Here is a 72089-nt window from a genome sequence, read left to right on the forward strand (position 1 = left end):
GGCAGGGTTTCGACTTTGATGAGTAGGTGAGTGTTTGTAGGATGGACATACCACGTCCAAGTGTTTCTTAAGCTTGAATTTGCTGTTTGACTTTGAGAGCGAGAGTTACCTTTTCTACTGAGGCCAGAATACTGGTAAGGTTGTTCTCCAGTACCCATTATGGGCCAAAGGTTGACAAGTATGAGTCATTCTCTGTAGCTGACCACTAGTCACTCAAAAATTTCAATGCATTAGTGAATTCTACACTGATATTTTTTTATAATAAGAAGTCAATTATCCTCTACATGGTTATATCTTACGGTGTTATCTGCATCCACATCCGAGCTCTGGATAAATCTTGGCAATATAAACTAAATAAATCAACTACATGCATGCTATACAGTCACCCAACTATTCTTGTAGATATTAGTTTTTTAGATTTAGAAGTTGGTGAGCATTGCAATGGCCAGAAGTAGTCTAGACACATTGGGGATTATTTATGGGAGCCCTGTGTCACTTTAGCACCTTGTAAAGTGGTACATGCATGAAACAGGGCTCTCAATCCAATTTATTATGCCAAGAAAAGCCACCATGCGTGGCTTTGAGTGGCCTCATGAATATTGAGTAAGGCGACACAGTGCAAATCACTGTGTTGTTTTACTCTGTGTATTCCACTGCTGTTGCTGTGGGTTTTCCCATGCTGCTACCCAGATTTACAAAATCATGTTAAGCCGGGGAAGCCCCAAATCCATACACCTCCCGAGGTGTGGCGTAACAAGGAGAAATATGTTTATTTCACCTCATTTTCATCTTTCTATGTCTGCTGCACTCTGCACACACATAGAAAGAGGAAAACGCCTCCAAGATTTTTTTTATGCAGGAAGGTGTCCCTGTATGCACAAAAAAAATCCTGCAAGCAAAGGAGGCACCCATGCACCATGGTGCAAGGGAGCCTACGTTGGCGCTAGGCTGCCAAAACGGTGTCAGAACAGGGTAAAAGCACAGGGATTCACCATATTGCATAAATACGATGCATTCCTGCCCTTTCACATTGGCGTAGGGCAGCACAGCTAGTTGCCTTGCTGCGCTGCCCTATACTAAAATCCCATAAATGAGGGCCATGGTGTATAGGCCCCGAAAAACAGTAAATCTATTAGAGATGACTGTCAAGCACGCCTCTGGGGCTGTATAGGGAGCACTTCTCTGCTCTATGCTCCAGCGCACCTTTGACTGGAAGTGCCAAATGCCAACTGTAAAGTGCACCCAATTACAACAATTGTGATATTTCTAGAACAGGCATGTACCCCTGGCTGCATTGGGAACAGCTCGTTAACACCTTCGCCGTGGGGCTAATTCCCCCGTGGGGCGGGGAGGGGGGCCGCGTGCGGCGCAGTGGTACTCATGACGAGCCCAGCTCGTCATGCTGCACAGCAGAGCTGTGCTCATGACGGGCTGAGCTCGTCATAACTCCGCCCACTCAATGAAATGCCCCGCACAGGAGGGGAATTAGCCTCGGGTGGGTGTTCCACGGCCGTTATGACGAGCTCAGCTCGTCATGAGCACAGCTCCACTGTGCCTCATGACGAGCTCAGCTCGTCATGAGCCTTGAAGAGGTTAAAAGAGGAGCAGCTGTTTAAACCCACGGGCCCACTTTTCAATGGAGGTGGCAACCATGCCTCTGCTGCAAGGGGAGGCAGAAAGATCTCTTCAGATGGGTGCAGAGTACCTGCCCCCCCCACCACTCGAGGGTCCTTTTGAACCCCATTCACCCCTCCTTAGGTGTGCACACTGACTGTGTGCTATCTTTATGATTTGCACAGTCAGTGTCTCTGTGCCCATTTCACTAATATAGTGTGGGCGTGAAGACTATGTATTCGCTCATTTTTACAGGGCCACACCACCATGCAAATGAGGGCACCCTTCTCTTGAAATTGCACAGGTTCACATTTCATGACAGGTGTTCCATATAACAGGAGGGAGGCACACAAGCATCTGCAGCCCTTTCTGTAATACCACAGCACGAGGAGATGTGAGGGGGAAAAAGGTGGGTGAAAACACCTGCTGCACCCCAGAGGCCCTACATATAAAACTGCCCCTATTGTGCTCCTGAGCACCCTCCCAAATGCCCTCTTACTGTGACCTTCAGCTGCTGCTACTTCATTCTGCACAGCGACCTAGAAGTGCAAGCTGCAGTTGTCTGCATCTGGGTAGCAGCTCAACCACTATCATGACAAACACTTAGCCCACTCAAAAACAACAACACACACATACCTACCATCTGTAATAATCTGGCACCTGCAAGGACATCCCACTTGCAAACATTGGAATTCTACCAACACATACCACCTCTACAGATCTTAAGTTTGCAAACACCTGGAGCCTGCAAATATTTAAAACTTGCCAAAAGCACATTGCCAAAATGTGTATTTTGCCTGTAGCAAGTCTTGAATATATTTTATGTTCAGAGCCAACCAGGGTGTTATTCACTATGGGTTGGCGTGACTAGAAAGCCTAAAAGTATTGATTCACTCTCTGTTGAAAATGGCCTACAGGAGACACAAAATTACACTGCCTGTGCGAGTGTCTGCACAATTCTTTGTAAATTTAGGCCAAATTCTGAAAACTGTCACGGAATGCAGCACAGCTCCTAAAGAGGCGGTATGACACTCTTTTCCCCTCTCCCTAGCCCCGGCGCTGATTTGTGCTGCTGTGTGCCGGGCACACACCTTAGCGCCATAGTGCTAGGGTCCGTGCCTGAGTCTAGCACAGGTTTTGCACAGGAAGGGCACCCTTCCTGTGCAAAATACCATGCCTAGACCCACGGCAAAGCTTTTCCTACTTTGTATGTATACTGTACAGTGCAGCACGCATGCAAAGTCGCAAAATAAATGAGAAATGAAAACATTTCTCCTTTTAACGATTGCTTTACAGCGGCGTTAATTTTTGGTACTAACCCTGTCTACTAATGTTAGTAGATAGGGTTTACCGTAAAAAATAATGAGTGATTGCATGGAAATGCCTATGTACCACCTGTATAATGCTGCCTTGATGCAAAGCAAAGTTTTGTGCTGGTTTGCGTTACTTTTCCATACAAACCAACGCTAATACCAGTTAGCGTTTGTTTGTTAATCCGCAAAAATGTTTATCATCGGGTTAGCTTTAAAAAAGTAATGCTAACCCAATGCCAAATCTTTGTGAATCTCGGCCTGAGTTTCTCTTTGGCTCTATTGTTCCCTGTCAGCTAAAGCTGCAAACAATGAAATTTGGTGCGCTACTCAAAAAGTGATTTGACGGCCGCACCAGGAGAAACTGCCTTTAAAAGAGAATTTTCAAAGCACAACCTAGAAATCCAAGTGCATTAGGTTAATAGGAAAAGAAAATCGTGGGTGAGTCATCATTCAAATGCACAAATGTATTTTTGTGGAGAACACTGGGATTATCAGTGCACGCTTGGTTCCAACGCTATTTAAAGTGTTGCCTTACGTGTTGATCTGCTTTGGTGTTCAAGAAAGGAAAGGGCCCTGTTTGCCCCCAGTAGAACATGCTCCACCTCACAGAACCAGTGCTGTTGCAGGGATGAGGCAATGCTTGTAGATTCCGGACTCCCATTCTCATGGAGAGGCTACCGCATATCCTGTTGTGGTAGTCCAGATGTGTGATTACTACAGCGATGAGCGCTACAATATGAAAGATCAATAGAGGTAGTAGAAAGCTTGGGCATCACCATAGTTGGAAGGACCTTGGAGCATCAAGTTCGAGGTTTTTACTCTATTTTTGTCATTAAGTGAGACTCCTCAGGCAGACGGCCTGAAAAAGAGAGTGTTTGGGTTGGTGAACTCTACCGGTAACTCTCATTCGGCTCTGTTCAAGTGAACCCAGGAGCATATTTACTAGAATTTGGCGGAGCGCTGTGTTACGCCAAATTTGGTAACGCCCCCTCTGTCAGTTTCAAAATGCAGGGATGCACCGTATTTACACGAATGCAGTGGACCCCTGTGTTTCCCCTAGCTCTGGCACTAAAGGAGCTGCCTAATGCCAGCGCATGTACCCTAACGCCATGTTGTAAAGGTGTCTGCTCTGCAGGGGTGATTGTTTATGTGCAGGAAGGGACACCTTACTGCACATAAACAATCTTTACAGGCAATTGACTATTTCTATACGTGCTGTCGAATGCAGCACAAATGGAATGAGCAAAATACAAGGAGAAATAAACATTTCTCCTCGTATTGCCCGCTTAAGACCAGCTATTCTCTGGCGATATGTTTGACACTGCCACATACCTTGTAAATATGGGCAGCATCAAAAAGCAGTGGGTGTTGCGGCTGAACGCCCACTGCAACACATATTGCATGCCCCTCTCATGCTAAGTTCTGCGTGAACAGGGGCATTATTTATAAGGCAGTGTTAAGCCACGTTAAGTGGGTTACGCTGTCTTGTAAATAAGGCAAAGGACTTAATGCCACCAGAATGTCGGACAAAGTGAAGTTCTGGTGGCATTAACTCCTTGTAAATATGCCCCCAACCCGTTTTTTGCCTTAGCGACTTGTCCTTGAACTAGGGATATGTGAGAAGGTTTTGCCGGTAATCTATCCTAGGCTGTAATCACTGTGCATTTGGCTGATTTAGTGATCCTTTAGCACTAACCATGGAAAGCCCCTTCCTATGGCTCAGATATTGTCTTGTTTGTATTAAGGGTTCTATTGCTTGCGCTTAGAAAGCAAGCAAGCGCAGAACAAGGAGGGAAGCGCACAATTCAAAATCCTGCACATGACACAGGATGGTTTTGGATCTCATCCAGGCTGGTGCCAAGAAAATCCAGCTTCTGGCAAGTCTGAACTTTCCTGGGATTCCTAATCGAAGCTGAATCTTACATGGAATCCAACATCTAGCCCTTCGAGGGTATCACTGTATATCCCAATTGTAAAGCGACTGCAAAGCGATGTGTTTCAGTACTTTCCAAAACTCCTTATACAGGTAGACTTGAGAGGTTTACACCAAAAACCGCTACCAGGTATTTGATCTTGGTGACTTTCCCCAATATGGTCATTCTCCTGCAATATAGTAGAACTTCTCTGTCTCAATTACAGCTTTAATAGCAGTCACAATGGCCTCTGTTAATCTTGGAGGCCAAGGCCATTCTCTTGTATAATGGGAGTACCTGGATTCGGTGCAGGGTGAAGTCATAGACCTGGTTCTGAACAGATGACGGAGTATTCTGTTCAAGGTCACAACTTCGAGTGTAAAACTGAACCACACACACACACACACACACACACACATCCATTTTAACCCCTTAGCTGAGCTCGTCATGAGGCACGGCACTCCTGTGCTCATGACGAGCTCAGCTCGTCACGGCCACACCCGTTCCCGTGGAACGCTCAGCACAGCAGGGAAATTATCCCCGCATGCGAGCGTTCCACGGCTCATGACGAGCTAAGCTCGTCATGAGCACGGGAGCGCCGTGGCTCATGACGAGCTCAGCTCGTCATGAGCATTCAAGGGGTTTTAATATACTGCAACTCTCCGCCAGAAACACTTAATTAAGAATGAGAAAATAATGATCCATGCTGCGTGGTTGAGAAAGCTGCTCCAAGCTTGGTCGTCCTCCAGAATCCCAGAGCGATTACCAGTTGGAGACTTCACAGTGTTGCACAGTGAACTCTGGAAGAGCTAGGAGGAACGATTTCAAGGTAATATGTTCATTGCGGACACTCACGGTTTCAACCCATCAAACCAAAGTCCTAATCAAATGACCACAGTTGAGATGTGATAGACAGTAAATAATGGAAGCAGCCTATTTTGACTTTGAAATTGCTTTGTTACAAAACTTTTATTAGTTTGAATCAGAAATATATTGCATCATCAGCACTCGTCCCAAAAGCACTGAATTCATCGCTTTAGGTGAGTGAGAGACAAGGTCTGGGCCTGAGGATCAGGAAGACACTGGAGTATGCTTGAAGGTTGATGGAGAATGGAGTATGAGTTAGAGGAACTTGGGGTCATTTAAGTAAGAACGAGAGGAAATGAAGACACTGGTTTAAAAGTGAAGAGAGATTAAGGAGAACAAAATCTGGGAGACGCATTTACTAAACATTCACACAATGCATGGCAGCAAGCAAAGCTTCTGTGCTGGGTTGTGTGAAAGAGAGCAGAAAATCTCCATATTTACAAAGTTATGCAACATTTCTGCTCTCTCCTTGCGCTGGTGCATTGTGTGAAGCCTATGGCTAATGGAGTCACCCTTGTACCACAAGGCAAGTGTTGTAAGAGACAGAGGGGGGCGGCAGGGGACAGAAAGGATAGGAGCCATTGCTGGTCTTGTGGATGGAAATAAATAAGGTGCCCCAGGTGAACAGGTGGATGTAGAGGTAAGGGAGGAGTTGGAGTAAAGAAAAAGGCAGAACTAGAAGGCAGAAACCAGGAGAAGTGGTGATGCTGTAGAGAATAGACATTTGTAAAATACTGGAATTCAAACATAAGGCGGATTTGAGACTAAGGGGCAAGAGGAATACTTGTGGGTAATAACTTAGACAGACTAAGGGAAGCGTAACTCTCAGACAGCAGAAACAAAAGAATAGCAGGGATCACTCACAGTAAGCCGCCCTTCAGCCATTTCTGCCATCTGGCTCACAAGGCTTTGAAAATGCGTTAATTGTGGCTAATGTACCCGGGGGTGAGTCAGACCTCTGGCACAGGTAGAGTGAGTAATAGAGATAAACAATGGTCAACCGGCCTATACTGCGTCTATGTGGTGATGCCTGGAGCCACACTCTCACCATAATATAGACTAGGGCCACAAATCTGTTTATCTGGGGGATCCAGAGCAAAACATCTGTCCATCTGGGGGTTTCAGGGCACCCATCTGTCCATCAGTAGCAGTTAATCACCATCCATCCATTTGTTGTGGACTGGGTCCATAGATCTGTCCATCGGCGTGGTCCATTGTCACAAATCTCTTTCCCATCATGGTTGACCCAAGGTTACACATCTCTCCACCATCAGGGATGGCCCAGAAGAAGTTACTCATCATCCAGCTACATGGTGTGGTCTAGAAATTGGGGTCCTAGATCTGTTCGTGAGTGTGACCAATATCTGCAAATCTCTCCACGGTCCGGGTTGGTTCAGGTGCACCCATCCACCCAGGAGCAGAAGATATTTAGCATTCATGTGGTACAGACTGGGCCATACATCTATTCATTTGAGGCGGACCTAGACTATGGAGAAGTGTGGCTCAGGGGTTAGAGGCGGCAGACCCGGAAGCTGAGATCGGCCCTGGACCAGGGTTCAATTCCCCGCCTCGACAGGGGTTGGGCTCAATAATTCCACGGACTCGATAATTCTCGCTCCGGTGCCTACTCGACTCACGGGTTCACACTCTGCGACTCTGGGCAATAGCTTGCTTAATCTCCACAACGGCCCCTCGTGGCGGGATGCCTGGCTTTCACCTTGTGGATACCCTGCCGGGGTATCTCACAGGGGAATACCAGGACGGGTTCCCTAAGCAAGCGCATAGATGCCTGCGATGTGGGCGATTTGCGCTATATAAATACATGTACATTTACATTTACATTTACTATGCATCCTTCCATATACTGGAGACCTGGGCCATACATTTGCTTAACTATGGTGAACCGTCAACATGCATTTTGAGAACTGTATCTTGCACAGAAGGAAGTTACCAACTTAATAATAACCAGAAAAAAAAGAAAACACACCAAGTTATTAGATCCAAAAAACATACATCTTAAATATACTCAAATACAGGTATGTACACGTCACAATTTAACCTAACGACTAAACAGGAGTGCATTGTAACACACACACATATTGCTAAATGTAAACATTCTTTCATGTCACGCTGTCTAAAACAATACACAAATTATTAAATGTAAACATTTTCCAGTTTTTACTCATGACGTCTAAGATAACACACGCACACACAAAAACACACACCTTGTTAAACGTTAACATTTTCTAGTACGTTGTCTAAAACAGGCAAGTGAGGGGACTGGAGGGGGTGTGGGAGTTTAGGGGGCTCAAGTAACACAGTCATTTCGGAAAAGCATGACAGATCAAAGAAGGAACCACAATATCTACAGGTTTTTCAAAAGTGAATAACAAATATTGAAAGATGAAAGAAATCCTTCATATTTTTCTCTTCAGTCCAAGCACTGTAGACTCAAACCGGCTGATTTCACGTTGGGAGGCGGTCCTGCATTACACAAAAGTCATAAGGGTTCATCATGATAAAAGAGCCTCAATTATAAATAAACACTTATATAAATATTGGTATATATACACCGCTCATGCGCACTTGTGTGGTACATGTGTAAAACCACATATGTGTTGATTGGCACACGTGCGTTGCATGATTCAACTGCGTCATGTCCGCGAGTTTCGGACTCTCTGTAGACATTGTTCATAGAGTCTGACAGGCGCGGGGGTCGCCCCCAGACTCTTTAGCTCTTGCCGTTTGACTTTCAGTGAAGCCCCCCCTCTCCCGGGGTTTTTCACCCACTTTGGGCTTTGTCCAGGCAGCAAGGTCCAATCTTTGCTGCTCTTCCGCAATAGTCTAAAAGTGCGCTTCAGGTGTCCGGATGGAGCAAGGACCGCTGCGGTGACAATTCTACACCTGAAATAAAAAAGAGTTATGAACATTTATTAAGGACCAGTGGTACCCGGGGGGCTAGAGACAGCGATAACTTTGTATTCCACTGACATGCACACCCTAGTAAACACTTACCTGGAACCAAAAGGTGCCTTTGGACCATTAACCAAATTAATACCAGCATCATACAATCCAGAAGCAGAAACTACTCGATTATTCCTATCCACGATCTACTCACATCTATTGTTTCCCCCACCGCAAACCAATAACTGCAGCAACTTCATGTTAAGTCACTTAGAGCATTGCTCACCACCTGCTTACAGAGGTCCAAACTTATTTTCTACAATCACTTTCTTCCTGCTTCTCATGGAACTGCATAAGCCATGAACTTCTTTCAGCAATCTCAATGATCCAACCAAAAAGTTCTTTCTAACAGTAACTTCATATTTTAAATTGATCATCTCCTGCAGTTAAAGCATGTGCCCAAGAAATCACTGCAGCTTGGCTTGAAGGCACCTATTATCCAGCCACCCAATGCTCCTTTCACACAGCAGATTCTGCTTATATTCAATTTAATACCAATCAAAATCCAACTATCAAACATGCGTCTGCTGAAACCAGAAGGATCTTTAAATTCATTCTATGACACCCGATGGTCCAGTTGCACACACCTGAGACACTCCGAAAATAATGAACATCATTGATGTTAGCAGTCCTTGCAGTGTGCCCTACCCCTACTACAACAAGCATGTGCAATGTAATAGGTCTCACATTGCTGAAAGTTTGAGCTATTGGCGTTGCTAATAATAATGCACCGCCAAACTTTCAGCAATGCTCGAGCGATTGCATTGCAAATCTTATATTTCATTCTATTATGTTATTCTAAATGTTTGAGCTATCGCCAAATTACGAGGCCAAACGCAAATGAGAAAAAAACAAATTCACTAAGCAAGGAAAGGGTGCAGAAGTATGGGCTGTTACTAGGTGTCCCTGTGGGTGCAGTGCCTGATGTTGCTAATAGAAGTCTGGTTATAACTCCACCTAGTAACAGCCTGTGGTTCTGCAACCTTTCCTTGCAGATGGGGGGAGATACAGCGCCAAAGCAGCAAGCAAAAGAAAATGTGGCGCTCGTGAAATGGGCGCCACGCTAAAAGTATGCCTGATGATGTAAGCAAAACAAAATGAAGAATGCTTAAGCAGGGGGGTTGAGAGGTGGTGGTGTGGGGACGGCGCTGGGGAGATTAAGCGCAGCAATGACGGGAGGGAGGGGGGAAGGAAGTGAGAGCAAAAGGCAACAGATTTCCAGAGCTGGGCAACCCCAACAAAAAAGTAGTGCTCACCGACTTATAAAGCAGACCAGTAAAAGTCTAGGCGTTATGGGAGGTTACTAATGCAGACAAGGCGGTACCAAGGAGGGACTACTAGTCCTATTTACATATTAAAAGCAACGATTTTGCAAGGACAGTAACAGGAGCCAATTGAAAAGATGGGCGGAGCTTCTATGCCATATTTCAATACAGCAAGCCTCGCAGAGCAGCGCATGCGCTCCCCAGGCTTGACTTAAAAACAAAGTGCTTCAATCTTGTTGTTGGAAACAACCTTGCCACCTGTGCCCCCACAAATGTCAACAATCGCTTTACTTAACTATCAAATAAGTCAATGTCTTCCGCTCCCAGTGCCTTCGCCTACTGTTTCCACCTTGTGCATTAGCACCCTAGATCCACCGCAGATCCTCTGGTTCCACCACAGCTCAAAGTCTCTCCCCCTGCTGCTTCAACCTCATGCATTCGGAACCTGGTTATATCACAGCTCCCAATGCCTTCCTCTGCTGTTTCCCCCACATACATTTGCAGCCTGGTTCTGCCACAGCTCCCAATAACCCCCTACTGTTTAACCACATGCACTTGCAGCCAAGTTCAACCACCGCTCCCAATGCTTTCTGCTGCTGTTTCAACCTCAAATTATGGCTCCCCATTCACTACTGTTCCATCTGGTTCCACCTGAGCACATAGTGCCTTACCCTGCTCTTTCATCCTAGTACATTGGCATTTTGGTTCCTCCGCACCTCCCTCCGAGATTGTCTGTTGCCTTTAAATTTAACCTCTGAGATCTCAAAAAATATGTAGCATGGTGGGGTGGTGCACGTTTGAGATCTCATGCCCCTCATCTCTGATGTCTTCTACTCAGTTCCTCATCACGCACACCAGAGCCTGGGTGTTCATCACCTACCTGTGCTCTTCGTCGCACTCCTCTTGGTAATCCAGCACAAAGCAAGAAGGTGACACAAAGTCAGACAAAACTTCTTGAACCTCATTGGGCCTCTTCTTCCTCTGCAAGAATCGTGCCAACCTAAAAGAAGAAGGTGGGAATTTGGTGGGTCACGAGGTGATGTTAGAGATATGATAGACATGCAACTGACAGGCAAAGCAGAAGACAATTCAGAGTGCCAGGATGGGGCAATGAGAAACTATCAGAAACCACCTGCGCAGACCTTTCTAGTCAGGACAGGGGGAGTCTCTGATGCAAGGAGAAGCACCGGAGAGCCATGTAACGCTATAAGAGATAACTAGATTAGACCAATTTTCGACTATGACATGCAACAGTTCTTGGTACCAAGAGGGGGAAAGTCGGACTGTTAGAAACAAAATGATGATACCACTGCTGACGGTGATAAAGAACCGTCCAGTCTACCTAGAGACCATACTGATACGTCAGTCACTCTTGGAAACAAATAGGTGAGAGCACTGCAAGCCACAGCAGACACCACTGTGTGGTGTTGAGGTACTAATGTAAGAAGCAGGACCTTGTCAAACAAAATGGTCAACAGTCCAGAGTCAGAATGAGGGCACTAGATGGACTTGCCCCTATCCAAAGCGAACATGAATCATCCTAAATCACCCCTCGTCTTAGAAGAAGAAAGCTTAACCTCCAATTGATCTAGAAGTTATCTCAATGGACTGCATAAAACATCCGCTGTTACATCTTTACTTAGACATAGTTATGTTACTTTGTGCAATTTTGAATAGCCCAGTGTTCCAAATTCCTTGGTTTCTTGTGTTGCTGCCAGTCATGGAGTGGCAGGTGTCATATGTGGGTTATATGCTTTCCTATTGGAGAGGGCTTCTTAAGGAAGATAGGTCTCGTGGCTTAGCTTGTGTGAGTCTTTCAGTGTTGAGTGTGAGTTGTGGGTTTTTTCTGAGGAGGTCTCCCTAGCGAGCGGTAGTTGTTCGACCTTCTGCCAAACACAGGTAACTATGACTGAGGGTTTAGGTGTTCAGAATTGGTGCATTATTCTTGCCGCTCTGTCTCAGTGCTTGTCTTGCGACCTAAGCCCTAGATTCTCTGTGCACTACAGTATTGCTGTCACATATCCACTTTTCTTTGTTTTTCCTGTTCTCACATGTTTCTCCTGGGTGGATGGTTTCTAATTTCCATTACTTATATTTTTAAACCTTTTGCTTTCACCCTGCTTTGTCCCTACGTATCCTTTCCTTGTATCTCTAGGTCTTCATGTCTCGTTGTCCCCTCGTCTTTCTATCCCAGCATGTCTCTTTCTCCTAGTTTCCTCATCCCAGTGGTTCTTAATCAGCATAGCTTTTTGTCCCATTGGCGTAGTAGCAATCCTCATGTTTCTCAATGTCCCAGATTTCACGGTGCCCACGTCCCCCTGTTCCCATGTCTCCCTATTCCTCTGTCTTCCTGTCACTGCATTTCGCAGTTTCGGGTTCCTTATTGCTGTGTTTCTTCATTTCTGAGTTTCTTAATCTCCTTTACTCTTTGTCATTTCATCTCAGTGCATCCTGTCCTGTGTGTCTCTGTGTTGCCATAACTCACTGTCCTCAAGTCAGTGCCCGTGCATTTAACTGAACCCAAAACTCCTTAATTCTCATTTAATGTTATGTTTCTAAAGTGTAACAATACCCAAAAAGGGTGAAAGCTTAAAAGTTACACAAAATCATAAAATAAAACACCAGCATTAGTTATTGCACAGATGTAAAAGGCCAGGGGCCGTATTATATTGGTTCCAGGACATCTAACCTGGGCTTCTATTGGAATTCTATAGCGCATATTATCAAGCCCATTATCGCTGATTTAGCAGCAGTTTCCTGCCACTAAAACAGTGATAATTTTAATGAGCTTCTTGGTAATATGTCCCCAGGTTTTCACAGCCTTGCCCGCCCAGGGTAGAACACGTAAATGTAGGTCCAGTTAACAAAGATAGGGGCCGACCTAAGTTAGCACCTGGGCCTGAAGTGGGTAATAGAAAAACATAGAGCGCAGAGAAAAAAGTAAAATATCACTTATTGAGCTTGGGGCCTGAGGAAACTCTACCAGTAACAGAAGTTCATCTATGGTGAATCTACTGGGGTTTGCACAAGCTTGTGCAAACACAACAATGACATTTACTTTAACATACTTAATGAACGTTCCCAACCCTACAGCATTTTCCATCTCTCATGATCATATCCAATGGACCAACAAACACACCGGGACGGTAGACTTTATGTCACCAGGCAGTTTACTTTCAACGACTGCTGTTTTTATGTTTGGTGCATTTCTTTTGCGTAATTGGACAATTTTCATGGCCCGCAGGTGCTTTTGGAATCTGGGCCCTGTTTATGGATGTGGGATTTCATTGATCCAGTCGAGGTGGTCGGCTAACATTGCACTGGTTGTGCTTCGTATTGTTTAGGTGTGAGTTGCAATTCGATAATGGCTGGTGAGGCTAGGACAGACTAGTATATTGTTTCGGATACAATGGATAGCTGCAGGGTAGGTTCTGTCATGGATTAGGGTGGTGCATTTTGTGTCTGGGTGGGTGCTGAAGGAAAGATGCTTTCCCTGTGTTTGAGGTGATAGGCAGGAAGCTCTGCCTCAAGAGAGGACACACTTTTTAAGAGCGTTTGGTAGCAAAAGGCCTCTACCAGAGGACATTCTGGAGACTTGGGAACAGGGAAGCTGTCTAGACTCCGTAAAAAGAAACAGGGGCTTTAGAAGTGGTGAACAGTCACAAGTCGCACGTAAATCATAAAACGGTAATTACGGAACATCAGGAAAAGGGCAAAGGCCAGTTTAGGGACACTTGGAAGAGTTATTTCATACCAACAGGCCCCTGGCAGCAGTAAGGGATGATGCACTTTAGTTACTGTTACTAGAAACGGATTTGTCTATATAGCTCTAGGAAAGGCCATGGCTCACGAGGGGACAAGTAAAACGAAAATAGATCACTATAGAACCTCAATGAATGGGTGAAGGCCAGTCTTGTGACCTCATGGGAGCTCAGAGAACAAACTGCACTGTAAGGGGGGCAGGATGCACACCTCGTATTCCTCATTTCTCAAGCTTATCTTCTTACGTCTAAAGGGTGCGTGCTGATTGAGTCTTTTGAGTGCCATGCCCTATCGGCACTAGAGTTCTAAACATCACTGTCGTGGGGCTTCATCTCGCCCCGAACAACCGCACTGCTAAATGTGCGAATTCCGCAAATGTTTGTTTGTTTATTCACCATGATCAAACTTCATCCTTGTACTCCTCAGTATACCAAACTTGTTTAACTTATTCTCAAATTTTTATGCGAGTCCACATGCTGTGTGTATATGCCATTTCCGATTTTTCACTGTTCACTCTGTGTCTATCCGGACTTTATGAATGAACAGGACTGAAGCATTAATTCATGTCAGGCAGCGTTTATTCTTTAAAAGGTACCCAATGCATTTCGGGCTCCTGGCAGAGATGGGCGTTCCTGCGGACATCCTATTAATCTTACAGAGACTACACCATAACAATTATGCTCGAGTGAGGTGTGGGAGGTCCGGGGAACTTACTGAAAGATTCCCCGTTGGCCGAGGGGTAAGACAGGGTTGTGTGCTGGCACCGACCCTGTTTTGCCTCTTCGTCAACGGGGTAATCGCCCACCTGAATGCCATTGACTACACCGACGCCCCCAAACTGAATGGCAGCAGGGTGCCTGCAATCATGTTTGCAGATGACACCCTGCTGCTGTCTAAAACCCCTATGGGGATACAGAGGATCCTCGATTCATTTGCGGTCTTCTGCACTGACAGGGGGTTAGAAATTAACGCGGCCAAAACCAAGTTTATGGTTCTGAATCCGAGCCAAAAACTGCGGCCGAACCCGCTATTGGGAGCAGCACGGCTCGAGAGAGTCTCCACCTTCGAATACCTCGGTGTGACCCTCAACGAAACCATGTCTTGGGGATCCCACCAGAGCAGGGCGAACCTTAAATTGGTACAAACTACAGGGGGCATCGCCCGGATGATGAATGGCTCCTCATACCGTCCGCTGGGGTCGCTTATCCAGATATACAAGGTGCAGGCCAGGGGAGCAACTATGTATGGGGCGGAACTGTGGGGACACACATTCTGTCGTAGCCTGTCCGTAACGGAGAATAATTTCATCAGACAGATAACCGCACTTCCGCCCAGCACCTCGCTCCTCCCCTTGAGGTTAGATCTGGGTCTACGACCAATAGCCGATGAAATAGGTTTGAGACCCATAGCCTTCTGGCGTAGGCTGTGGAGTAGTAACGATCTTGCAGCCTATAGGGCGGAATTGATGGAGCTGTTGACCCACCCGAAAGCGCTTAGGATCCCCTGGATAAAATACATTCAAAATACTTGTATGGAAATGGGGTTCCCTGACCTATGGACTGACCCTGCTAATGCCGCACTAAACATTTCTAAGAGATCCCTCGCCAATGAATACCATGAACAAAAACTAGCTCGAGGAGTTAACCTTGAATACGACCATGAAAATGACTTTTAATATATTCACACTCATTAAGCATTTGCACAGTGCGACTTACTATTGTTTTATATGTTCTTGCATCTCTGTGTGCTACAGTGGTTCGTTTAATTGCATTGAACTGCATTATGGGAAATGCAGTTATTCATGGAGAAAACCTACACGTAATGCTGAGAGGGCGAGAGGGCGGGAGATTTGAATCAAAGAACCTCATTGGGCAGATATAATCAGGGGTTAAATAAGAGAAGGATTATGGGAAGGAGATTGATGGGATGGAAGATGGAGAAAGGACAGACGTTTTTAACAACATATGGCAGGTACGAGCCAAGTAGAGTGTTTTTGAAGGGTATGGTTCAGTGAACGAATTACCTAAGGCGGAGGGGAGGGAATAGAGAGAGGAATGGAGAGAGGAGATGTCGCTAAATAATAGCGGTTTTAAGAACGGAGGCGGGGAAGTAAATATGAGGGAACTGCTTACGGGAGGGGAAAGGGTGATTGTAAACTGATGAGCATATGGTTGGAAGTGTAACACAATCAAAACGCTGTCCGGTCTGAGGGACCTAGGAAGGTTGTATGAGGAATCAATGGGTATGGAACAGGGCGAGGGGTTGGGTTCAATCTTGTTTAATAAGACTGGAAAGTGATAATTAAAAACAGAAAGGCACGTATGAGGTAGGCTGCCTGTTACCTTCATAACATATTCATTCATTGCGCATAGGTTGTGTTAAAGTGATAAAAATGTTTTAGTTATCGCACAACATATTCATAATTGGGTTAGCATTAGGAAATGTTATACCGAAGTGACGAGCATAATTTGTGACTGTGGTTATTTATTATTTATTCACAGTGACCCCCGAAGAAGGGCGTTGAGCCCGAAATGCATTGGGTACCTTTTAAAGAATAAACACTGACTGACATGAATTAATGCTTCAGTCCTGTTCATTCATAAAGTCCGGATAGACACAGAGTGAACAGTAAAAAATCGGAAATGGCATATACACACAGCATGTGGACTCGCATAAAAATTTGAGAATAAGTTAAACAAGTTTGGTATACTGAGGAGTACAAGGATGAAGTTTGATCATGGTGAATAAACAAACAAACATTTGCGGAATTCGCACATTTAGCAGTGCGGTTGTTCGGGGCGAGATGAAGCCCCACGACAGTGAAGCTCAGAGAACAACCCAGGCCCAGAAAGATTGCACTTGGTGCACAGGAATGGTTAATGTACACACACATGTGACAGGACGAATAGTTTCCAAGAGAGTTAGGGCCAGATGCACAGAGCAATTTTGCAATCACAAACTAAGCAATTTACAAACCCACATGGTTGGCAAAAGCAAAAGGGCTGTTTCTTTTGTACAGCAGCCATTTTACAAGTCAGATTTTTTTAAATGACTTGTAAAATGGGGTTTGCGACCCAACCCACCACCCAGTTTAGAAGGGGTGTAAAAGGGGCATTTCTTCCAAATGGCAGTTCAGTATGCAAGGTATCAATCCTTGGCAACATTAATCCCAGTCGCAAACCATTAAACAGTTACCAACACGTCAAAGGATGAGGTAACCTGAATGACAAAAAGAATTCTCCTTTGCGAATCTTATTGGCAGCCTTAAAGGGTGTAAGGACCGGTCCTGGGGAACCACAGCCTGCTCTCCTCTGAAAATGATCCTTATAGGAAGACTTAGTTTTTGCAGCAACACTGTTTCCTTTAAAGTAACATGGGCTGCTTTGGAAAGATGTTTCTAAATAGGAATGTTAACACAGGGATGGTTGTCAGGTCACCATCCTAGTCTTTGTGGTCAATCACAGAGATTCACAAATTGCAACTCGCCTAATTAATATTCAACAGGCAGGTTGTTGTGTGCCCCCATGAGAGTGGTGATTTTAGTGATACCATAGGTACATAGGTCGCTTTGCAAATCAAATACTGGCCGCAAAAGTCAGTGCACAATTTGTGACCTCTTTTTGCACCAGTATGATAGTAAGTCTGGCCCACAATGAGAGATTGTATCAACATTATGTGAAGGAAAGTAGAAGGCAGTGAAATAAGAACCTACACACAGTGACATGAGAGCTTCAGATTACCAATATGTGCAGCTCTGACTAGAAAAACAAACATTCAGGTACTGCGAAAGGGACATACCTGCATGGAAAGACCAACATTCAAGCCTAGAGAGACAGACATTGACGTAAGGGCCCGTCTTAGTAGATTTGACCCTATCACCTTAGAGGAGTCACATCAAGCTATTTTATCGAGCAAATCGGGTTCTCCTTTCGATCCCTGTCCTCCGTCCTTCCTACAAGCCCTGACTGAGGAGGTGAACCCCATCATTAACAGTATTAGCCGTCAAACCCCTTCAGAAAAAAACTCCTACCTGATCCAACAACCCTTTCTAATCTGTGCCCCATCTCGCTGCTTCCATTGTTATTTAAATTGACTGAAACCTGTGTTAATAAACAACTCACAAAATGTTTTGAAGAGAAGAACATCCTTCACACCAACCGGTAAGCTTTTAGGGCTAAACATTCAACAGAATCTGCCCTCCTGTTTACAGTATAGACTTTACGTAGCGCTATGGATCAAGGGAAGAAGGCCGTCTTGATTTTACTTGACTTGTCGGCGGCATTCGATACGGTCTCGCACACCATCCTGATCGACCGTCTTGTGTCATCAGTGATTGGGGGAGTGGTGCTGACATGGCTCAAAAACGTCCTTAGCCACAGGCGACAAGTCACTGTATTTGGAGATTTCTGTTCCGAAGAAAAAGTCACCAGGACAGGGGTGCCTCAGGGCTCTAGTCTGAGCCCTATACTTTTCAATCTATATATGGTACCCCTGATTGAACTCATCGTCTCCTATCAGATCAGTACGATCTCATACGCTGATGACACACAGCTCATCCTGGTATGAGACAGATAAAAATTGCCTTACTGCGACTTTTGAGTGGATGAGGTGCAAACATCTCAAATGTAATTCGGGGAAAACCGAAATCTTGCCGTTCGGCCAGCAAAATTTGTTTTCCCCCCAACAGTGGTGGCCCGAAGACGCTGAAGCCCCCCAAATACCATCTCGTCTGCACGTAATTTGGGCATCAAGTTTGACGATGCGTTGTCATTCAAGCAACAGGCAGTGACTGTGGCGGGCACTTGCTTCTACATCATCAGAAGCCTTAGGAAATTTTTTGACCTCCTCCCACTGGCAGCAAAGAAAACAGTAGCGGTTGCACTTATTACATCTAGACTGGACTATTGCAATAGCCTGTATGCGGGAGCCAAAACAGTCCATGCTCCACAGGCTGCAGAAGGTCCAGCATGCAACCGCTCGCCTGGTCCTTGGCAGGCCCAGGTGGTCATCTGCTTCAGCCGCACTGAACGCCCTTCATTGGTTGCCCATACTTAAGCGTGTCCTATTTAAAATACTGGTCATCACGTTTAGGGACTTCCACTCACAAGGGTCTAAGTATTTGTCAAGCCGGTTTAGATGCTACCTGTCGTCACAGAGCCTTAAATCTTCCAATCAAAATCTTTTAGTGCTCCCTAATTTCAGGCTCGCCACCAAAGGGGGGAAATCTCTCGTAGTCCTTGGCTCCAGGGCATGGAACAAGCTACCGCTGCAGCTCCGGCAAATCCCGACAGAAACTCACTTTAGGAAGGCCCTGAAGACCTGGGTGTTTTCCCTCACCGACATCGCTTGTAAAGCCTTAGTATAAAATGTGCAGGTCCCCCCGACACTCTATCATTAAGCCGGCCTTTTCCAATCTGGTTTCGGTCTCAAGCGTCAAGATGCTCCCTTGAGTGGTAGTTGCGCTCTACAAATGGATCTTACATTACATTACATTACGTATGTAGAGAGGGACATTCAAGTATGGAGAGACATTTAACTGTAGAGAGTACATTCAAGTACATAGAGATTAAATTCAAATACAGGGTGACAGCTATTTAAGTACTGAAAGACGGACATTTAGGTACAAAGAGATGAACATTCAAGTACTGTGAGATGGACAGTCGGGTATGTAGAGGTATGGCGTGGCAGGCATTACAGTATGGAGAGACAGACATTCATATACTGAGAGACAGCCCTTCAAGTACAAAGAGACAAACCTTCAAGCACTGGGAGATGAACATGGAGAGACATACCTTCAGGAAGAGAATCATGAACTTTTGAGCACAGAGATGAACATTCAGGTACAGAGAGAAGAACACGTACTTATGGAGAGGACAGACAGACATACAAGTAGGGAGAGATGAACATTAAATCTCAGAGAGATGAGCACTTAAGTCTGGAGAGAGCCATTCGAGTACGGAGAGATGGACATTAAGGTGTGGACAGGCAAACATTTAAGTACAGACTGCAGGCATAAGTAAAAGTCAGATGAAGAAGGGAGGTAGAAAGGATTCCCTTAATGAAGAGTTTCAAAGAACAAAAAGAAGCATTGCAAAAGCAACACAATTCTGACTTTAATGTGATCATACATGTAAACACACGTATGTACAAAGGCTCTTTGCACTGTCTAGCAGATTAAAGTCAGACCAATTTGCTTTGCCACTGCTGAGAAAAAAGGAACAACAAATGATTGTCATTTGAATAAAATGCATTTAAGAGATAATTATGATGACTAAATGCACTCTTCAGATGTGAAATAGTCCCTCATGCATTCCAATGGAATCAGTTCTTAGAAGGTGGAATAATACACCAAACATCCAACAGCAAGAGAGCTATGGGTGATACTCTTCTGTGTGGAGGCAAACCCATTATATTTCACAGAATTGGTAACAGTAGCTATGCAGACAGCTGTGCTTGAGATGAAAATTAACTATCAGTGCATCTGCATGAGGGAGGGATTTCATGGAAAAATAAGTGAGAGAAAAGAGGGGGTGTGGGTTTCAAAGGAGAGAGGGAACAGTCAGTGATGATCTGAGAAGGAAGGAGAGGTGATTCAGGGGACAGAATGAGAAGGAACAGATTAACAAAGTTTTGTGCCCAGATTTACTAATGCTTTGTGCCCGGTTTGCATCACAAAAGTGACAAAAACAAGGTGCAAAGTGATGCGGCGGGGTTTACTATCCAACACTAACCAGGATTTGCATTGGATAGTTCACCAAATTAATACAAATTTGGACTATGCACTCATTTGTGCTAGCTTGCATCAAGGCGGTGTTCCATGGGTGGTACATGGGCATTCTCATGCCACCAGCTATGGGTTTGATGCAAGTCCCTATCTACTAACATTCATAGACAGGGATTTGTGCCAAAACCTTATGCCTCCTCGAGGGCAGGTGTAATGGGAGAAATGTGTTAATTTCTTCTTATTCTTCCAACTTTGCATGTGTACTGCATTTTACAGCACACATACATTTCCATTTCCATTTTATTTCATTTGTATCGCGCATAAATCACCCGAAGGTCTCAGAGCGCTGGCAGGCAGAGAGGATCCATATAACCGACTAATCCTGAAAGTAGGAAGACTCGGCTGGCAAGAAGAGCCAGGTTTTTAGTTGCTTTCGGAATTTCATGTGATCGGGCTCTAACCTCAACTGAATGGGGAGGGAGTTCCATGCTTCTGGGGAGTTTTACTGAAAGCTCTATCTCCGTTTCTGACTGTTCGAACTCTGGGTACGGAGAGAAGGGCTTTGCTGGAGGAGCGTAGCGGCCTGCTTGGGACGTGGGCCTTAAGCTTATGTTCAAGATAGACAGGTCCATGACCATTTACAGCCTTATGGACTAGGCAGCAAAGTTTGAACTTTATGCCTGTTTGTATGGGGAGCCAATGCAGAGTCTTGAGGCAGGCTGCTGAGGGGGTCCGGGGGGGGGGTAGATCTAGTACTATCCTAGCAGCAGTGTTTTGGAGGACCTGCAGTCGATTCAGTAGTGTTAAGTTGATGGCTGAAAAAAGGGCATTTCCATAGTCCATCCTATTAACAATGAGTCCCTGGACCAAGGGCATGCGTGCTGAGAGTGGGATCCATTTAAAGATCTTCCTCAGACTTCGCATCTGGCCATAGCTATTTCTTATCATCTAATATTATTCCAAGATTCCTGACAAAGGGCTTGGGTGCTGGGCAGGGACCGAGGGAGACTGGCCACCAGTCTGATGACCAGATTTGGTCGGCTTTGCCGAAAAGCATAACCTCAGTTTTTCCAGCGTTCATCATAAGGTAATTTCTGGTCATCCATTCTTGTATACTGATCATACAGTTTTTGAACCTACACTTTATATCATCAGGGTTTTGGTTGATAGTGACGAGTATTTGGGTATCGTCAGCATAGGACACAGTTCCAAAACCATGTTCTCTGATGACCTTCGCCAAGGGGGAGACATAAATGTTAAAAAGGGTTGGGCTCAGAATGGATCCCTGAGGGACACCTTTGTCATTTTCATAGAAAATGGAAGTGTGGGAGCCTGATTGCACCCTGGATCATCTGTTGCAAAGGTAGCTTGACAGCCATTTGAGTGCGGCGCCTTCGACACCAACCTCAGCAAGGCGTTCTAGCAGAACGCGATGCGAGATGGTATCGAAGGCCGCAGACAGGTCTAGCAGGATCAATATGGCTGACTTTTTTGAGTCCAAAGACAGTCTTATATTGTCCACGACCTCCAGCAGGGCTGTTTCAGTGCTGTGGAACGCCCTGAAGCCGGATTGAGATGGATCGAGGAGTTTGTTGGACTCCAGGTGGGCGATAAGCTGTTTATTAATTAGAGCCTCCATGACTTTCCCAAAGAGTGGTAAAAGGGAAATGGGTCGGTAGTTTACAAGTTGAACCGGGTCAGCCGTGGGTTTCTTTAGGATAGGCCTGATTATTGCTTCCTTCCAGTGGTCGGGGACAACACAGTGCTGTAGCGATTGATTGAAAATGTTAGTTACGATGGGGATCAGGGCTGGGGAGATTTTAGATATAACTTGCGGAGAGGCAGGGTCTCCCGGTGCTCCAGATTTCATTTTCAACAAGATTTGGTTCACCTCTTTTTCTGACAGGGGTGAAAACTGTTTTAGCGTGGCAGAGTGGTTATTAAGGATATTTTGCCTACTGACATCAAGGGTGGTGGTTTCGCCTTTTGTCGTTGACTGAGGGAACCGTTTATGAATGTCATTGACTTTCTCATGGAAGTAGGAGGCTACAGATTCCACCCAGTCCTTGGTATCAGGGGGCGCCTGCTGTGTTCCTGATGGAGTAGTGAATTCCTTAACAATGTTAAACAGTTCTCTTCGTGAGTTAGTTGCAAGAGTAATCCTGTTGCCTACGTAGACTTTTTTTGCCTCGGCAATGTCCTTCATATACTGCCGATGTGCAGTTTTGTGTATTTCCCTGTCTTGAGCACTTTTTGTGTGTCGCCATTTCCGTTCTGCCATCCTCGTGGAGTATTTTGTTTGCTTCAACTCTGGCGTGAACCAGGGTGAATTGTTTTTCGGAGTTTTGGATTCACGCATGGGTGCTATGTCATCTAATGCAAGAGTGATAGCCGATTCAAGTTTCATGGCGGCTAGTCTAGGGTTGGTGCATTGGGAAATGGTAGGAGGGGAAAAGTTTGCTGCAAAGGCAGGCATGGTGATTTTATTCCATGGTCTGCTTTTTTTCAGCTTGACCGGGCAAGTTGCCGGGGCCTGAGAACCATTTATAGCAAATTTGATCATGAAATGGTCTGTCCAGAAGACTGGGCCGGTCTGTATAATCGTTACCTTAGGAGAGTTGGTGCATACAAGGTCAAGAGTATGGCCTGCTAAGTGGGTTGGACCAGTAGGAAGTAGACATAGTTGTATAGCCTCCAGGCTGGTAGTTAAGTCTATCGTGTGGGGGTCAATGGTTTGTTCAAGATGGTAATTAACATCTCCTGGGAGAAGAAAGTTTTCCATAGCAAGGGGATCGGGTGCTATCGCTTCCACTAATTTCTCAGGAAAGTGGGCCTTAGATCCAGGGGGCCTATAAATAAGGGCATTCTTCCATGATTCTTTGTTGTTCACAGTCATAGTGGCAATGAGCATCTCACCCCAACATTCGAGGTAGGAGTCATTTATATAGATTTTTATAGATGACTTATGGATTATTGCCGTTCTACCCCCTTTTTTATTGCCAGGGCGGTCAAGTCTGTGTATTGTATACACTGGGGCCAGAGCTATTGCAATGTCTGGCGCGGAGGACTCCTGTAACCAGGTTTCTGTAACAAACAGTGCGTCTGGTTTGACAGAGTCCAGGAGTGCCCAGATTTGTAGTGAATGTTTGGCCATTGATCTTGCATTGCCGTAGAGACAGAGTAGGTTAGGTTGGGGCTTCGAGGCGCTGTCTGTGTTACGGGATTTTAGTGCTTTGGTAGATGTTGGTTTCAGTTGAGAGCTAGAGAGTTGAGCTGTAAAAAGTGGTGGCTTTACTGGATTAAGGCTATGTAATTCTAGATTTGAATACCTGATAAGTCCCATGTCGTGGTGCAGTTTGAAGTGGGCTGCTAGCCGAGAATGGGGAGAGACGGGCAGGGTTTCTGGCGTCTGGAGTCTGCCGGGAGCGGACGGGCACAGACGGGCTTGCGTTTGGCACGCCGCTGCGCGCGTCCGCTCGGCGCACTGGGTTATGTAGGGCCAGTGGGCGGGACCGCTAGCGTGGGGCTGAGGTTTGAAACGCTGACCCTGCTAATTCCAGGGAAAGCGACACTCCCAAGATGGTGTTGACTCCTCCGCGCAAACGCACAAGCCGCGACGGAACAGGGCACATCGCAACTCAGGTGGGCAACAAAACAGTTACGATAGATTGCAGCAATTTAAAAACATCAAGTGCAGCAGTTTAAACGTTCGTAATCAACGCTATGTAGAACGATGTGCAAATAGCAATTTTAGCAGCAGGACGGTGTGGGTTGTACACCACAGAGTTTTAGAAGTTTTAAAATCAGATTAAAAGCAGTTTTGAAAGCGTGAGCAGCCTTGATCCTCAGAGTCGGATCAGAGGGGTTCTTGCCTGCGCGCGTCCGCTCGGCGCACTGGGTTATGTAGGGCCAGTGGGCGGGACTGCTAGCGTGGGGCTGAGGTTTGAAACGCTGACCCTGCTAATTCCAGGAAGAGCGACACTCCCAAGATGGTGTTGACCCCTCCGCGCAAACGGCACAAGCCGCGACGGAACAGGGGGCACCGCAACTCAGGTGGGCAACAAAACAGTTACGATAGATTGCAGCAATTTAAAAACATCAAGTGCAGCAGTTTAAACGTTCGTAATCATCCTTATGTAGAACAATGTGCAAATAGCAATTTTAGCAGCAGGTCGGTGTGGGTTGTACACCACAGAGTTTTAGGAGTTTTAAAATCAGATTAAAAGCAGTTTTGAAAGCGTGAGCAGCCTTGATCCTCACAGTTGGATCAGAGGGATTCTTGCCTGCGCGCGTCCGCTCGGCGCACTGGGTTATGTAGGGCTAGTGGGCGGGACCGCTAGCGTGGGGCTGAGGTTTGAAACGCTGACCCTGCTAATTCAAGGGAAAGCGACACTCCCAAGATGGTGTTGACCCCTCCGTGCAAACGGCACAAGCCGCGACGGAACAGGGGGCACCGCAACTCAGGTGGGCAACAAAACAGTTACGATAGATTGCAGCAATTTAAAAACATCAAGTGCAGAAGTTTAAACGTTCGTAATCAACGCTATGTAGAACGATGTGCAAATAGTAATTTTAGCAGCAGGACGGTGTGGGTTGTACACCACAGAGTTTTAGGAGTTTTAAAATCAGATTAAAAGCAGTTTTGAAAGCGTGAGCGGCCTTGATCCTCAGAGTTGGATCAGAGGGATTCTTGCCTGCATACAAAATGGGAAAAGTAGTAAAGAATGTTTTTTGTACTGTAAGGATCCTCTTCTGGTAAAGAGCCTATGCTTTAGAGAAGGCACACACACTTGCACTATGGTCGAAGGGTGTGTGTGTTGGTGCATGGCAGCTAAAAGAGCACCAGTGTCGGGGAAGACAAAAAAAATTGCACTTTTTCTCTCTACCTTTGACACAAGTTAGCACAGCAACTTTGGTTGGTGTGCTGCATTGCAGCAAACATTAGTAAATATTGGGCATATGTGTCGAGAAAAGTGCAGTGGGTTAATCTGTAAACATGTAGAGAAAGCAGAAGCAAGTCTGTAAATCTGTTGAGAATTAAAAGATGCATCTTTGCTTCCAAAGAGAAGTCACAGGTTAGTCTGCAGGTGAAGAAAGAAGATAAAAGCATTTCAGAGGGATTCAAACAGAAGAAAAAGTTCAGGCGGACCAATGACAGGACATAAGAGCCTTATATTCAGAAGAGGGCAGAGGGCAGCTTGGGAATACATGAGAGGGCACAAGGCAGGCTGGGGATCCAGCAGAGGACAAAGGACAGGCTGGGTATCCAACAGGAGGCAGTGATTCCAGGTGAAGGCAACATTCAGGATAGGGACCCAGGGAGGGCAGAGATCAGACTAAGTAACCAGAAATGTCTCAGAGGTCAGCTGGTTGTAGGTAGTTTTGCAAGGATCATGAGTTTCATGGTACTTTAGTTCCTGTTCATCCACTCACCTCCTGGTACAGTTACAGTGGTAAAGTGTTTTCGGGTCCATGTTGTAGAGCTGGAATTTCTCTTCATACGGAGCAATCTTATATTCACATTGATCAAGACGGCGATAACATCCACAGCTCTTAGAGATATCTGTAGAGAACAAGCAAAGAGGTCATTAACACCAATGTAGAAGGAGCATGTCATACGGAGACATAAGTCAGTAGAGGATAGGAGAGGAAAATCTCATTAACAACATGTGGGAGACCGAGCAAAACCATATTGCACAAATACCCAAGAGGTAGAAGCTGACAAAGAGAGAAAAAAGGGCATTAGCAATAAGCACTACCAAACCAATAAAACCGGCCTTGGTAAACTAGTCTGTTATTTAATTTTTTGTATATTTTTTACTGCAAGCATATGCGATAAGAACAAAGAAAACGGTTGCCACTTAAACATAATAATAGTATGCTTGCAATAAAATGTTTACATTTAAACATATAATTAACCATCACATACCATTTTATGAGAACTGGTAGGGTGCTTCCTACCAGACATCTGCACTTAGAACAGGAATTTTAATCCCCATCACATGAAAAATAGATTTATATTGTTGCAAAGAAAATGTACTATTAACATTGAATTACTGTAACCTGAAGACATTGTTCAAACAGACCAAAATAACAAAAATAGGTAAAATCGATAAAGAATGGATTAAAATATAATTGACAAAAAAAGTATTGAGACCCTCCCCGACCAACCCCCCCCCCCCCTCCCCCCCCCCCCCAGCTCTAGCACTAAAATGCACTTCTTTACTAGGAAGAAGAAGCACATGTGATCAGGTATTATGTCATCATTCACAGTGTAAGAGAGCTAACAATTAAGGTGGGCTGAAGCATTGTCCTATGCTGCAACTAAGGAAAAGGGCTGACCCACAAATAATCTGCGTATGACAGCATGTATGTACTTTTCATTTATGATTTTTTTTGTTATTATACAGGACTGGTGCAAAGCTAAATCTATCTTAAGACCAAACATACAAATCTATGCTGAGAAAGAACATGTTGACTAGAGATACAACGTAAGACAGACAAGGGATGAATGGGAATGAGCATTAACAACAATCAGGAGTCCAGGAAAGAGAAGCTCGTAGAGACAACCAAGACAGGAGAGGCATAAAGAGAGAGAGGTAGGGTAGAAAGGGGCATGATTTTGGACAGTTGGCATAGTGACAGCATGTTTTATAGAGATATCAGGAAGGAGATATCATTAGCTTAGATCAGAGAAAGAGACAGGATGCAGCAGAAAAGGATAAAGCCAGACAGACAATGGGGCACGTAGGACAGGAACATCAAAACAAAAGAATTGAGAAAGACTGTGAGAATTCAAGAAAACATGGAATAAAAGTAAGGAGGTTATGAAGAAATATGCAAAGGCATGCACACCTTTTCACAGACATATGAGAAGGGATACAGGCCAGTCAACGGGAGAATGCATACACATCATTACACAAGGAAAAGGCACACAGACTACTACACAGAACCATGGGAAAGGACATAAACCATTACACAGAAGAGAACTATGATAAGGTACACAGATCAGAACACAGAAATATGACAACGCATACACACCATTACATAGAAATATGAGAAGGCTTCTGGCAAACAGACACTGCAGAGAAATAGGAGACGGGATACAGACCAATACACAGAATTATGGGCATGGATACAGACCACTGCACAGAGGAAGGAGACAAGGGAGAATGTAAAATGGAAATTCAAGACTGAAGCAAGAGGAGGCGGAAGAGAGACCGTTACAAAGGGACAAAAGATGGCTAGACCAGTTCGTAGAAAGAGAGGGAGGAGGCTACAGAAACTGGTGACTGTAGAGAAGCTTACATGTGACAATTCAATGCAAGGCAGGAAGGAAATGTGAGAAACCATAAAAGAACTTGGAACAATGTGATTAAAATGAAGTCATGATGATAGGTAGACTCGTGCATAATGGCATACCGTACAAGAGCGCTCGGAGTGTGGCTACATCAGAGAAAGCAGAGAAAGTGGGAAATAAAACAGGAGGGAGACCACGATACAGTCCTGATAGAAGGGAGAGAAGTGCAGAAAGAGAAGAAAGACCGTTTTAAAGGAGGTTATGAGGTGGAAGGAGCCCTTGTTTAACAACCTGCACATATATCCTCCAAAACTCCATGCATGTCTTTATGGTTTACTAGACACTCCAATATCCTGCACAGGTGCTCAAGCCCCAGGACCATCCCATACTACCTGAACAAGATACTTTACTCAACATGAGCCACAATCAGCTAAGGCTTTGTCTCTTGAGCTAGGATCTTATCACACAAGCCACCACTCAGTCTGACCTCCCATCACTTGAGCCATGCATCTATTGCCCATAGCTTGCCTCCACAACTCAATAATAATAATGCCACCATACACATGCCCCTTGTCAACAATCAAGGCATTATCACTAAAACTGAGGTGCAGGCACCCAAACGAAGCTCTTCACTTAATCTGAGTTACTCTCATTTAAATCATGCATCCACTGCTGTAACCGCGCTCCCAGCACTCACCAAGAATTATATCACACCACACATGCACCTCACAATAACCATGGCGTTGTGACTAAAACAGAGGCACCGTCATTCAAGTTAAACTCGGCAATCTGAGCTCCTGTAAAACACACATGGTGATGGACGGAATGTTGCACATTGGCAAAACATTCACCCCCAGACACAGATCTGGGTTTAATTCATCGTTATTTTGCTCACCACGCCACCCCAGTTCAGACATGGCCATATGCAAATCAGTCTTGACTCTGTGCCTCATGGGAACAGTCCAGCCCGAATTGCCAAGCCAGGCCTTCCCTGGACCAGAATCAAGCATCCTGGGACCGGTTTCTGGCTATCACCTGTCTTCAGCCAGGATAGCTTGACTCCAGTGGCGTAGTGAGCCCAGGACCAACTTCTGGGCATACCCTTCCCACATAAGGCGAACAGCAAAACACACAAGGTGATGGTCGGAATGTTTCACATTGGCCATGTCTGAACTGGGGTGGCGTGGTGAGCAAAATAACGATGGATTAAACCCAGATCTGTGACTGGGGGTGAATGTTTTGCCATTGTGCAACCCTCCGTCCATCATCTTGTGTGTTTTGCAATCTGAGCTCCTGTCACATAAGCCATGAACCTTTGAACAAGAGCTACATACCTTTACACATTGCTAAAACCAACAACCAAGATATTGTCATTCAACCTAAGATGCTATACCTCAAACCAAACTAACTCAATCACTCAAACCATGCACTCAACACTCAACGCATTCCTCCACTACTCAACAAGATTGTCACTCTAAGTATGCTCCATTACAATGACCAATAGGCATTATCATTTAAGCTGAGGCACCATCACTCAAACGTAATCCCATCACTAAATCTGAGCTCACGTCACTTATGGCACACATTCACTGCTCCAACGATGCCTCCTCACTCAACTAGGCCTAGAATTATGCCAGCATAATTTGGGTAATTTTGATTTAAGCTTGGTATGTTAAAGTACAGGCCAGTTGTGGTAAAATTTGACTGTGAATGCACAAGAACAGAATGTGAATGGCTGTTGTTTGCAGGGCTTTTGTTTATCTTCATTTTTTTAGTGCATAATGTGTTATCTTGTTAAAAACTGAAGCAAGGCAGCGTTTCAAACTAAAATATAGAGCCAGATGACAACTGAACAGTACCCACTGTATAAATGGTTCATAAAACCAGTCAATGCATTATCACTTCATATAAACTAAACACCATTTATTAATCTGAACTCCATCACTCAATTCATGCATGTAGTACTCAAATACCACCCCCAACTCTCAACAAGAGCGATTTCGCACTGCACATGCCCCACAACATCAACCAAAGTCATCAGTCAAATGAAACCTTATAGCTGAACCTGTTAATACATGGCTCAAACCATGCCTTCATCACTCAACAAGAATCACGTAGCTCCAATCAATACATGGTAACAATAACCAAGGCATTATAACTTAAACTCAGATGCCATCACTAATGCTAAACTCCATGTCCTAGTCTGCGACCCTATTACTCAAGGCATGCATCCACCAGTAAAACCATGCTCATAACCACACCTCTCTACAAACCCTCCACAATATCAACCACTTAAACTGAGGTGTCATCCCCAAAACTAAATCTCATTGCTCAATCTGAATCCCATCATTCGAATCCACCTCTAAAACCATGCCTCAATCACTCGAGGGGTCAATTCACTGTACACGTGGCTCATACCAATAACCAAGTCATTATCACTTTAAACAAAGGTGCTGTCATTTACATTAAGCCCCGTCTCACAATATGAGCTCCCAGCACTCAACACGAGTACTCATTCCTCAAAGCATGCATTAATATGAGTCATATCACTTTGCCCGTGCCTATAAGGACAACCAAGAGAAATGTACTTAAAATGAAGATCCATCACTCGAAGCAAATCTAATCACCAGATGTAAGCTGCCATCACTCAACCAATGCATCCACCACTCAAACCATTACAAAGCAAATGCCTCATTGCAAAAGTAAAGTCTAATCACTGCACCCATGCCACTGATGCTCAAATTGAGACCACATCATATAATTCAGGCTTCCAGGATTAGCACACACACCCTTGCAATTTTTCCCAGTCACTTAACACGTCCATAGGTATATCCCATACATTATAATACTCACAGTGATTGTTTGCTTTATGATGGGTAGTGGAAGGGTGATGCGCATGGATGCGATGAGATGTGATCCTTGTAAGGTCTTGTACAGGTTTGTTCTTTTCCTTCCTGAAAATGTTTCCTTTGCTATAATCTAGTTCCACCTCAGGAGGGACAGGACCAACTGTTCTCTCCATTGAATGGCCATACAGACCTGCTGCCATGGTTGACAAATCAAAGTTGTGCACTCTTGTAATCTCGGTTCCAGGGTTGTTGATGGGGGTTGATTTTGTTGAAGAGTCCACATGTCTCTGCATAGGGTAGGTTGCTAATTGTCCATGAGATGCACTATTTCCTAATTTGTTTTCTAAATAAAACGTTGTTAAAGTGTCTTCAGTTACAGGAGCGGTCTCCTGTATGTCTTGAACAGTTCCGGTTATGGGCACATCGTTGCTGGGTTGATGACTACTTGCATGGGTAATTATGGATGGAGTCACTGGGTAAGTATGGAGAAAGTTCTGTTGAAATTGTCCTTGCTTGGTCCTTAAAGTACTTGTTTCCTCTTTTTCAGTTCGTTGAGGTATAAATATTTGATCATCAAAGTTGGGCCTTGATAGGCCAAGCTGTTCAGCAGTGGGATGAGCCCTCGTGAAATGGACTGTGGTGGGTGGCTCAGTGCTTGGATGGAGCATGCTGCTCTGGTCAGCATGTATTTTACTTGCAGTTAGTTGTTCAGTTTGTGGACAACCTGTGTGTGCCTGATCAATGTTCTGTTGTCCTTCTCTGGGCTTAGCCACATTGGTATGGTCAGTGACAGTCTGGTCAGGGCTTAGCTGATCTTTGGAGGAAGTAGTCATCCTTGTCTGGACAGTACTGAGGTGAGCTGTGCTGTCAACTAACTCGTGCATATTACTCTGGAGTTTCTCACCATGGAAGAGATCAAGTCTTGCAGGTTTTTGTTCCACTACGTTGTTTGTAAAAGACTCCGATGGTAGCACCTTCACCCCCTCGGTTTGTGTAATTTCTGTCAGATGGGCCAATGAAGAATCCGGCTTTGCATGCAGCGGGACCTCCATCACCTTAGGAAGTGGGGTCTCCAAATTTGTCATGTGTAAGACTTTCATCATCTCTGGTAGTGGGTTCTGAGTTCCCTCAGACTGCAAGACATCTGTTAGCATGTGACTTGTGTCCACCATCACGTTATGCACTGTCTCCTTCGTGATAGCAGGTGGAGGACTATCTAACATCTTGTGCATTCTGTCCTCCATCACCTCATGGAGTGGACTATCTATCACCCTGGGCACTGTGTCCTTCACCATTTCCGGTAGTGTACTATCTACCATTGTGTGCACTGTATCCTCCATCACCTCGGGCAATGGACCATCTACCACCTGGTTCATTGCGTCCTTCACATTCTCAGACAGTGAACTATCTCCCATATTGTGCTCTGCGTCCTCCATCCCCTCAGGCAGCAAATTATTTAACACCTTGTGTACTGTTTCCTCTGTCACCTCAGGCCATACAGCAGCCCCACCATTAGTAACCTTCACATCTTCAAGTCTAAGAAGATTACTATCAGTCCTGGAGAAGCGTGGCTCTAGTTTGGGCAGGTGGGTCGTCAAATTTACCTCAGAAGCTCTTGGTCTGGTTGTTTGCACTGGCCGCCTATGGTGTTTCCGTAGCCTTGTCTTCTTCCTCTGATTTCTGTCTAGGCTGGGAGGCCCATTTTTTGAGTTACGGTGTGGTAAGATATTCCGATCTGTGGAACCAACCGGTGAGATGATGCTGCCATTTGCAGCAATATTGGGTTTGTATTGTTCATCCAATGGGTCTGAAAAGGGGTGAGTGTAGTTGTAGAGCCCCTGCTTCTGGAGGACAGCGAAGGGAGCGGGACCATATTCTTTACACCTAGAGAAAAGTAAAGAAGCCGATTTAACGAACAGCCAAAAAAAGTCCATATTACACATTTGTTGTTGATAAATTTCCACGAATTGAGAACCTATATGACAATGTGCTAAAGGAACCCTTCAGGAGAAATTCAACAATGCAAGGATCCCACAGCACCAACAGGCACTACATGGACACAGTGTTTGAGTTACTGGAGCCTAGTAGTAGTGGCAGAATAGTGGTGAATAAAGCAAGCCCTCCTGGAGACCACAGTAGTGGCAAGGCAATATGGGGAGGAAGCCCCCACTGCTGGAGCCGTGGGACAATGAAAGGACATTGCTAAAGGACGCAGGCCCTACTGGAGATTAGTGGCTCTGGTCGAGCAGTTGCAAGAGGACGTTCACGGTACTGGGATCCTGCAGTACTTATTGGGTATTGCAGGAAGAGAAAGAGCAGTGTTGTAGGTCTAGTAGCATGGGAAATTGTACTGTTTAGAGTACATTCATAATTCTGGGGTTCTACGCCACTGATGGGACATTGGTAGAGAAAACGCATACTGCCTGGTATCGTTAGCGCTGCACTGCTGCCCTGTATCGGCGCTTGTCTTGCCCACAGAATTAATTATTTATTTGTCAGTCATCTCCTTGTGCTCATTTGTTTGCCGACTTTACCTGCATTATTGTACTTTAACTGGAGTGCCTGTATTGCGCTGCTGAGTGGACATTGCCACATCATTTATTTGCATACTGCTGCGTTTGCCATCCCCGTGGATTATCATTTTCACCTTCCCCCCACCCCCAACCCGGTCTGCTCTCCCGTTCTCGGCGCCATTTACACAGTTGTTGTTGTTTTGCCTGGAGCCCGCCCCCTCAACCACGCACCCGCCTCCCTGCTGATCCTCCCTCCCACTACGAGGCAAGGCTTCCCCCTGAGCACAGAAGAACTGTGACCGTCCTGGCTTCGTCAGACACGGTCGCTCCCTTCTGTCCCTGCTCGACCCTGCACCATACTGCCTGGTATCGTTAGCGCTGCACTGCTGCCCTGTATCGGCGCTTGTCTTGCCCACAGAATTAATTATTTATTTGTCAGTCATCTCCTTGTGCTCATTTGTTTGCCGACTTTACCTGCATTATTGTACTTTAACTGGAGTGCCTGTATTGCGCTGCTGAGTGGACATTGCCACATCATTTATTTGCATACTGCTGCGTTTGCCATCCCCGTGGATTATCATTTTCACCTTCCCCCCACCCCCAACCCGGTCTGCTCTCCCGTTCTCGGCGCCATTTACACAGTTGTTGTTGTTTTGCCTGGAGCCCGCCCCCTCAACCACGCACCCGCCTCCCTGCTGATCCTCCCTCCCACTACGAGGCAAGGCTTCCCCCTGAGCACAGAAGAGCTGTGACCGTCCTGGCTTCGTCAGACACGGTCGCTCCCTTCTGTCCCTGCTCGACCCTGCACCATACTGCCTGGTATCGTTAGCGCTGCACTGCTGCCCTGTATCGGCGCTTGTCTTGCCCACAGAATTAATTATTTATTTGTCAGTCATCTCCTTGTGCTCATTTGTTTGCCGACTTTACCTGCATTATTGTACTTTAACTGGAGTGCCTGTATTGCGCTGCTGAGTGGACATTGCCACATCATTTATTTGCATACTGCTGCGTTTGCCATCCCCGTGGATTATCATTTTCACCTTCCCCCCACCCCCAACCCGGTCTGCTCTCCCGTTCTCGGCGCCATTTACACAGTTGTTGTTGTTTTGCCTGGAGCCCGCCCCCTCAACCACGCACCCGCCTCCCTGCTGATCCTCCCTCGCCCCTCCCCTTCCACTCTCCATATATGACAGTAATTCCCGCGCGCAGCGTTCACGCGCAGCGACCGCGCCCAATCCGCGCCGAAGGTGCGCCAAAGGTAAGCCCGTCTACGCCCGTCCGCGCCTGGACCGCGCCCAGCGCCAGACCCCCTGCCCCTCGCGCTGCCCAGCCCTCCCGCATTACCTACGATGCCGCCACCCTCCTAGCCCTTAACCCCGGTCGCGCCCCCAACTGCGTCCAAGCCGCTCCTGGACACACCCATGGACCTTTCTCCTGCTACTCCTGCAAATTCAGCGGCACCGACAACATCTCCGCTACGACCACACCACAGATTCACGACCCCAACCACCTACAATGCATCCTTCTCAACACCCGTTCGATCCACAGGCACGCCATTGACCTATGGAATCTACTAGACACCATTTCCCCGGACATCGCCTTCCTTACGGAAACATGGATGAACGCCTCCTCCGCACCAGACATCACCATTGCCATCCCTGAAGACTATAAGATCACCCGCAAAGACCGTACCAGCCACACAGGAGGAGGAATCGCTATCGTCCATAAGAAATCTATCCGCATCTCAACCAGCTCTGACGCCAACCTCGCCAACTCCGAACACCTCCACTTCCAGATCCACATCGACCCCAAAACAACACTCAGAGGCACTCTCCTCTACAGACCACCAGGACCCCGCGCAAAATTCAGTGAAGACATCACGGACTTCATCTCTCCACACGCGCTCCCCTCCAAAGACTATATTCTTCTGGGAGACCTCAACTTTCACCTTGAAAAGATAAACGACCACAACACCGCCACCCTCGTGGACAACCTCGCCAACCTCGGACTTAAACAACTAGTCACTTCCCCCACCCACATCGCAGGTCACACACTCGACCCCATCTTCACATCCAGCAACCATGTCTCCTTCAGCCACACTACGGATCTCCTCTGGACCGACCACAGCTGCGTTCACTTCACCTACAACAAGCCGAAACCCATCAACCACTCCCAACCTACCCTGCAAAGAAACTGGAACAAAATCACCACGGACCAAATCTCCGCATTGCTCCTTCGAAACTCCCCAGCCCTCTCTTCTAACGCCAACGAAGCCGCCGCCAACCTCACCCTATGGTTATCCAACACCGCCGACACATTAGCACCACTGAAAAAACGTCAAAGCAAACCTGGCAGCAAGAAAGCCTCATGGTTCAACGATGATCTCAAGAAGTCCAAGAAACTCTGCCGCTCCCTTGAAAAGGCCTGGAAAAAAGACCCAACCACCAGCACCAAGGACGCCTTCAAAAGCGCCACCCGCACTCACCACCAACTGATCCGAAAAGCCAAGAAAACAGCATTCAAGGATCGACTTGACAACAACGCCCACAACAGCAAGGAACTTTTCAACATCGTCAAGGAATTTTCCAATCCCTCGGCCAACTCCAACGACATCACCCCCTCTCAAACCCTCTGCGACTCCCTAGCCTCTTTTTTCCACAACAAGATTGCAGACATCCACAACAGCTTTGACAACCAACCCGGAAACCAACCCACCCTACCATCTGCTGACCATCTTCCCCCCGTGAACACCCTTAACGCCTGGAACCCAATCTCCACTGAGGACACCATCCGCCTGATGAATTCCATCCACTCAGGATCCCCCACAGACCCATGCCCTCACCACATCTTCAACAAAGCAGACTCCGTCATAGCACCACACCTCCGAGACGTCATCAACTGCTCCTTCAACTCCGCTACATTCCCAGAAGACTGGAAACACGCTGAACTCACTGCCCTTCTGAAAAAACCAACAGCGGACCCCACCGAACTCAAAAATTACCGCCCCATCTCGCTTCTTCCATTCCCGGCCAAAGTCATCGAGAAAGCCGTCAACAACCAGCTCGCCGCCTTCCTCGAAGCCAACAAATCCCTCGACCCCTCACAATCTGGCTTCCGAGCAAAACACAGCACTGAGACCGCCCTCATCGCAGCAACAGACGACATTCGAACTCTACTGGACAATGGAGACACAGTCGCCCTCATCCTCCTCGACCTCTCTGCAGCATTCGATACAGTCTGCCACAGCACCCTTCTACAACGCCTCAATAACATCGGAATCCAAGGAAAAGCACTTGAATGGATCACCTCGTTCCTCACCGGAAGAACCCAGAGAGTCCGCCTTCCTCCATTCAAGTCCGAGGCCTCTGAAGTCATCTGCGGCGTACCTCAAGGATCCTCACTCAGTCCCACCCTCTTCAACGTATACATGAGCCCCCTCGCGGCCATCGCACGCCAACACAACCTCAACATCATCTCTTACGCGGACGACACTCAACTGATCCTTTCTCTCACCAATGACCCCAGCGCCGCCAAAACTAACCTACACGAAGGAATGAAAGAAGTCGCCGAATGGATGAAACAAAGCCGTCTGAAACTGAACTCAGACAAAACAGAAGTCCTCATCTTAGGTACATCCCCCTCTGCATGGGACGACTCCTGGTGGCCGGAAGCCCTCGGAAAAGCACCCATCCCGACAGACCACGCACGGAACCTTGGCGTCATCCTGGATTCTTCACTCTCAATGAACAGACAAGTCAGCGCCGTTTCCTCTTCTTGCTTCAACATTCTTCGCATGCTCAGAAAAACATTTCGCTGGATCCCCTCCGAAACAAGGAAAACAGTCACCCACGCTCTGGTCACGAGCCGACTGGACTACGGAAACACCCTCTACGCGGGTACTACCGCAAAACTCCAGAAGAAACTCCAACGAATCCAAAACGCCTCAGCCAGGCTCATATTAGACATCCCACGCAACGAACACATCTCTGGTCACCTTAAAGACCTCCACTGGCTACCCGTCAATAAGAGGATCACTTTCCGACTGCTTACCCACGCACACAAATCACTCTACGACATCGGACCAGATTGCCTCAACTCTCGACTGTCCTTCTACACCCCCTCCCGCCAACTACGTTCTTCTAGCCAAGCCCTCGCCACTGTACCTCGCATCAACAAGACCACCATGGGAGGCAGATCCTTTTCATACCTGGCTGCTAAAACATGGAACTCACTCCCCGCTTACCTTCGCCTCACCCAGAACCACCTAGCGTTCAGAAAGCAGCTTAAAACGTGGATATTTGACAAATAATCCTCCTCCCCTTCCTAAGCGCCTTGAAACCCTCTGGGTATGTAGTGCGCTATACAAATTTTATGACTTGACTTGACTTGACTAAGAGCAATGCAGAAGAAAACAGGCCTAGTAGTAGTAGTGTCCTTCCACTGCCCTAGCAGTGGAAGGACATTACTGAGAATACTTTCACACTGCTCAAGTCCTATGACACTGAGTGCACTGACAAAGAAAGCTCTCAGTAGTGGAGCGCTGTGGCACATAAGAACACTTCTGAGAGGGAGCTCAGGCTGCCGGAGTCCTACCGCACTGGGAGCTCACTACAAGGAAGAAACTCATGCAGTTGTATAGAACAGGCTGGACACTGCTGGGGCCCTATAGCATTGGCAGGTCACTGCAAAGAAAAATCTCACACTGCCACAATTGTACGGCATTGTGATGGGCACTGCTAGGAAGAAGCTGAAAGAGTTTATTGACAGGGCACGTCTGGAAAAACTAATGTAAACAGTAGATAGGACTCTGGATCATGCTGTATTTAATCAAATGAGTACTTGATGCCCTAAAGTATGTCAAACACCCATGCAGCAAATCAAAAACCTTCAATACATAGATTGTTGTCCTCAGTCGCAGAGGTGGTCAACTCTGAGGTTAAAAGTCTTATCAATCTGCCTCTCCAGGAAGCTACAATTCCTATAGTTTGGAAACAGGCCAAACTCCTGCCACTTCCGAAAAAACTCTTGTTGGATCCTCAATTGCTGTTAGCTATCGCCCCATCTCTCTCGCTCCTGGCGTGGCGAAAGTTTGCAAAAAAGTAGTTATTAAACAGCTCACCAGCTACGTAAAAGGGTTCAGCCAGCTTGATCCGGCATAATAGGGTTTCAAAGCCTTGTAGAGCACCGAGACAGCTCTCGGCGAAATCTCTGAAGCCATTCGGGAATGCTTGGATTAAGGCAGGAGAGCTCTGATTTTGTTTGACCTCTCTGCGGCATTCAATACTGTGCCTCATTCTATGGTGTTGGCCCGCCTCTCAGGCATTGGAATCTCGGGGTCACCTTGGAATTGGCTGAAGTTGTTCCTAGAGCGCAGAACGCAACAAGTCTGGCTCCCCCGTCCTCTTCTGCCCCAGAGTGTGACCACAGGAGTACCTCAGGGGTCTACTTTGAGCCTGCTTCTATTCAATATATAGGTCATCCCCCTGATTCAGTTGGCTGCGGAGCTTGGTGCCAAGATCATCACATATGCAGATGATACCCAGCTCCTTTTTACATGGAAGAAAACTGACTTTTCCACCTCTCTTGCCTGAACCTGTTTGACTGTCGTATTCCAATGGCTCTCCTCTGTGCAGTTAAAATGCAACAAGGATAAGTCAGAGATTATCCTTTTTAGGACCTTCCCCCTCAGTTCATGGAATCACTCTGGCCAGCAGAATATCCCAAGCCTAACTCCGTGGGCCAAACCACCAAAAACCTAGGGATATGGTTCAATGAGAATCTTCTTTTAGCCACTCAGATCAAGAAGCTAGCCGGGCAGTGCTTCGACACACCTAAATCTATAAAACAATGTCTCCCTCTCCTCCCTAGGGTAGCCAAGGAAACGGTTACCCACACCGTAATCCTCTCAGGCATAGATGATGCCAACACCCTGTGCGTAGGCCTGCAGGGTTACCTTTTGAAAAGATTGCAGGTAGTTCAGAACGCAGCGACGAGGACTCTTCTTAATATTCCCATAAGAACTAGCGTAAGGCAACACCTGTGTGATCTCCACTGGTTACCTGTGGCAGAAAGAGTAAAGGTCAAAGCCCCTGTCCTGTTCACTCGGCCCTGTACGGACTTGGTCCAGTCTATCTGAGGAAATGTTTCAGGTTCTACGTTGCTGCTAGACAGCTGCGTTCAGCGACGCAGCTTCTTGCTTATGTGCCGTGTTTTCGCCTCAAGAGAATTGGTGGAAGTTCTCTTGCTTTTAAGGCAGCCTCTGCATGGAAATCGCTTTCTTTGGACCTTTGTAGTACCAGGACCCTAAGCTCTTCAGAAAAATACCGAAAACATTTCTCTTCATCTAAGCAGTCCTACTCTTCTCCCTCCACTTGGTTCGCGCCGGCACACTCCTTGAGTAGCTGTGCGCGCTATAAATGACAATAACATAACATATATGGTTTGCCCTAGTAGACTGCTCGGAAATGCATAGAATGCGTTTATCCACACCTTCGTTAGTGACACTCCAAGTCATTCATGTTCCAATGCCGTGGCAGGGCAGTCATTTTATGGGTCGTCATTGGACATTTTGACAGTGGCATTTCCCCGGTAGGCTGCAGATTAGGGCACTTTTTTCACAGATAGATGGGCTGCCAAGACCCATCCATGCCTAAATGTGAACGAGCCAACAAATTAGCAGGAAGAGCGGAGCCAGGGTCTGGCTTGGCTCTAAAGACCTGTGCACGAGCGGAGCCATGAAAATGATTGACATTTCAATCATGCCTCAGATATTGTGCAAACATGTGATAAATTCTCTTAAAATACAGTACAGTAAAATACAGTATTTCTTTAACATGCTGAGGTGTTTTACCTTAGTACAGTAGATCATATCACCGCATTGAGTGGCTTTTATTAAAAGTAATGCTTGCAAACATGAACTGAGAAACATTTCTGCCTCACACCCCATGGAACACAATGCAGAAGTAATAGGCGAGTCAGTTGTCACGTGTACCCTAGACATAGCCTAGATTCGTATCATAGATTCTTAATATAGATGGAGCAACAATAAATGATTAGTCTATAAATCGAACACCAGAGGGTTTTGTGTAGCCCACATCCTGAACTCACGTATTTGAAGGTGCTCTCATATGTGCCAATGAAGGGAAAAAAAGGAGACTAGGTAAAATAAAACATTTGCTTCTGACAATTTGACCAAATGGGGAATATGCCTGCTTTTCTGATTGTGCATATAGCCCCTCAATGGGTATCTAACCTCTGTCAAAAACCCACTCGACTCTTTTCTCGTATCAGTCTACTGCAATGTGAGGCTGGTTTGAACATTTTCCAGAGCTGAGTTTTGGCTTCCACTCGACCCTGCAGCAAAGGGCTTCAATTTAATGTGCAATAACCAGTATGGTGATTTTCACAGGAAGCTGTCAGGGGTTTGCGGTCATATTTAAAGCCAGACTCTGTACTCTCCCCACAGGGATAGCTTTTGTCCTCGCTGGGTTTGCTTTAATTCCTTTATACAAAAGTTAAACACTGAGTCATCGAAGCAATTGATGGGCGCGCGTCTAACAATCCGCATGTGTGTACTTTAAGGTATGAACGTAGATGTGGAAGCTTTTTCCCTCAGTGCAACAATGCACGCACTGTTCCCCCGCACAGTTCGACTGGCATTTTGTTCCAGTAACTTGGCGGCGTCACAGAGCAGCTTGACGCGTAATAAACCCGGGGAGGAGTGAGGGGCAGACCTGGTAAAGGCAGGAGGGACTTGTAGGCAATTTTTTTCACGAACTTTTGCCTCATTGTTCGGGGTGATCCTACAAGGGAAAGCTTGCATGGCCATTACAGGTAACTCCCCGGGGCTGCTGACCTGGGTTCCTTCCAAGTCTGGCGCACAGCGCCCTCTATTTTCTCTCCACCTTGCCCATATTTTTCAAGGATTTCTTTCTGGGTTTTCCCTACTAGTCGGGAAAATGTTTGTTGTCTCTCTTCCTGTGCGCCCGATTCACAAAGGAAACTTACACTTTTGTGTAAGTTTACGATTATTTGCTATTTACAGAGGTATTTTACGTGTAATATCTTTACGACTGCAGAGTCTATGCACATCAAAAGATAGAACTGTCCAATCTTTTTATGTGCAGAGACTCCGCAGTTGTAAAAATACTACTAGTAAAACACCATTGTGAATAGCAAACAATCATAAATTTACACTAAGGCCCTTTGTGTTCACTCTTCCATTTTCTATGCTTTGCTTGTATGTATCTTGATCACGGTCTTAATGTGTGTTCCTCTCTCCGAATTCAGATGGTGTCAGGCCCTGTGGCCCTGTGGCCTAAGGGCCAGTGTATTTGGTGTCTGTACGCTCTCCTAGCTCAACTTTACGTTTCTCGCTGACAGTGTGTACCTGTCTCTATGTACCTACCTATCGTCCTGTTTCAGCTTATGTGTCACCCTGCCAAAATATCCACTTAAAACTGTTCTTATGTACATGCCATCCAATCCTAGTATAAACGTCACCCTGTTCCAGTGTTTATGCCACCCTGGCAACGTATAAAAGTATTCCGTATTTCCAAGTATAAATATTCCCTTCTTCAAGTATACAGGCCTCCTTGTCCAAGACTACATGCACCAGCTTACATGCCACGCTTTCCAAGTACACACGTGTCCTTGTCCCAAAGTGCATTTATTTTCCAATCATAAATATCTCCCTGTCTGAGTGTGCATTCCACCCTGTTCAGGTATAGAAGTATCCATGCCCCAGTGTGCCAGCCACCTTGACCAACTCTAAACATTTCCCTGTGCCTGTGTGAGTTCCACACTGTTCAAGTATGCATGTCGCCCTGTCCTAGTGTTCATGCCTTCCTGTCCAAGACTACCTGCTCCAGTGTACATGCCACCCTTTTCCAAGTATAAACATCTCCCTGTTGCAGTATACACGCCACCTTCTCCAAGTATAAACATCTCCAAGTTCCAGTATACACTCCTCCCTGTTCCAGTGTGCATGTCACCCTGTCCAAGTAGAAACATCTCTGTCCAAGTATGCATGTCACCTTTTGCAGTGCCCATTTGTCCTTCCCCAGCTCCCTCAGCCCAGGAGAGAAGCTTGTCACTGCCGGGACAGTACATGAGTAAGAAGGGCATGCTACCATAATTTCGTTGTCAGAATATCATCGAATATAAATATTGTGCCCTTAAAGCCGTTTACAAAAATATAACCATCTTTGAGATAACAACAGAAAATCTACACTTAAGGAAAATATTTTCAGACAATATTGAGGACACAATAATTATGCCAGATGGTATTTTGACAACCATATTCTAAAATTGTATGTTCCCGCTGAATCTGTTGCAGCCGTGCCTCTGTTGAATTATGCATTTATGTTTTCCAAAATATAGAAAATATATGCGTTACTTAAAAGTCTTATTGAATGCACCTGTGTGCATAAGTTATGCTCGTTCAAAGGCTGCAGTGAACTCAGGTGCAGGGAAGAAACATTCAGCCAAAACAGTAACCGGGAATGGAATCAAAGGTACCCTTCTTCTGTACACCCAGGGCCATCAGAGAGGCCTAAAAGAGGAGACACTATTCCCCAGGACCACATTTTTTCAGGGTCCAGGACTCGCACTCCAAATGTATTTATAGATTTTGAAGCAAGTCTGCCCTGTTTACTAATGATTAGGCAGATAACACAACTATACTAATAGATGCGGCCAAATGCCGGTTCTGCTTTGATTTGTCTTTCCATAGAGGACATTTTTTTTAACTTTTAAATAAATAAACGCTTATGGTACTTGGTTTCCACTTGATTTTTCCCCGCACCCCACAAAAACTCAAGACGTGCCCTTGCACAGCTAAAGATTCACTACTGCAGACCTGATGCACTGTAGTGTCTGCTCTGTAACAGGTACACACCCCAGCTGACCCCCGTTAGGCGCTACTGCTCAACTCAGGGGTACAGAAATTGACATTGTTCATCAGTTTGTTTTAATTCTCTTACAAATCACTTCTGGACACTGCATTTCAATGGAGAGCTGGAACCAGGCTTTTCCTATCCAGAACTCCCCTCTTTCCACAATGGAAGATGGTAAGCAGTACTCACCCTCCCCACCAGTGCCAGGCCTGGCACCCTTCCCTTTCTTCCATCGTGAAGCAGGGAATTTCAAACAAGTTGAAAAATGTGATGCCCACAAACGTGGAAATGGTGTCATTCAATTGGTGGAGGCAAAGTTTGAACCTGGCAAAAAAGACAGGGTATTAATTATACCATGGTTATCTGTACGTGTTCTTATCTCTGTTGCATTCTCGCTCACTCGTTACCATTTCTGTGCGTTTTTGTCACTCTCAATTTCATATGCTTTCTTAATCCCTGCCTTGTCTGTCAATCTTTCTCTCTCTTTCACACACACACACACATTGAACACCCATCTGCCCAATTCAAACAACCACCCATGGCTCTATCTGTAAGGCTTCTCGTTCTCTTTCTCCCATCTCTTTTTATCTCACTCTATTGGTCTTTCCCACACTCACTTTCACTGTCTTTCTCCTTCCTATGTCTACACTTTCAATCCCCTCTCTGTCTTTCTCACCACTCTTATCTGTTTCTCCATTGATCCAATCTATTTTTATTTATCTGTCCATGTGACTCTCTGTCTTCCCGGCTCCTAACTCCCTCAGACTCCTGGTGCCTTCACTCCCACAAACTCCTGGCACCTAATTCCCTCAGACTCCCGGCCCTCACTCCCTCAGACTCCTGGCCCCCCACTCCGTCAGTCTCCCAGACCCTCCCTCAGACTCCTGGCCACTTAATCCCTCAGACTCCTTGGTGACCATCCTAGCCCCTCACTCCATCAGACTCCTGGCCCCTCACTCCCTCAGACGCCTGGCCCCTCACTCCCTCAGACTCCCAGCTCCTCACTCCCTCAGACTCCTAGCCCTCACTCCCTCAGACTCTTGGCTCCTCACTTCCTCAGACTCCTTGCCTGCACTCCCTCAGACTCCCGGCCCCTCACTCCCTCAGACTCACAGTACCTCCCTCCCTCAGACTCCTGGCCCTCGTAGCCCCTCACTCCGTCGGACTTCTGGCCCCTCACTCCCTCGGACTCCTGGCCCCTCACTCCCTCGGACTCCCGGCTACCTCACGCCCTCAGACTCCCGGCCCCTCACTCCCTCAGACTCCCGGCCCCTCACTCCCTCAGACTCCCGGCCCCTCACTCCCTCAGACTCCCGGCCCCTCACTCCCTCAGACTACTGGCCCTCGTAGCCCCTCACTCCCTCAGACTCCTGGCCCCTCACTCCCTCAGACTCGTAGCCCCTCACTCCCTCAGACTCCTGGCCCCTCACTCCCTCAGACTCGTAGCCCCTCACTCCCTCAGACTCGTAGCCCCTCACTCCCTCAGACTCTTGGACTGGTTTGCACTTGCCTGTGCTCTCTGTTTGTCACTTCTTTTGCCTCGGTTTGCTTTCCATTTATTCAGACTTTTGCTGAACACTCCCGCTGACTCCCTACATGTAACTTTCTCTGAGTCGCAGCCTGTCATTCCCTCTGTCCCACTGCCTGTTACTCCCTCTGAACCAACTGTCACTCACAATGAGCCCGCATGTCACTCCCGGTCATCCTGCCTATCACGGTCTCTGACACTGCCTGCCACTCTCTCTGGCCCCACCTATATCAGCCTCTCTGAACCTCCCTGCCACTCCTTCTGACTCAATGCTCGTCACTCCAGCTGACCCCCACTGTCAGTCCTTCTTACTCACTGTTTGTCCTCCCTCGGATGATCTACGGTCACGCCATCTACTCTCGTCTTTGCACATTCCTTGATTCTCTGCTTCGCACTCCCTCAGACTCACTGTGTGGCCCTCCATCTGACTCTGGCCCCGCCACTCCCCTTCCCTCTCTTCCAGGCGCCCTCTCACACCCTCCGTGTCTGTTGGTCACTGCGGCTCGCTGCTTCCTGCAGCTCTCTGTCCATTGCTTGGGGGTTGTTGAAGATGGGTCGGTGTCCGGCAGCGCGCGCTCTCACCTGTAGTCGCAGTCGCAGTGGGAGACGGTGTGCACCCTGTAGTTCCGGACGCCATACTTGAACTCCAGGGCCAGCAGTCTCTCCGAGCAGTGGTCGTGCTCCCGGCAGCACAGGTCGGTCCCCTGGAAGAGTCCTGCGGGAGAAGGAGCGGAGAGTGTTAGATGATGGAGATCAAACATATATTACAAGGAATTGTGCGCGTTGTCGCATATCAGCTTCGCATCCGTTCAAGGGGCTGCACAGAACGAGCTTCTGATCATGTTTAAGCCTAGTGTACCTGCGGTGCGGATAGCCTGTCTATCAAGTCGAGCTCTGGGCGGAAAGGGGAGGGCCCCGCTCTCTCCACCGGGGGCTCATTGGAGGAGGACAGGCAGGGGCCAACGACGAACCCGCTGAAGGGCCATTTATGACGTCTTTGTGCCTCCCCTGAAGAACACCTTTCCCTCAGGAGCATATTCAGGTTGTGTGGCAAGAAGCCGAAGGATGCTTGTTTACTTGCCCAATTGCTGCCAATAAAGCTGACTTTTGACACCCATATTTGGAGCCTATGATTGCTTTCTCCCTCAATAAAACGTTTGCGTTCTATATTTAGGTTACATTGGAACCCAAGGCCCTGCTAGGATAAAGGACACAGGAAATAAAGGGCTCCAAAGCAACTCTATCCTCTAGCCTCAGAAAACAATAAAAATTGATTTTCACAAATCTAAACACAGGCTAAAGGTCCCTCACAAGTGACCGGAACAAAGAACAGCCCGTATGCTACCTACTAACTTATTAGATGTAAACACCTACCACAGGTTACCTGATAAAGCAGCCAGGTGAGAACAAAGACCATAACCCATCAGGTGTAAACAAAAACGTAGGTTTTATTGCAAATCATCACATAAACATATACCACAGACAACCTAATAAAGCAACACGCTGTGAAGAAAGACCAGAGTTTTCTTTTTTTTAAAACTCGTAAGTGTAAACATAACCCATGAACTATCTAATGAATTCTGGGGTGTGAGAATAGATCACGCATTGTTTAACAGCTGTGAAACTAGTGTAAATCTAGACAATAAACCCATGGGTTGTAAACATAGACCGTGGGTTGTCTAACAACACACAGACTTAAAACCTAGAACTCCGAATATCTAGCAACCAATTAAATGCAAACCCCGATCAAACGTTATACAATCTGCAAAAAAGACGAGGCGTTAACTAACAACCCATCTGGTATGAAAATAGGCCACGGTTTACCTAGAAACTCATCAAATACCAACATAAGACAGGCATGTAACCCAATAAATCAATCTTTTGTAAATAAAGACCACAGGGCACTTACCAACCCATTAGTTGTAAACACCGGCCACACATTTCTAATCTTGGCAGTGATCACAAGAACCTAGTTACCTACCACTTAGTAGAAGTAAACTGAGAGCTAGATTAAGTAGAAAGTTATCTGCATGTGAACATACCTACCTTACTAGGATTATGGTGTAAATGAAGGCCTGTGATTGATTACCCGCAGAGGCATTTTCTAACAATGGTATGATGTGTACACAGACTCATGTAGCGTGTCTAACTAGTGATAGGAGGTAAACATAATGGCTTGTAAACACAGTCCGCAGACTATCCTATCTCTATAACTATGCACGCGTACAGAACTCAGTAACCCACCAAGTAACCCAGTCACAACTTTCTGCTGACCCACCTGGGTCTTGATCCATGTGTTTCAGAAAGCCTGATTTGAAACAATCTATCGGATATACTCAGACACTTGTTAGGATACAAAGACAATCAGCTGGCAATCTGACAGAGTAACTCTAGCTACAACTGATGCAGTACCCATTAGGAAAAAAAAACTAATTTGGACAAATACACAGACCTGTGTGGTGCACATAAGTGAGACTTAATATGGCTAATTTAATATTAGGTGGATCTATTTTACCAGTAAAATAACTATATTTCACAGCAAAGGCGTGGTGGCATGCTGTTTTAAGCCCCACACAATAAAAACATTCCACAGCCAGGGATTAAGCAACTAAAGATCTATCTGCCTGACTCAATAATGTCAAAATTACTGGAATATTTTATGTAAAGAACTGCTGAATAACAACAAGCCGGAATAGTACACAAAGACAGGGAGGTAGTGATTCACCAGGCTCAATCCCTGCAAGACAAATCTGATGGAAGGGTTTTGAGACGAACCAGGTAATCAGATGAGCAGAGGGAGTGGTGTGTGGTTGGGTTTGATCAAAGTAAAGCCCACAAAATCATTTCGCATATAAGCTAAAAGGTCCTTGCATGGTCTGCTGATGGAAGGATGTGTTAGGTTATAGACAAAAGCTGCAAGGCAATGGAGAGCTCCGGTACAAGGACTTCACACCAAGGAGAGAACACTATCACCTGAGTGTTGCAAGAATGAGCTCCGATATCCCTCCCATTGACTGGCAACATTGCAGAAGGGAACTCAGGAAGCGTATGCGAATTCTCAGATGACTCTAAGTTGTGAAACAAAGGTTACACATAAGCTAGAGTTCCCAGACAATGAATGAGTTGAGAAAGGTGAAACGAAGTGCTAGTTTGAATTCGATGCAGTTAATGTAGAGTTATGCATATGCTGCCTACCCTACAAATGACAGGAAATGTTTTTGAAGGTAACATATGTCAAGGATGCACTCACATCTCGCGACCAGAGAGTGCCCATTAAGTGTCAGACATTGCTTGCGAGGTCAAGAGGGATCTAGCAGAGGTGTACAAAGGTGATGTGTGATACCTTTTTTACACATCAATGGTGATCCCTACTTTTTAGTACTGGGTCTGCATCTGTACACCATATTTTAAGAAGACCAAAGACTTGGGTGATATGTAGAAAAGCCAGTCCATGGACCAGGTATTGTACATAAGAAGACCCAGAGATACTTCAGGGGGAATGCTTGAAATATTTCTATGGTTGGACTTGCAGGTAAAGCGGGAGTATTTCCAAAAATACTGGATTTTGGAAAATGTTCAGACTACGAGGTACTCGGGAAGAGTAGTATAAGCTGGGCCTGCTCTCAACTGCAGTGGTGTGAGAAATTGAATGGATGGATGAGAGAGACACAAAGGAACAACATGTAAACATGTATGGAGCCATACACCTAGTAGAGTCTGTAGTGAAAGTAGACATTAGCACTGCCGATGTGCATTACTTCTCAAAGTAGCGTAGGTGTAGAGTGGGCTCAAGGAGCACCTCTTTCTTCCTCCTTGTATGATTTCCTATTAACTTTAGGGATTTCTTTATTTGGTCCTTTCATTCAAAGTGATACCAAAGGTATTTCATAGGAATCGATGTCAGCTCAGGCTGTTGACTTCAGGGAAAAGTTTTATGATGAAAACTCTTTCAATGAAATGCTGAGATCGAGTCACACCTTGGCTTGAAAACTACATTTGAACGAAAGCTACTTGGTTGAAAACGTGTTCATTGATAAACAGCATTGATTTAACATTGCCCATACCTTGTTCCTAAGCATTACCTGGACTCCAACACTTGCGCTGACTCTTAAATACCCCTACATTACCCCAACTCTGTCCCAATCCTAACGCTGATTCCGGTAGCTACTCTGACTCTAACATCCCACTAACACTGATCCTAACTTGATGCCTGTTCCGAAGTGTAACCTGACACTAACCTGCTCTTGAGCTAAACTCTAATCATCTTCCCTATCCAAATTCTGACGTAGAACAGATTTCTTACCCCGACCATATCCTCCTACATCCTACCTGTACTATATGGTAAATGTAGGAGAAGTGTACGGTACGCAGTTACCTGCCCAGAGCTTGACAGCAGTTCTAGGAGAAGACCTCCAGGACACACTTCTATCACCTTACCTACATCTGTGAAATTTCCAGCAGAGTTGCCAGCTCCACACCAGAGTGTCCCAGGCATGGTCCACCCTCGCTTGGCTCTTGTCCTTGGACTCCCCTCTAGTATGGGGTTTGGTACAGCCTCAGCGTCCTGGTTCTGCCATGGCATCGCCTCTGGAACTGGTCCATCTCCCATGGAGGTGTCTCTCTTGGGCCTCTCCAGTGGAACCTCAGACAGGCTCCCGGAGGACGAGAGGCATGACCGCTGGAGCATCTTGAACGCAGCGAGGGCCTGCTGGACTTCCGGGTCCTGGTGGTTAGTGAAAGGGCGCTGCGTGGAATTGGCCTGGGAGGCCTCACAAAAGGACTGATAGGGCTGTATCAGGGACTGATCCTGCTGGATAGTGCATTCAAGGAGATGGCGGCCGGGCAGTGACCAGACTGTCTGGTACAGAGTCACGTGACCAAGGTCAGTGTGCAGGAAACTGACATACACCTGATCCGAGGTGGACGCTACCAGGTGACAGAAGGTGACAGGGCTAACCAAGAGGGAAAGAGACTCCTCGTGAGCACTCACGGAGAGGACACATGCGAAAGAGAACAACAGTCTTTCTGCCAATGAACGGGTCATTCCTGAGACTGCTTTACTATACACTGAGACTGTATTAATGGGCTCTGAAATCCTAATACTTTGCTTCAAGACTGCAACACTTTACACCAAGACTGCAAACTTGTGCCCTGAACATATAACACTCGGCCAAAGGGCTGAAACAGTCTACCTGCAGAGTCTGTCACTTCCCTGACACTACAACACAGCAAACTGATAGGTCAACGCCGTAACCTGAGACTGACCGCCCAGAATCGAACAATCTTCCCTGAGACACCAACACCGTGTCTTGATATTGCAAACCTGAGAATGCAAACTCTACCTGGGTTGTGTTGGTGTTCACTAGGACAACAACACTGTAACCTGAAACTGTTGCAATGTTCTGAGAATTCTACACCCTAGACCGACTGCAAAACTACCCGAGACGACAACACTACTCCATGGGGCTATCAGCACTGGCCAGACATTGCATTACCACGCAAGAGAATTTAGCGCATTTCCACTGGACTGCAACATTGTGCCTATCTAGTCTAACACGGTACCCTGAGAGTGTAGCACTGTGCACGGACAGTACAAGACTCTGCCCTGAGACTGAAACGCCACCGTGTCTGAAATTACTCAACTTTGTTGTGAGATTGCAACAGTGTACCCTGAGAATCTAACACTCCGTCACTGCAGACCCGTCTCCTGTGACTGCAACGTCGTTTTGCAAAAATCGGTACACCGAGACTCAAAAATGTGACCTGAGAATCTAGCTGTCCTGAGATGCTGGCACTTCCCTGTGGCCCAAAAATGTGCTCTGTACTTCAATTCGGATAGCTGTGCAACTCCCCAAACAAACACTGACTTCTGCGGACTCAAACCTGTCTTCCCTGAGCCCTACAACGGTCCCTGACACTGGCGACGGTTCACGGATGAGAACCAGACAGGATACCCCTTAGGAAAAGGCTTGAGGCCTGGGCGTGCAGCCACCGGAGGGCAGGCAGGCAGCTGGAGGAACCGGCGAGGCGGAATGAATGAATCAGCCGGCGCGAGCTTTAAAGACAGCCCGGGACCCATGAGGTGATCTCAGTCACCGAATCCAACGCGGGCGCGCGTGGCGCACAGCCAGCCCCTCGTCTGATTGGTGCTACCATGTGCCCGTCCCTGCCTGGGAACCGCCCCGTGCCCTTCCCACGCCCTTACTTCATTACACTCCCTCCTACCCCCTCATGCACCCTTCATCATATCCACCTATCCCCAAGCCCCTCCCCCTCACAACAGACCGAACCGATTATGCCTCCTTCCTCAAGCCCTGCAAGTTCTTCAATCTGACCACACCCTCCTCCCTCACATACCTCATACTTTCGCCCCTCACACCTCCATCGTTCCACCACGTGTGAGAAAGAAGGGTGAGTGGTTAGAGAAAGAAGAGGGGGACGTGAAAGACGCCTCTTTCTCTTCCCCCTCACTCAAGCCCACGCTCCCCACTCACACACCCGCTCTTTCAAACTCCTCCTATACCTATGTTCAGTGCTTTAAATGGGCCGGGACTGTCCGCAACGGAGTACAGGCACTTTTTTTATTTTGGGAGGGAGAGTACCGGCACTTTTTTTTTATTTTGGGAGGGAGAGTGCCCGCACTTTTTAAGCGAAATGCTATACTTTCAATTGGAGAGTACTGGCATTTCTCAGAAACAAGCACGTACTCCGGTACAGAGTACCTGCACTTCTATTTTTCCATTACAAGCACTGCCTAGGTTAAAAACTTTCACTCTTTCTAGAATCTACAGCCCATCCCCCCACACACCCCATTCTTTCTCAGACCCTCCCTCATCTACAGCACGTCACTCATTCACATTCCTCCCAGCCCCACAGCCTCCTTTCTTCACTCTCACACCTTCCCATTGCTGGCACCCCTGCTCTCCTTGTCTATTCTGAGACCATGCCGATTCTGGGCCTCTGTTAATCCCTTGCCCCTCACTCCTCTTCCTCGTTCACACGTCCTACTGGCCTGGCTACTCCTCTCTCACACACTCCAGGCCTCCATAGCCCATCACCCCTCCTGACTCCGAACCCATCCTTCCTCACACCCTCTCCTACTCACACGGCTATTCTCCCCCGCAGGCCGCAGCCTCCCCTGAACCCACGCAGCTTTTTTCTCACACCCTTCATTCCCAACCGGACCCCACTCCCGCACACCCCTCCTAGACTCATTCGTTCATGCTTGCTTCAAGAACGTGTATACTTCGCACGCGCCTCCGCCCCTCGACACGCGCCCCTTCCGTCTCTATAACAACCCCGACTGCCCTCGTGCACCGACTGTGCAGGTGTCCGTTGGAGGGTAGGGGCTTAGAGCATTCCAACTAGGGTGAGGGAGGGGGAGGAAGGGGGGGGGGACTCCCACTGAGTGAGCGTGTCTCCCTTGCTCAATGCGCTGGAGGAAACGGCGGGAAAGGTGAACCCGTGTTGGAAAAGTATTGGTATCCTCGCCTACTAACACGAGGCAGGAGTGGGCACCATCCCAAAAACAGCAACTGCGAGGGGGCGGGGATTAAATTCCCCTCTGCTGGCAGGAGTTTTGGCCTTGGCACTGCCAGCCTTGAAAGCGAGAGCCAACTTCGAGACTGGAACCACTCCTGAGACAGGACGGTAGATTGCTGTGTCTGCTTTGGGTTTGTATGTGATATGTGAGAGGACTGTAGGGGTGTGTGTGAGAGATGGATGCCAGTCTGTCTAAGGAAGGCAGGCGCGCAACACTCATTTGACTCACCGGGCCTACACCCTCCCCCCCCCCCCCCCCCCTCGTGTGTGGCAGCCCGGGATGAGACAGATTCCACACACAGCCACACCCGAACGGTTCACAGGTCTTTAAAAGACCATTTGAATGTTAATTAGGCCTTGCTGTTGTTTCACACCTTGTTGGAGGCCCTGCAGCTCCACTCTGCATACTGATTAAAGGTTCAGCCCCTCCCGATATTTTTTCTTAGCCCCTCCCGAAAATTGGTTCTAGTTGCGCCTCTGAAGGAAGGCATGAGTTACTTACTGGTAATTCCATTACTATGAGTGCTACTCCCTTGCTTAAAATCCTTACATTACCAGTAAGTAACTGGTGAATTACTTAGGTCCATTCCTCGCGTCAAATTCGTGCATTATGTGATATTCCAAATAAAAATCCAGGGCAACCAAGGTTGCATGTAGAACATGCATTTGCAATGCAATAGGTTTCGCATTAGGAAAGTGTGAGCTATTGGTATTGTAAATGGCAATTTATTTTGATATGTGTTGGCTTTCAAAATATATAAATTAATAGCATAGTTATTCACAAAGCCAATAGCTTACACTTTCCTAAAGCGAGTCCTATTGGCTATGGCAATGCTTGTTGGTAGCAAGCAAGGACTGTGCTGTTGTGATGCTGAGTGATGATGTGGTTGGGATGAGTGATGTGGTGGTGTATTAGAGTGATGTGGTGGTGTATTAGAGTGATGTGGTGGTGTCCCAGAGTGATGTGGTGGTGTTCCAGAGTGATGTGGTGGTGTCCTAGAGTGATGTGGTGGTGTCCCAGAGGGTAAACAACCTTTACGACGCGGTGTTTACACCACGCGTCCTTTAACACGCTGCCATTACAACGCAAGTCATTACTACGACTTGCGCTGGAGGGCGCTCTTGGTAAAGGAATAGTTTGATTTTCTATTCCAACACCTTACCTACTGTTACGTAGGCTGGAGTTGGAAAATAAAATTAAACTAATCCACAATCCAGCGCCCTCCAACGCAAGTCGTAGTAACGACTTGCGTTGTAATGGCTGCGTCGTAAAGTACTGCGATCATTTTGATCGTGTTGTACTGATGTACATTCGTCCCAGAGTGATGTGGTGGTGTCCCTGAGTGATGTGGTGGTGTCCCAGCGTGATGTAGTGGTGTCCCAGAGTGATGTGGTGGTGCCCCAGAGTGATGTTTTGGTGTCCCAGAGTGATGTGGTGGTGTCCCAGAGTGATGTGGTGGTGTCCCAGAGTGATGTGGTGGTGTCCCTGAGTGATGTGGTGGTGTCCCTGAGTGTTGTGGTGGTGTCCCAGAGTGATGTGGTGGTGCTCTAGAGTGATGTGGTCGTGTCCCAGAGTGATGTGGTGGTGCCCCAGAGTGATGTGGTGGTGCCCCAGAGTGATGTGTTGGTGCCCCAAAGTAATGTGGTGGTGTCCCTGACTGATGTGGTGGTGTCCCTGAGTGATGTGGTGGTGTCCCTGAGTGATGTGGTGGTGTCCTAGAGTGATGTGTTGGTGTCCTAGAGTTATGTGGTGGTGTCCTAGAGTGATGTGGTGGTGTCCTAGAGTGATGTGGTGGTGTCCTAGACTGATGTGGTGGTGTTGTGTGGCGTTCAGCAATGTAAGGCGTGCAGCAGAGTGAGGCGTGCAGCAGTGTGCAGCATGCAGCAGTGTGAGGCATGCAGCAGTGTGAGGCGTGCAGCAGTGTGAGTCGTGCAGCAGTGTGAGTCGTGCAGCAGTGTGCAGCGTGCAGCAGTGTGCAGCAGTGTGAGGCGTGCAGCAGTGTGAGGCATGCAGCAGTGTGAGGCGTGCAGCAGTGTGAGGCGTGCAGCAGTTTGTGGCGTGCAGCAGTTTGTGGCGTGAAGCAGTTTGTGGCATGCAGCAGTCTGTGGCGTGCAGCATTGTGTTGTGCATCAGTGTGCAGCGTGCAGCAGTGTGAGAAATGCAGCAGTGTGTGGCGTGCAGTAGTGTGTGGTGTGCAGCAGTGTGAGGCGTGCAGCAGTGTGAGGCGTGCAGCAGTGTGCAGCATGCAGCAGTGTGAGTAATGCAGCAGTGTGCAGCGTTCAGCAGTGTGAGGCGTGCAGCATTCAGCAGTGTGAGGCGTACAGCAGTGTGAGGCGTGCATCAGTGTGACGTGCATCAGTGTGATGCGTGCAGCAGTGTGAGGCGTGCAGCAGTGTGAGGCGTGCAGCTGTGTGAGGCGTGCAGCAGTGTGTGGCGTTCAGCAGTGTGTGGCGTGCAGCAGTGTGTGGCGTGCAGCAGTGTGTCGTGCAGCAGTGTGCAGCATGCAGCAGTGTGAGTAATGCAGCAGTGTGCAGCGTGCAGCAGTGTGCAGCAGTGTGAGGCGTGCAGCAGTGTGAGGCATGCAGCAGTGTGAGGCATGCAGCAGTGTGAGGCGTGCAGCAGTGTGAGGCGTGCAGCAGTGTGAGGCATGCAGCAGTGTGAGGCGTACAGCAGTGTGAGGCGTGCAGCAGTGTGTGGCGTGCAGCAGTGTGTGGCGTGCAGCAGTGTGAGACGTGCAGCAGAGTGAGGCGTGAGGGAGAGTGAGCTTGTGAGGTAGTGAGATTGTGAGGGAGAGTGAGCTTGTGAGGTAGTGTCCCAGAGTGATGTGGTGGTGCTCTAGAGTGATGTGGTGGTGTCCCAGAGTGATTTGGTGGTGCCGCAGAGTGATGTGGTGGTGCCCCAGAGTTATGTGTTGGTGCCCCAGTGTGATGTGGTGGTGTCCCTGACTGATGTGGTGGTGTCCCTGACTGATGTGGTGGTGTCCCTGAGTGATGTGGTGGTGTCCCTGAGTGATGTGGTGGTGTCCCTGAGTGATGTGGTGGTGTCCTAGAGTGATGTGGTGGCGTCCTAGAGTGATGTGGTGGTGTTGTGTGGCGTTCAGCAATGTGAGGCGTGCAGCAGAGTGAGGCGTGGAGCAGTGTGCAGCATGCAGCCGTGTGAGGCATGCAGCAGTGTGAGGCATGCATCAGTGTGAGGCGAGCAGCAGTGTGAGTCGTGCAGCAGTGTGAGTCGTACAGCAGTGTGAGTTGTGCAGCAGTGTGCAGCGTGCAGCAGTGTGCGGGTGCAGCAGTGTGCAGCATGCAGCAGTGTGAGGCGTGCAGCAGTGTGAGGCATGCAGCAGTTTGTGGCGTGCAGCAGTTTGTGGCATGCAGCAGTTTGTGGCATGCAGCAGTCTGTGGCGTGCAGCATTGTGTCGTGCAGCAGTGTGCAGCGTGCAGCAGTGTGAGTAATGCAGCAGTGTGTGGCGTGCAGCAGTGTGTGGCGTGCAGCAATTTGTGGTGTGCAGCAGTGTGAGGCGTGCAGCAGTGTGAGGCGTGCAGCAGTGTGCAGCATGCAGCAGTGTGCAGCATGCAGCAGTGTGCAGCGTTCAGCAGTGTGAGACGTGCAGCGTTCAGCAGTGTGAGGCGTACAGCAGTGTAGGCGTGCATCAGTGTGACGTGCATCAGTGTGATGCGTGCAGCAGTGTGAGGCGTGCAGCAGTGTGAGGCGTCCAGCTGTGTGAGGCGTGCAGCAGTGTGTGGCGTTCAGCAGTGTGTGGCGTGCAACAGTGTGTGGAGTGCAGCAGTGTGTTGTGCAGCAGTGTGTCATGCAGCAGTGTGCAGCATGCAGCAGTGTGAGTAATGCAGCAGTGTGCAGCAGTGTAAGGCATGCAGCAGTGTGAGGCATGCAGCAGTGTGAGGCATGCAGCAGTGTGAGGCGTGCAGCAGTGTGAGGCGTGCAGCAGTGTGAGGCGTGCAGCAGTGTGAGGCGTGCAGCAGTGTGAGGCGTGCATCAGTGTGTGGCATGCAGCAGTGTGTGGCATGCAGCAGTGTGAGGCGTGTAGCAGTGTGAGCCGTGAGGGAGAGTGAGCTTGTGAGGTAGTGAGATTGTGAGAGAGAGTGAGCTTGTGAGGTAGTGAGATTGTGAGGGAGAGTGAGCTTGTGAGGTAGTGAGATTTTGAGGGAGAGTGAGCCTGTGAGGTAGTGAGATAGTGATGGAGAGTGTGGTTGTGAGGTAGTGAGATAGTGAGGGAGAGTGTGGTTGTGGAGGTAGTGAGAGAGGTTGTGATGTAGTGAGAGAGAGAGAGACAGTGAGGTTGTGATGTAGTGAGAGAGAGAGAGAGAGAGAGAGAGAGAGAGAGAGAGAGAGGTTGTGATGTAGAGAGAGAGTGAGGTTGTGATGTAGTGAGAGTGAGATTTTGAGGTAGTGAGAGAGAGTGAGGTAGTGAAGGAGAGAGAGAGTAAGTTAGTGAGGGAGAGAGAGTGAGGGCGAGTGAGGAAGTGAGGTAGTGAGAAAGTGAGGTTGTGAGGTAGTGAGATAGTGAGAGAGAGAGTGAGGTTGTGAGATAGTGAGAGAGTGAGTTAGTGAGGTAGGTAAATTGAGTTTAGTGAGGTAGTGAGGTAGTGAGGGAGAGTGAGGTTGTGAGGTAGTGAGGTAGAGAGAGAGTGAGGTAGTGAGAGAGAGAGTGTGCTAGTGAGAGAGGGAGTGAGTGAGGTAGTGAGAGAGAGAGTGAGATAGTGAGCGATAGAGAGATAGTGAGGTATTGATGAAGTGAGTGAGTTAGTGAGGTAGAGCGAGATATTGAGGTAGTGAGAGACAGAGTGAGGTAGTGATGTAGTGAGATAGAGAGAGTGAGGTAGTGAGAGAGAGTGAGTTAGTGAGAGATAGAGAGAGTGAGGTAGTGAGGGAGAGTGCGGTAATGAGGTAGTGAAATTGATAGATAGTGAGGTAATTAGGTAGTGTGATTGAGAGAGTGAGGTAGTGAGAGAGATAGAGTGAGGTAGTGTGAGAGAGAGTGAGGTAGATAGAGAGAGAGCCAGTTAATGAGACAGAGAGATAGAGAGTGAGAGTGAGAGAGAGATAGAGAGAGAGTGAGGTAGAGAGAGAGAGAGAGAGAGAGAGAGATAGAGAGAGAGTGAGGTAGTGAGGTAGTGAGATAGAGAGAGAGTGAGGTAGTGAGATAGAGAGTGAGGTAGTGAGATATAGAGAGAGTTAGTGAGGTAGAGGGGAGAGAGGGAGAGAGTGAGGTAGTGAGTTTAAGAGAGAGAGTGAGGTAGTGAGAGATATAGAGATAGTGAGGATGTGAGTTAGTGTGATTGAGAGACTGTGTGGTATTGAGGTAGTGTGATTGAGAGAGAGTGCGGTAGTGAGGGCTGTGATTGAGAGAGTGCGGTAGTGAGGTAGTGTAATTGAGAGAGAGTGAGGTAGTGAGAGAGATAATGAGGTAGATAGAGAGAGAGTGAGGTAGTGAGAGAGAGAGAGAGAGAGAGAGAGTGAGGCAGTACGAGAGAGAGAGAGAGAGAGATTGAGAGAGGTAGTGAGAGAGAGTGAGGTAGATAGAGACAGAGAGAGAGAGAGGTAGTGATATAGAAAGTGAGGTAGTGAGAGAAAGATAGAGATGTAGTGAGAGAGAGAGAGATAGAGAGGTAGAGAGAGAGAGTGAGATAGTGAGAGAGTGAGGTAGTGAGAGATAGAAAGAGTGAGGAAGTGAGGTAGTGTGGATGAGAGACAGTGCGGCATTGAGGTAGTGTGTTTGAGAGAGAGTGCGGTAGTGGGGTAGTGTAATTGAGAGAGAGTGAGGTAGTGAGAGAGAGAATGAGGTAGATAGAGAGAGAGTGAGGTAGTGAGAGAGAGATAGAAAGAGAGTGAGGTAGTGAGAGAGAGAGTGAGGTAGTGAGAGAGAGAGAGTGAGGTAGTGAGAGAGAGAATGAGGTAGATAGAGGGAGAGTGAGGTAGTGAGAGAGAGAGTGAGGTAGTGAGAGAGAGAGATTGAGAGAGGTAGTGAGAGAGAGTGAAGTAGAGAGAGAGAGAGTGAGGTAGTGATATAGAGAGATAGAGAGAGTGAGGTAGTGAGAGAGAGAGAGAGAGAGAGGTAGTGATAGAGAGAGTGGGGTAGTGAGAAAGAGATAGAGAGGTGAGAGTGCAGTATTGAGGTAGTGTGGTTGAGAGAGAGTGCAGTAGTGAGGTAGTGTAATTGAGAGAGAGTGAGGTAGTGAGAGAGAGTGAGTTAGTGAGAGAGAGAATGAGGTAGATAGAGATAGAGTGAGGTAGTGAGAGAGAGATAGAGAGAGAGTGAAGTAGTGAGAGAGAGCGAGAGAGTGAGGTAGTGAGAGAGAGAGAGGTAGTGAGAGAGAGAGAGAGTGTGAGGTAGTGAAAGAGAGAGAGAGAGAGTGAGGTAGTGAGAGAGAGATAGAGAGATAGTGAGAGAGAGATAGAGAGGTAGAGAGAGACTTAGGTAGGCAGTGAGAGTGAGAGAGTGAGGTAGTGAGAGATAGAGAGAGTGAGGAAGTGAGTTAGTGTGATTGAGAGAGAGTGCAGTAGTGAGGTAGTGTGATTGAGAGAGAGTGCGGTAGTGAGGTAGTGTAATTGAGAGAGAGTGAGGTAGTGAGAGAGAGAGAGAGGCAGTGAGAGAGAGAGAGTGAGGCAGTATGAGAGAGAGAGAGAGAGATAGAGAGAGGTAGTGAGAGAGAGTGAGGTAGAGAGAGAGAGAGAGAGAGAGAGAGAGGTAGTGATATAGAAAGTGAGGTAGTGAGAGAGAGATAGAGAGGTAGTGAGAGAGAGAGAGAGAGAGAGAGAGAGAGAGAGAGTGAGGTAGTGAGAGTGAGAGAGTGAGGTAGTGAGAGATAGAGAGAGTGAGGAAGTGAGGTAGTGTGGATGAGAGACAGTGCGGCATTGAGGTAGTGTGTTTGAGAGAGAGTGCGGTAGTGAGGTAGTGTAATTGAGAAAGAGTGAGGTAGTGAGAGAGAGAGAGAGAGTGAGGTAGTGAGAGAGAGAATGAGGTAGATAGAGAGAGAGTGAGGTAGTGAGAGAGAGATAGAAAGAGAGTGAGGTAGTGAGAGAGAGAGAGAGAGAGAGAGAGTGAGGTAGTGAGAGAGAGAGATTGAGAGAGGTAGTGAGAGAGAGTGAGGTAGAAATAGAGAGAGAGTGAGGTAGTGATATAGAGAGAGTGAGTTAGTGAGAGAGAGAGAGAGTGAGGTAGTGATAGAGAGAGTGGGGTAGTGAGAGAGAGATAGAGAGGTGAGAGAGAGAGATAGAGAGGTAGAGAGAGAGAGTGAGGTAGTGAGAGTGAGAGAGTGAGGTAGTAAGAGATAGAGAGAGTGAGGAAGTGAGGTAGTGTGATTGAGAGACAGTGCAGTATTGAGGTAGTATGGTTGAGAGAGAGTGCGGTAATAAGGTAGTGTAATTGAGAGAGAGTGAGGTAGTGAGAGAGAGAGTGAGTTAGTGAGAGAGAGAATGAGGTAGATAGAGATAGAGTGAGGTAGTGAGAGAGAGCGAGAGAGTGAGGTAGTGAGAGAGAGAGAGAGAGAGGTAGTGAGAGAGAGAGAGAGAGTGTGAGGTAGTGAAAGAGAGAGAGAGAGGTAGTGAGAGAGATAGTGAGAGAGAGAGATAGAGAGGTAGAGAGAGAGTTAGGTAGGTAGTGAGAGTGAGAGAGTGAGGTAGTGAGAGATAGAGAGAGTGAGGAAGTGAGTTAGTGTGATTGAGAGAGTGCGGTAGTGAGGTAGTGTGATTGAGAGAGAGTGCAGTAGTGAGGTAGTGTAATTGAGAGAGAGAGTGAGGTAGTGAGAGAGAGAGAGAGAGAGAGAGGTAGTGAGGGAGAGAATGAGGTAGATAGAGAGAGAGTGAGGTAGTGAGAGAGATAGAGAGAGAGTGAAATAGTGAGAGAGAGAGTGAGGTAGTGAGAGAAAGAGAGTTTAAGCGAGGTAGTGAGAGATAGGTAGAGAGAGAGAGAGAGAGAGAGATAGAGAGAGAGTGTGAGGTAGAGAGAGAGAGAGAGAGAGAGGTAGAGAGAGAGTGAGGCAGTGAGGTAGTGAGATAGAGAGAGAGTGAGGTAGTGAGTTAGTGAGATAGAGAGTGAGGTAGTGAGATATAGAGAGAGTTAGTGAGGTAGAGGGAGAGAGTGAGGTAGTGAGTTTAAGAGAGAGAGTGAGGTAGTGAGAGATATAGAGATAGTGAGGAAGTGAGTTAGTGTGATTGAGAGACAGTGTGGTATTGAGGTAGTGTGATTGAGAGAGAGTGCGGTAGTGAGGGCGTGTGATTGAGAGAGAGTGCGGTAGTGAGGGCGTGTGATTGAGAGAGAGTGCGGTGGTGAGGTAGTGTAATTGAGAGAGAGTGAGGTAGTGAGAGAGATAATGAGGTAGATAGAGAGAGAGTGAGGTAGTGAGAGAGAGAGAGAAAGAGAGTGAGGTAGTGAGAGAGAGAGAGAAAGAGAGTGAGGCAGTGAGAGAGAGAGAGAGAGAGTGAGGCAGTAAGAGAGAGAGAGAGAGAGATTGAGAGAGGTAGTGAGAGAGAGTGAGGTAGAGAGAGAGAGAGAGAGAGGTAGTGATATAGAAAGTGAGGTAGTGAGAGAGAGATAGAGAGATAGTGAGAGAGAGAGAGAGAGAGAGAGAGAGATAGAGAGGTATGGAGAGAGAGTGAGGTAGTGAGAGAGTGAGGTAGTGAGAGATAGAGAGAGTGAGGAAGTGAGGTAGTATGGATGAGAGACAGTGCGGAATTGAGGTAGTGTGTTTGAGAGAGAATGCAGTAGTGAGGTAGTGTAATTGAGAGAGAGTGAGGTAGTGAGAGAGAGAGAGAGAGAGAGAGAGAGTGAGGTAGTGAGAGAGAATGAGGTAGGTAGATAGAGAGAGAGTGAGGTAGTGAGATAGAGAGATAGAAAGAGAGTGAGGTAGTGAGAGAGAGAGTGAGGTAGTGAGAGAGAGAGAGATTGAGAGAGGTAGTGAGAGAGAGTGAGGTAGATAGAGAGAGAGAGTGAGGTAGTGATATAGAGAGATAGAGAGAGTGAGTTAGTGAGAGAGAGAGAGAGAGAGAGAGAGAGAGAGAGTGAGGTAGTGATAGAGAGAGTGGGGTAGTGAGAGAGAGATAGAGAGGTGAGAGAGAGAGATAGAGAGGTAGAGAGAGAGAGTGAGGTAGTGAGAGTGAGAGAGTGAGGTAGTAAGAGATAGAGAGAGTGAGGAAGTGAGGTAGTGTGATTGAGAGACAGTGCAGTATTGAGGTAGTGTGGTTGAGAGAGAGTGCGGTAGTGAGGTAGTATAATTGAGAGAGTGAGGTAGTGAGAGAGAGAGTGAGTTAGTGAGAGAGAGAATGAGGTAGATAGAGATAGAGTGAGGTATTGAGAGAGAGATAGAGAGAGAGTGAGGTAGTGAGAGAGACATAGAGAGAGAGTGAGGTAGTGAGAGAGAGCGAGAGAGTGAGGTAGTGAGAGAGAGAGATAGAAAGGTAAAGAGAGAGAGTGAGGTAGTGAGAGTGAGAGAATGAGCTTGTGAGAGAGTATGCAGGAGTTGAGGCGAGGCATTAGGGAAGAGGGACAGCAAGTGAGAGCAACCATGCCAGAATTCCGAACAGACGGTCCTGTTTATGACCTGCGGAACGCGTGAAGTGGCTGGTGGCAAATGGAAAGAGCGGCCGCGGTTGCTTTGATGTTTTTGTCTTGTCTCGCTTTGTGGGAGGGGTGGGGCTGCGAATTCCTGTGCACGCGCCTGTCTCACATGAACTGCATGGAATACGCAGTTGGTAGACATTTCGGGGCGCTTACTATAAATCTCACCTATCATTCCTACGGAATGAAATAGATGAGACCTAAAAAGTGTATTTCATATTCCAACCAATCCCCCTCCCCTTTTTACTCCTTAGAAGAAAAAGTCTTGGAACCAAAAATGTAATCCCAATCTAATTCTTGTGCTACTCTTTAGTGGTTATCAACAGTACAAGGTGTATCCTTGTTGGTTACTCTGCAAATTTCCACAATTTAAGCCCCCTGAACTTTTGCAAGAGATGTTGGCATCTCATTTGCGGTCCTGCCCTGAACAGCAAAAGATGGCTGATGACCCATTAGTATGTTTGCTAGACCTGGCATCATTGGCGTGAGTCTCCCTTCCATTTTTGACAGATTGCCTCCTCTGTTTTGATATGTTTTTGCTGGATTTATGCTTTGGGCACTGTGCCACTGCTATTCAGTGCCACAGTGCAAGTGCTCCCTATGTTAAATTGATATACAGATTGGATTCCATGATTGGGTTATTTGATTTATCTGTCAGCCCCTAGTACAGTGCGCCTTGTGTGCCCAGGGCTTGTAAATCAAATGCTGCTGGTGGGCTTGCAGCACTGGTTGTGCCACATACAGAAGCAGCTTGTAAAGAGTGTCTCATGCCTGCCTTTGCAAGGCCTATGTGCAGTCTAGCACTGCCATGTCGACTTAGCCAAGTGCACCCACTTGCCAGTCCCTAAGCTTTCCCATTGCTTCATATTAGACACCCCTATGGTAGGCCCAAGGGCAGGGTGCATTGTAAGTATAAGGCAGAACATGACCTGATGTATGTAGCATGTACTAATAGTGAATTAAGCCATTTTCGTTTTTCACTATTGAGGACTACCTGTTCTCATAGGCTAGAATGGGCAGTTAAGATTATTACATCCTTATAATCCTAACTGACTCAGGGAACATGGTAGAACTTTGAATTTAGTATGCCTGAACTCAGAATAATAAAGTACATCTTTTAGTAAAGTTTATTTTAATATTCTGTGTTTGCAAATACCACTTTTAGAAAGCAGGTATTTGCTTGCCTAACCATTTGAGCCTGCCTCTGCTGGGTTGTGTATTCCTTGTCTGGGTTTGTGTGTGACAGGGCTGGGGGATTCCAGGAGACAGGCTGGGGCAGCCCGGTGGTGAATAGAGAGATCTGCATCTAGATGGGAGGGAGGAGTTGCACCTGGGACCTGAATAGGGACGGGCCTTCCCTCTACAATGCTGGCTCCACCCCCTGTGGCTTGTCTGATGTTTCTGCCTTGCACTGTGAAAGGAGAGAAGGAATCAGGTCAACAGAGTGCTCCAGAGCTGTATCTTCCCTCCCCTGTGCTGGCTCCACTTCCTTTGGGGCGGCCGATGTCTCTGCTCTGCACAGTGAAAGGAAGAAGAGAGTCATGTCAACAAAGTGCTCAGGAACTGGTTTGAACTAGGCAGAGGCATCTCTGCCTTCAGAGAACAAAGGCTTTTGGGGTATAAATATTGGGACCCTGATCCCAAGAAATTAGATCACTTCTAGAACAAGACACCTTTCTGCCAAGGAGAATAACCAAGGAAGCTGCAGGAGTTTAGACTGCCCCTCTGCCAGTGTGCTGTTTGCTGGGTTGGCCTGCAATGGTTGCTTCATTGCCAAGGGAAAGGAGAAGGAACTTTGTAAGGACTTTCATCTACAGAATATGCTCCAAGGGCGTGAACTGTGCTTGCCTCCTGCTGAAGTCTCAGGGACAAAAGACTTCACCTCCAGCTCCCTCCTAATTTTCCTTGCTGACAATTTGGACTCCAGACACTTGCGTGCCGCTGGGAGCTGGAAGTGCGACGCATCGAGAAGAAGCGTGTTGCCGCCGCAGCTGGAATCATCGCAACGCCGGAGAAACGAGCCTTCGTCACATCTCCCTTGAAGCCTGTGTTCATCGGAGCTGCCTGCTGTCGCATCACCGGAGAAGCGTGGCGCAATGGAGAGAGTCACCATCGCATCACCAGAGAAGCGTGTCGCTGGGCCTGTCGCGGCTCCAAAGTACAGAGTCGTCGCAAGACTGGCAGGCCGTCATCGCATCGTCATCGTATCGCCGCATCAAGGGCGCCATCTTCTCGCATCTCAACCGGATCTTCGCATCGCATCAAGGCGCCATCTTGCGCACCGCAAAGGGCCCGAGAATCTACGCATCACCTCCGCACCGGTAAGGCTCACGACGAGTCCCCTAATCTGCGCAAGCATTGAGGAAGGATGCATCTGTTGGCCCGGGTCACGGAACTGATTCATCTCCCCTTTTGCGAGCCTTTTGTTCACTTTGCGTTACGCATCCAGGTACTTTGTTGAGAACTTTGTCGCTTTTACCAACAACTTGAACTAAGAGACTTTAATCATCTTTAAGTAACCTTAAACGTAATATTGTGGATTTTTGTAGTTTGTGGCCTTGTGTTTAAGTCTATATATGGAATACGTATTTTTATAAAACCTGTGTTGTGTCCATCTGTAGTGTTATCACAGTATTAATGTGTATATTCACAAATGCTTAACACACTGCCTCTGAGATAAGCCTGTCTGCTCGTGCCAAGCTACCAAGGGGGTGAGCAGGGGTTATTAAGGAGTGTAATCCCCTTATCCTGACTTAGAAGTAAGGGTCTCTATTTGGACGAAGGTGAATACCATTGCCAACTAGAGACCCCCAGATCTAACAATGTTGTGTTGTGTTAATAACATTAATAGAGCGCACATACACCAAACCTTTATTGGCGCTGAGGAAATCTAGTCCAGACGGCTGCTCAGGATATTAATTCTAAGCTTGTTTAAAGAGCCATGTTTTTAAAAGTTGTCCAAATTCCTGTAAATGGGTTTGGTTCTGATTTTAAAGGGCAGGATGTTCCAGATGCAATGGGCAATAACTGAAAATCTAGATCCGCCTGTCTTCTTCGTTTTATATTGAGGTATCAATAGATAGTGCATATGGGTAGACCACAGATTCCGATTTGGGATCCACTAATTGGATTCTGGTTTTTATTGAGGTTGGGCTTTTCAGGATAAGAGATGCAAATATGAGGATGCAGGTTTTAAAAGCCAGCTGAGTTTTTTCATCACTGGGGAGATGTGATAATGTCTGGGAAGTTGGAAGCTCAGCCATGTTTCTTGGTTCTGGACCATTTGGAACATGATGATGAGGCAATTGGAGAGGCCCTGGTAGAGAGAGTTGGCTTAATCTGCTCTTATTTGGCCAACTTTAGGGGATAGTTGAGTATAGCATTACCTACTAGTTTTTTTAGACAATTCATCATTAGATGCCTAGGCTTTTGCAATACGCATTGGAATGTTGGATGCCTCTACATACCTCAATCTTATGATCACTTGTGCTTGAGCCTTGAAAAAGTAGCCTTGTGACGAAACGTGTTGGCTGCCAGTTGTAGCCTACAAATTCGTAATCAAGGTCCTTTTGAAAACTTGGGACGTTCTTGGAATAAAACTTCAGGAAACTATGATTGAATCTCAACAATTTTTATATTCTGGACTATATGTCACATGTGCTTCAATATCATTTGCACACCAATATTTTCCAAAGTCAACAAGCACAGGTTTTTGCCAAAATGATGCAGCTACCTGAGACTGGTGTGGCATCGAGAAATATCTTTATTTCTACTCGGTACTTCATGTGTGCTGTGTTCTGCAGCCTTATGCAAAGAGGAATAAGCTTCTTTGAATAGTTTCTGTATAGAAATGGATAGGTTCCTGCGCAAAACCTATTTTGACTATAATAGAGTCACCATTGCATCATGGCTCAAGGGTGCCTGCATTGGTGCCCAAGTAGCCAGAAGTCCGCCAGCACATCGAGCGAGAAGAACTGCGCCATACCTTAATAAGTATGGCACAGTTCTACTTTCTCTTTTCCATGCAACACAGCACAGCAACTTTCTTGCTGCCTTGTCTTTCATGAAATCTTAGCAAACATACCCCTTAATGTCCACTAATTCCAGAAGCTCAAAGGGAAGATCTTTTAGGGCCTCAAAACCAATGACAAATCCCCAGAAGGAAAGGCAGGGGAAGAAAAGGGCATATATTATTTAATGCCTTGGACATATGGCAAAACAAACTCTCAACATCTGCAATATCACCCCCCATGTTCACCTAAAGGCCTTGGTTGCTGCCCACTGCATCTTTGAAGTGGCTACCTTCGGCCCCACATGAAAATAATCCTGGAAGAAAGACAACATTTAAGCCAACTCCACTATAAAGAGGCACTCTGCCCTCAGGTTCCCTTCTCTCTCTACGTCAACTAAAAGCTCTCTACCTGAACTTTGAGGAGGGAGTGGGGAAGCAAACAGATCCAATATTGTCTGAATGCATTTTTCAAAAATCTGAGCAAACACCCGCAGGTGTAAACAAGAGTCCTGTGACGCAGGAATGCTTCTGCTCAAACTGTCTCCCACAGTGTTGCACTGATTCTGAGTGAGGACTTGAAAACTTAAATCAGATTCAGTTCTGCCCAAAAAAACATTTTATCCAAGATACAGGGCAGAGCCAATGACTTTGTCTCCTTGCATGTTTACATATGACTTCACCATCATATTGCCTGTCCTTACCAGAACTACCCTTCCCTCCAGAATCTGGAAAAAGCCAACAGAGCTACGTGAATTATTTCTAATCCTCTCCAGTTAGAGGACCTGAGGTTTTGAATTATGGACCAAGTATCATGCCTGGGCGGTAAATTCCGTTAGCGGAATTTGCGGAATTGGGTAATTTCACATTTAGCGGAGAATGGGGAATTGCCAAAATTAAGCGACCCGCGGCTTCGCAGATTTTTTTGCGTGTTCGCGCTTTCAAAATGGATATTCGCAAGATATTTCTTCCTGAGCTCGCAAACAGCGTTCACGAACAGGAAAAAAGCATCGCGAACGGGCGGAACAAGCAATTCCACGTGTTCGCAGAACTTTTGCGTGCTCACAGAGATTTTTTACCGCTTCGCAGAGCTTTGCGTAGCGCACTACTCAAATTCAGGCCACCCCTACCACGTACCCCACACCTGATGAGACTTCATCCCGACCCCCAAACCTGTAAATCTGGCATTCATTGACACTATCACTGAAAGCGGTGGGGATAACAGTACCCCCTTCAAAAGATTTAGAGAGTTCCGCTAGGAGCTCAAATCTTGCTGTGAAGATTTGGACTTAGGAATTCATATAGTAAGATCCTGTGATGACAGACTTCAACTGCTCAGAATGTACCTCATAGTTTTGAGTTGATGTTCTGCCAGGGAATTAGCTCAGACTTCTTCGAATTTATCAGAAAACCGTGATTCATTAGAACAAAAAAGTACCCTCTCCATTTCCTGGATCATCTGGATTCTTAAACTAGCATTAACCAGCCACTTGTCCAATTAGGGATGAAGGAAGATCCCTTCCTGAACCAGTATCACCACCAGTGGTACCAAGACCTTTGTGAAGACCCTCAGCACCGATTTAAGTCTAAAAGGTCGGGCTGTGAAGTGAAAAGGTTGATGCCCTACTGCAAAATGCAAAACATTTTGATGATCTTTGTATATCAGGATATTCAAATGAGCATCCTGCAGATCTATGGTAGTCATAGTCTTGGATTTGAACCAGAGGAAAGATGCCCAGTGGAGTCACCATCTTGAAATGTAATGTCTTATACCAAGAAGTCTTTTTAGATTCAGCAATAGCCCGTAAGACCCCAGAGATAATTTTTTTTTACTAGGAACAGAATCAAGTACACTCCCATACCAATTTGCTTCTGAGAGACCTAGAGCATTGCTTTCTTTTCAAGCAATCCCCTGATCCCCATCCCAAAAAGCCTTTCGTTTGGGTGGGTGTTGGGGGATAGGAGTAGGAATGTGTCCTGAATGGGGAGGATAACAAGAGAAGTTTATGTGATAACCTTTCTTCATTATGCATATCACCCAATGATCAGCAACGTCCTTTTTTCCAACACGAAAACAACAGTGAATTTTTCCCTTCACCTCTCCTGAAGCAGCTAACAGGTAATTTTCAGGAATTTCTTTTAGATCATCCTGGCTCGTTGCTGGAGTAATCGTTTCCAGTTGACTTTCTGCTGAACTTTCTCTCTCCTACTTGAGGAAGTAGTTGAGTCCTTAGTATAAGTATAAGTCATAAGACTGCCAATTCCATATCTTTATAAGATATGTATCTTTTTTCCTTGTATGGTAAGGAGGGCTTTGCGTCCTGAGCCTTGGTTATCATGGTGTCCAATTGACTATCAAAAAGCTACCTACCATCAAAGGAAATTTTCAGAAGTGACGATTTTTAAGGTACCTCGGCCTTTTACTGTCTCTTTAACAAATTTCATCTTGCTAGAACCATTGCGGCTGGTGGGACAGAAGTCGACCTCAATATATAAGTTGACACATCAGCTAGTATTTAAGCCTCCTGCTCCATCTGTGCCAGGAGAGCTGAATAACCCATGCCCTCTTGGATTATCAAGGAAGGACTTTAAAAACCTCTGGCAAGACACTGAGCGGTGTAGGCAGAATTAGTGCCCACTTTTATACTCAAGATCTCTGCTGCAAAAGCATTCCTTAGGGCATGGTCAACGCTCTTGTCTACAGAGTCTGTAGAAAAGCAATCCGCTGTATTGATTGACTGACGTACAGCCAATCAAAGTTACCAAAATTGAGTCTCTTGTTAAATTGTGCAATAGCACACCTTCTGTTCTTTCTGTAGAGTACAGTTTTGGCAAAAATCTTGGAATGTGTGTGTGCTCAATGTCCTTCCATTCTCCAAAGTTCCGTTTTCTGATTTTCACGTGCAAAGGCACAGCAAACAATATAGGTTTGTCATACTGAGGAAACAATCCCTCCTCATCCTCTGGAACATCAAATGTGGGGGATCCAAGATTCTGACTTATGTGTTCAAAAATCTCACGCTCCTCCACTTTGCAAATCCACTTCCCGGATGAAGAAGTAGTGAGTAATTCAGAGTCTGATTGAGATGAGCCATCCTGAGAAGCAGGAACATTGGTCTGTTTACCGTTTCACTTTTGTACTTTTCCTTTACCGGCAAAGCCTTAGAGACATCAGACTCCATCATCTTTTGGACTTCTGCTGCCAACATTAATGCAGGAACAGTTGGGGAAATCTCCGGACACCTAGGGTCGAGCTCCTTCTGGCTGGTATTGGCTCCTCAGATGAGGAACCTGACGAAATATGTCTTCTCTTTGCAGCTCTTGTTGCTTTCATCTTGCCAACATCAGACTCACCTGACAGAAAAGAGAGCTATATCTCCAACCAACTCCTCGTGGGTGGAGTGGCGGGCGGTGGTCCTGGCGTTCGGCCTGCTCTGCAGGGGGCGGCCGCCCGGAGTGGAATTGTTCTTGGAGGGGGGGGCCACACGGGGGGGCGTCCGGGCGGCAGGAGGGCCGGCGGGGGTGTTGTTTCGGGACACAGGGGGGGGGGGGGGGCTCCCACGCATCGGGTCGAGGATGGTCTGCCGGGGCACGTTGGGGTGGCCGCCCGCACCTTTCAGCTTCGGGCCGGAGCCGGGGCGGGCGGGCGGGTCTCGGGATGCGGCCTGCGCGGCGGGCCTGTCGTCGCTCACTTCATGTAGCTCAGGCAACGGCTGGCGACGTGTTCTGCATTTTAGGAATTTGCACATGTAGCTTGGTTACCTGGAGCATGACCGCGCGTTGGACTGGGGACTCGCGCATGCGGGTTTCGTCGGCGGCACTGTGCACGCACTTAACCTTCCCCCCCCTCCTCCTTCCCTTCCCCCTTTTCATTCTCAATACATAGAGCCAATACAGTAATGAAGTGGAGCGCAGTGTACTTGGATGAGGCATTTGGGACGGTGTCATGAATAGGGGGAGGCTACGCTGAATGGGAAAATAATTTTATGGTACAGAGATCAGGGATGGGCTTAGCAAGTGAGGGTGGTATTATAGGGGTGTAGTTGGGGCAGGCAAGGAATTGCGTGGGTAGGTGCAACTTGTATTGGGTGTGGGGGGGATGGCGACTCACATGTTGTTTTGTCTTTATGCAGGGCTTACTTCACGGATTGAGGATTCACATATCACACAGGAAGTTGCGCAGGTTGTGGGGCTTTATTAAAGGGGCATGTTTTGTACGCACCTTCGTGGGTAATGAGTGAGGAAGGATTAGGTCAAGGCTTAGGAATAATGTTGGGGGGTTAGCTGGGCAAAAGGGGGCGGGGGGAGGGGGGCATGGGCATCTCATCATGTGCTTAATTTTACAGACCAATTAAAGGCAAGGTACTCTCGGGACGGTAAACAGGGACGACATAGGTAAACGGTCGGCTTACTGTGGTCAGTAAGCCACATAAAAAAAAAAAAAAATTGGGAGGCACGTTGCTAATTTGGGTTTCTCTTTCAGAAAGGAGTGGTGGAGCAATATAAGCTCGGGGTGAACCTGTGGACAGGATTGGGAGCAGCAGTGCAAGGGGAGTTGTCTGGTCTGGAGTTCGCTCTCACGCAGTCGCCGCATTTGAAGTAAGTAGGAGGGGCTGGGTCGGGGTCGGTGCTGGACCCGTGTAGGGGAGCCCATTCACCACGGCGCAGAGGACGTTTCTCATTGTTCTTATCGTCCTATCCTCAGATTTTGAACGGATCGTCGAGCATGGAAAGCCAGGGATCCCCATCGTTGTTCACTCAGATGTCGCAGGTGGAAGACTCGCTGCCTGATGCGAGCCAAGCACCACAGTGGGCGGCCTTCATGCGGATGGCCAAGAGGAAGGGTTTAGCCTGGGTCGAGGGGCTCTTGAAGGAGGCAGAAGAGGATGACTCTGGGGTCATCTGCGAGGCTCCATTGTCTGAGGTTGAATCGCAGGAGGCGGGGCCAACTAGATTTTCCAAACGGGCTAAGAAACAAACATCCAAGGAGTTCCCGCCAGATCCTCCAGCAGCCAAGAGCAAAACTGTGATCGCACAAATAGAGCCTCCACCCAGACACGCGTTGCCTTGTGTGTCACCGGGCGTCTCATCAGGAAAGAGCAGAGCTGTGTCCGCACAAATTGAGCCCCCGCCAAGAAACGCTTTGCCAGGGGTAGCACAGGTCGCTTCTAAGGAACCTGTCCCTGTCCAGCCCGTGTATGCCACTCGGGAGGACCTTGTAAAACAGTCTGATTCCCTTAAAGAATTTATGAGAGAGCTCATTGGTGCCATGTTACCACCAGCACAGATCGACAAGACTGTAGGGGTATACAACGTTTACCACGCATTTTTTACCATGCACTACACTTACAACGCAGGCATTACCACGCATACCATTACAACGCATTGCGCTGGTGGGCGCTCTAGGATAGGGAATAAGTTTAATTTTATATCCAACACCTTCCCTAGTATCCACGGGGACTGGAGTTGGAATATAAAATTATACTTACCAATATCCAGCACCTCAAAGCGCTATGCGTTGTAACAGTATGCGTTGTAAATACCGCGTTGTAATGGTATGCGTGGTAATAGTATGCGTGGTAACGTCATACATCCGACTGTAGGTACACCTGCGGACAACTGAGAGGGGGGGCAAAGGCGGCGGCTTCTGTGTGGGGCACTCAGCCGGCGGCGGCATTGCCTTCTACGTCGTCGCTCATGCAAGTGACTAACACCCCTGCCGTGGTGGCGAGCTCTTCGACGTCGTTAGCGAGCGGAAGCATTGTGGCGCCTCCCGCGCTGATGCAGCCCGCCCTGCTTGCATTGCCTGCGCCAGCCATCGTTAGCGAGACGGCGATCCCCGTGGCTGCGGGGGTGGTCACTCCCGCTCAAAACACTGGTACGTCTGTGGCCCCTACATTGGGCAGTGGTGCTGGGGTATCATCTGTGTCATCTAATACCATTTCTTCTACAGGAAGCGCAGTTGGCATGGTTACCTTGGCAGCATCTCCTTCTACCCCTAACACGGAGCCTCGAGTGGTGGCCGCACCCCTTTTGTCGGGTCACTGTCACCTGGCATGGCAAGTTCCGTTAGCGGCCAAGGAATTGATATGGAAGCGGGAGTTGATCGATATATTCTCGCTACTGCTGTTAGGTCAGGAAGGAACTGATGTCAGGAACGCTGGAGTTAAGGAGGAGGCTAAAAAGACCAAATACCAACAGTAGCCTGAAAAATCTATAGAAAATTGGCTAGATGCATTTGCAATTTTCCAGGCGGTGATATTGGAGAAATATTCTGAACAGGCGCAGGCGCTAGTCCAGTACAGTACCTTGATACGAAAGGAGGATGCGCGTTGGCGTGGTCAAGGTTGGGTGAGTTATGACTTGGAATTTAGGCGAAGGATGTCCTTGTGTCCAGAGATGAGATGAGACCAGAAAGAGGTTCAGTTGTGGCTAGACCATATGGGCTCCAATCTGCT

The 72089-nt window shown here is 47.1% G+C and overlaps 1 protein-coding gene across 1 annotated transcript; it reads right to left on the reverse strand.

Moving 5' to 3' along the window:
* Window positions 1-5776: 5776 nt before the first annotated feature.
* Window positions 5777-50542, reverse strand: LOC147679601 (uncharacterized). Its single transcript, XM_086943177.1, has 8 exons — window positions 48946-50542; window positions 45091-45223; window positions 43170-43304; window positions 30576-32455; window positions 25856-25985; window positions 10817-10936; window positions 7554-8611; window positions 5777-7193 (listed from the first exon to the last, which is right to left on the reverse strand). The coding sequence occupies exons 1-7, from the start codon at window positions 49550-49552 to the stop codon at window positions 8362-8364; spliced, it is 3255 nt and encodes a 1084-aa protein (XP_086799303.1). The 5' UTR covers window positions 49553-50542; the 3' UTR covers window positions 5777-7193; window positions 7554-8361.
* Window positions 50543-72089: the final 21547 nt, after the last annotated feature.

The sequence above is a fragment of the Lissotriton vulgaris genome, chromosome 11 (assembly GCF_964263255.1).
Source record: "Lissotriton vulgaris chromosome 11, aLisVul1.2, whole genome shotgun sequence".
Classification (NCBI taxonomy): Eukaryota; Metazoa; Chordata; class Amphibia; order Caudata; family Salamandridae; genus Lissotriton; species Lissotriton vulgaris.

What these genes read in the sequence shown, in the direction of transcription:
- LOC147679601 (XM_086943177.1), bottom strand. Translation starts at nt 49,552, where the DNA reads ATGACCCGTTCATTGGCAGAAAGACTGTTGTTCTCTTTCGCATGTGTC. An exon ending in TGGAAATTTCACAGATGTAG is followed by an intron (nt 45,224 to 48,945) that starts GTAAGGTGATAG and finishes CTTCTCCCGCAG; the next exon opens with GACTCTTCCAGGGGACCGAC. An exon ending in GCCTGGCACTGGTGGGGAGG is followed by an intron (nt 32,456 to 43,169) that starts GTGAGTACTGCT and finishes ACTTTTCTCTAG; the next exon opens with GTGTAAAGAATATGGTCCCG.